Here is a 72,089-nt window from a genome sequence, read left to right as displayed (position 1 = left end):
GGAGAGATAAAAGGCAAAAACAAAATAGCCCCTAGTCTCAGGAGGTTTTACATTTTACTTTGGGGGAATAATTCCATACAGAGATGAGTAGTAGATACATTCTAGTCTGAGAACTGAGGAAGGACACTATTAAAATGAGCATGGCTTCCCAAAGAAGATGGTATTTGAATTGAATGGTTAAGAAAGATAAAGACTGAAGGCTGAGAGGAAGATATAATGTATTCTAGCCGTTAGGAATGGATTTGTGAGAAAGCATGGAGCTAGAAGATGGAATGTCAAGTCTGGGGAGCAGCTAGTGGTTCAGTATGAATGGAAGACAGTACATGAAGGAGAGTCACATTGAGTCAGGAAAGGTCATTGGCAGAAATAGTGAAGAGTATTAAAAAAACCAAGCCTGATGAATAAGTTTTAGGGACTGACAAGGAAATTAATCTTTAGAAAGATTAATTTGAGAGCTGTGTGAAGAATGGATTAGATGGTGGGAAGAGACTGACTGGAAGCAGGGAGACCAATTGAGAGTAAGTTACACTACGTACACCTCTCTCTTCCTTTTTCTCTCTCCTTCTCTTCTTTCTCTCCTTCTCACTTGCTTGCTCACTTGCTCACTCCCCTCCTCCCCCTTTTGTAGAGGTTGAAAGTACTATAGGTGTAGAATGTTGCATTTATCAGACTGGTGGTGTTTTTGTTCCCAGTGGCTCTTTGGCAGTGAAGATGATATAAAAACCAAAGCAATAAGAATGTTAAAAAAAAAATAAATAGTAGTGAATTTGATTGGTTTTGTCATTTTTTTCTTTTTCCAGATTGCTGTTCAAAAATATTGCACTATTTTTCTATTCTAACAACAGTGTAATAGAATGTCTGTTTTCCTATAGCTCCTTCAACATTGAATTTTCATCAGTTTATAACTTTGCCAACTTAATCACTATAAGGTACTACCTCAGAGTTGTTTTAATTTGTATTTCTCAGATTATTAGTCTGAATAATTTTTCAAATAATTAACTATATGTGTATATGCACACACATATTTACTTATTTTTAATTTTTAATGTTCTTTTTTTGTTTTTTGTTTTTTGCGGGGCAATGGGGGTTAAGTGACTTGCCCAGGGTCACACAGCTAGTAAGTGTCAAGTGTCTGAGGCCAGATTTGAACTCAGGTACTCCTGAATCCAGGGCCAGTGCTCTATCCACTGCGCCATCTAGCTGCCCCCATATTTACTTATTTTTAAAATACCCTTCATTTCCTTTGGCCATTTGTCTGTTGAAGAATGGTTATCACTCATAAATTTGTCTCAGTTCCTCATGATATATTTATTTTTACAATAAACACAAATTAATATTAATTGTTTTGACAGTCTTCCTGTATTCCTTAATATAATTATAGATAAAAGAAGAATGTCAAAAAATGAAAGTTTTGAATCAGTGCTAAGTATTACCATATACGTAAAGACGATATGGTGTAATAGAGTGCTGGACTTGGAGGCAGGAAGGACCTGTGCATGACTCTGCACAACTGCTCTGAGACCCATAGTACCTGCCTCATAAAAGGCAGCATGGTATCATGAATAGAAAAGACATTGGTTCAAGTTCATCTTCCAGTACTAGCTACCTGACCGTGATGTAGGCAGGTCTGTCCATGCCCCCAGGTAGCTTTCTCAAAGGAATTCCCATTGAAGAATCTGTGTGGAGAAGCTGTCCCACAGGAAAATACCTGTACTCATGAAATGTACCTCAGAATTACTGTGTGAGAATAAAATTGGATATTAGATCATAAATCTCCCCTACTTAACTTTTCCCTAATTTATCTCCCAGACTAGTAAATGGAAGAAGCTTCTGGTTTTCTAGATAGAGCCTTTATTGTATGGTAGTCACAAGATGATGTTGATTAGAAGGATAGGAAAATAGAAATACAATACAAATCGTCTTAAGTCTAGGCTTAGTCTATATTCCTTATAAAAACTCACCAAACCGAAAAGGCCACCTTTGGAGAGAGAGAGAGACCGTCTGTGCCGCGCTGTCAGGAGTCCCGCCAAACAGGCAAAAAGCCTACTCCCGTTCTCTCCACCCCGGAAGTCAAAAACCCGGCAGGCAGTCTGACATGCGCAGCAGGCGGACTGTTCATCTCCTCCCCAAAAGGGTGGTCCTTGAAAAACTGGCGTCTTTCAGTTATCCTAACCGACTGTTAAAAACTTTCATATTTTACCACATTTCCCCCCTTTGCTTCCTCAAGAAACGGAATGTTTCCTTGATGGAACAGTAAAAAGAATATAATAACTTTTGCTGACTAATAATATGCGAACAACAATACAGAAAAGGAAGAGAGGAAAGTTTTGTCCAGAGGGGCGATTTTTTTTTTTCCTCATGAACCGACGCTTTGACATTAGTCTTGCAAAGGGAGAGCCTCTGCAGAGGGTACATGTTACAGATAGTATATATTATAACAGAAAGGAGATAGTAAAAGCTAATAAAGCAAAACAGTTCATATAAAGTCTCTGAGTTCTCTTGTCTTCTTGAAGTGGTAAGATGTCATCAGGAGGAAACTGGATTCTGGTCTGGAAAACTGGATTCTGGACTCTGGTCTGGATTCTGGACTCTGGACTCTGGTCTGGATTCTGGACTCTGGACTCTGGTCTGGAAAGCTGGATTATCTTCTTTAACTGTTTGAATTGCTGTATTTTTAAAACCTTAGCATAGCATTGTCAATGATCAAATTAATAAATTCCATTACATTCCCTTCTTTATATCCTTAGACTTCCAATAGAGGGTTGAGGTAGTTTTGCAATCAGTAACACTTTTTACCACCATGTGTCTGGATCAAAGTCAAATTTAGTATGTGTTCATGACACCTGAAAATGTTATGGAAAGGTTATCATACCATATCTCATGGTTCCGAGACAGCCAGTGATTGTGCTAGGCCACAGGTGAATTCAACTGAGTGAGATAAAAAGATAAGTAAGTTCAGTTAAATTAGGAGGGAGAGAGGATGAATACTGGACTGTGCCTAGTAATTGTGCTCTACATAGTCACCATCATAAGCAAACCATGGACTTACGTATACCTGTCTCTCCTTTTGTTGCACATATATTCTCTCCAGGGCCTGCATCAGAGTTCACAGCAAGTTAGTTTCTGAAATGATAAGTTTCCATACTTCCGAAATCTCATTAATTTCACCAAAGACAGTATGATGGTAAAAATGTGTGCTATGCTGCATAACTGAGAACATATTAGTGATATATACAATAATTCCAAACCATACCCAGAGTATAATGACATATAAATAATAAACGAATGTAAATAGCTGATTATATTAGACATTGTTACATAATCTTCTTTTAGACATTATTACATAATCTTCTTTTAGCAAGTAGACCACATCATCTTATAAATGAATTCTCTAGTATAACAGTAGCAGATACTTAAAGTGGTGATTAATTCATCAAAAAGAAATAAGACTTCAATTAGCAAGATTCAATATTCAATAGCATATACTTAAAATGCCTTTGAAAAGTCACTTAGTTTACAAAATCGGGTTTTTAAAGAAAAGCAAAAGAAACAAAAGTAAAAAAAAAAAAAAACAAAGCAAAACCAAAAACCAAAAATAAAAGGCAAAAGATTCGCTAAGCACCCTTTTGTGCTCTTAAAGAACTTAAAGGTGTGGTGAATTCCAGGTCTTTTCAGTGCCTTTCAAAAGTCAAAACAAAACAAAAAACAAAAAGGATTAAAAAAAAATAGTTATAGGGTAGGGAAAGGGTGGGAGAAATTGAGGTGGGCCAGAAAACTAGGCCATGTGCTTCAGTGCTTTTGCCTGTGGAAGGAAATGCTTGTTAACTTTTAAGGTATTTAAGCTGCTAGAGTTTGGGGTATGCCACATTGTTTTAACTGGTTCCCCAATTCTCTGCATGCCAAAGTGGCAGGGGTTTCTGAATTGTCATTGATCTTTCTAATGCTGTCATAGTGTTCTTTATGGTAGAAAATGTGGAGTTCTCTAGCATCAGTTTTGTCTGTGCCACTGATTTTCAATAAAGGCTGATTTAATTGATGAACCACAACATTCAGCTGATGCTGCTTAGCAAATGCTACAATTGAATCATTTCCTCCCCACTTTCCAAATTTCTTTAATTCATCAACATATTCTTCAAAAGGGGAGTCATTTACTATAAAAGACTCAAACTCTTGTCTATGGTTAATCATATAAGAAGCAGCTTCTTGTCTGTGTCTGAGATGATTTCTACAGTGACCTTCTAGCTGGTCTGCTAAAGCCCTAAAAAGGCAATTTCCGTCTCCTGATACTTTACGAAGACTGAGTCCCAAAGCATTTAACTGATCAGTGGGATTATTAAATGGGAACTGCCTGTTTCCTCTGAACTCTCTTTGCTCTTTAACAGTTGCTATCGTTAGGGTTTTTACCTCTTTAGCGTCTACCTCAGGTCTATCTGAAATCTCTTCACCTATGAATGGTGCAGGCTTTATATGAGAGCAATGAATCCATGAGTCTTTTTCACCAATTTTAATGGCAGTAGGAGTTGTCAATAATACCTGAAAAGGTCCTTCCCAGGCAGGTTGAGTTCCACTGGTTCTCTGAAAATTCTTTACATATATTTTATCTCCTGGGTTGAAGTTATGCAATGAAAAGTCTAATGGTCCTGCCTGGACCACAGCTCCTGCCTCATGGAGTTCACGTAGCCTGGTCTGTAATTCCTGTATATAGGAGGCAACAGAAGTATCACCTCCCACCAGTGATGTATAAACTGGGGAAAAAGTTTTAGCTTGGATAGGAGGGTGACCAAAAAGCATTTCATAAGGAGATATATGAAGTTCTCTTCTTGGTCTACTTCGTAGATAGAATAATGCCAATGGTAGAACATCAGGCCATTTCAAATGGGTTTCAGTACATAATTTGCCAATCATACTCTTAAGCTCTTTATTCATACGTTCGACTTGGCCTGAACTTTGTGGATGGTAGGGCGTGTGGAATTTTGGAGTCACTCCCAAGAAAGAGTAGATTTGGGATAAAATCGAATCAGTGAAATGTGTGCCTTTGTCAGAATCGATGCGGGCTGGTGGGCCAAAACGAGGTACTATCTCTTTAAGAAGAATTTTGGCAACAAAGGCAGCTGTGGCTCGGGGGCTGGGAAAGGCCTCCACCCACCGAGTGAGCTGATCAACTATAACAAGGCAAAATTTATAATGTCCTGCTTTTGGCATAGTAATATAATCAATTTGTAAGTGCTCAAAAGGTGTATATGCTAGAGGACGCCCTCCATAAGCTTTGGCCTTAAAAGCATACTGATTATAAGACTGACATGTGGAGCAGCCCGAGCAGATTCGAGATGCTGTATTAGTCACACCTGGTGCTATCCAGGTTCTCTTAATAGAGTCTACAATGCCTTGTGTACCAAAATGGCCTTTTCTGTGAACAGAGAGGCATACCTGGTGGTAGAATTTCCGAGGAAGAAATGGCTTACCTTCTGGAGACACCCAGATGCCATTGATCTGTTTCGCCTTAAATTTCTTTTTCCACTTTTCTACTTCAGAATCGTCATAGGTTAGGTTGGAAGGAATATCCTCAGAAGGTGAAAGGTTAAATACATGTTCAGGAGCTTCTAATGCAGCAAGCTTGGCTGCAGAATCGGCTCGTGCATTTCCCTTTGAAACAGGATCACTATTCCCTGTGTGGGCAGGGCAATGTACAACGGCTAGGGAAGAAGGCAGTTTCAGGGCATCTAAGAGGTCCTTGATAAGGTTCCCATTGGCAATAGCCTTGCCCGAGGATGTTAGAAAGCCTCGTTGACGCCAAATCATACCAATAAAGTGGCATATGCCAAAGCCATATTTCGAGTCAGTAAAAATGGTGGCACTCTTATCTTTGGCTATATTACAGGCCTGTGTAAGAGCCACAAGTTCAGCAGCCTGTGCACTAAAATGGGAAGGCAGAGAAGCTGCCCAGAGGGTGTCATAATCAGAAACTACAGCAGCTCCAGTAAAACGGGTTCCCTCTCTCATAAATGAGGAACCATCTGTATAGAGAACAAGATCAGGATTTTCTAAAGGTGTATCAAAAAGATCGTCACGGGGTTTTTCAGCCATATCAACTAAAGAAGCACAGTCATGCAACGGTTCCCCCGAGAATGGTAAGTTAGGGAGTAGTGTTGCTGGATTAAGAACTGTGCAGCATTTTAAAGTGATATTCTCATTACCTAACAGGGTTATTTCATACTTAGCCAGCCTTTGATCTGAAAAGGCTTGTGTCCTGTGACGTAGTAAGAGAGCCTCCACTTCGTGAGGGCATTGCACAGTTAGAGGGTTACCTAGGACCAAATCAGAGGCTTTTTCTACCAAAAGGGCTGTGGCCGCCACTGCTCTAAGGCAAGGTGGCGCTCCAGCCGCTACAGGGTCCAGCTGAGTTGAATAGTAGGCTATAGGGCATTGGTTAGGCCCCAGTGTCTGAGTCAGAACTCCAGAAGCCACCCCCCTTTGTTCATGCACAAAGAGAGTGAAAGGCTTACTATAATCTGGTAGTCCTAGGGCAGGTGCTGATAACAAGGCCCGTTTTAATTCTTTTATGGCTGAGAGATGCTGGGGATCCAATTGTAAAATGTCTGGAACAGAACTTTTTGTAAGAGCTATGAGAGGTTTAGTAATTTCACCAAAAGAGGGTATCCATTGTCTACAGTACCCAGCTGCTCCCAGAATGGCTCTCAACTGCCTCTTAGTAGTGGGGGCAGAGAGTTGTTGAATGGCCTGGACTCGCTTAGAAGAGACAGAGCGAGTTCCAGCAGCCAAAATAAATCCTAAATATTCTACCTGGGGCAAACACCATTGTACCTTTGTCTTGGAAACCTTGTGTCCTCTCTTGTGCAGCTCCAGCAGTAAGTGACGGCTATCTTCCTGACAAATTTCAGCATTAGGAGAGGCCAAAAGTAAGTCATCAACATATTGTACTAGTGTGGAGCCTTTAAAGGTAATAGCGGCCAGATCCTGTTGTAAAATTTGGGAAAATAATGTGGGACTGTCTACAAATCCCTGTGGGAGTCTAGTCCAGGTCCACTGTCTATTTTTCCAGGTAAAAGCAAATAAATATTGGAAGTCCTCATGTACTGGTATGGAGAAAAAGGCAGAGCAAAGGTCTACCACTGTGAAACATGTAGATTCATAGGGAATTGATGAAATTATCGTAGCCGGGTTTGCGACTATAGAATGTCTAGGAATAACATAATTATTAATCGCTCTAAGATCTTGCACAAAACGATAAACAGGTTTACCATCTGGCCCAGGCTTGGGTTTTTTAACTGGCAAAATGGGAGTATTGCATGGAGAGTGATGACATGGAATAATAATACCCTGGCTTTTCAAAGCCTCAATTATAGGGGTGATCCCTTCTATTGCTTCCCTAGACAATGGATACTGTGGAATGGAGGGGGGTGGTCCCCCCTTAACTTTAAAGGTAACAGGCATGGCAGACTTAAGGAGCCCCACCTCATTAGGGGATGAGGCCCATAAAGACTCAGGCATGTCAGAGGGGATTTTGGATACCTCCCCTGCTGTTCCTTGAGCTTCTATAAGTAAAATTGGTAATAAATGAACAGTATCCTCTGGCAATTGTAGGGAGACAGCCCCATCTGGAGCACAAGATATGGTTGCTCTAAGCTTGCAAAGGAGATCACGACCTAATAAATTTACAGGGGCATCAGGCATGAGTAAAAATGAATGTTCTACTGTTAAGGGCCCCATAGATACCATGCGAGGATTCAATTTTGCCACTCTCTGGCTCTTTCCTGAGACTCCCACTACATTCAAAAATCCTACAGGTCTACACCCAGCATCTGGTTTGCTTACTAATACTGATTTAGAGGCTCCTGTGTCTAGCAGACAATCATAATAAGTCTCCCCCACTTTTAAGGTGACATGTGGTTCATTACTCTGGGGAGGTGAATGGACTGGCACAAGTGCATTCAAAAAATCCGGATCTGGGAATATATGGCTTTCATTATCTATGTTCCATTCCTCCCCAAGACACCGTCATTCCTATGTCCTCTTCTGAGGGGGACCTTGGTTACCATTATTCTGGTACTGCCTTTCTGTATTCCTCCGAAAAGATCTATTTCTATTTTGATTTCGCCTGTAATTAGAATTAGAATTTCTTCTCCAAGTCCTACATTCTCTCAATTCATGCCCCTCCTTACGACAGTAACAACACACCTTAGTGTCCTTGTTCCGGTATTCACATGGCTGACTAGGAATCGCTGGTGCCAGAATGCTCTGTTTAGGGTGATCTGGACCTTCCTCACATGAGTCAAAGACATAATTTGCAAGTTCCTTAATTCTATCTACTGTGAGATTTCTCCAGTCTGGACATTGTTTCAGAAAGTATCTGCGTATTTCTGGCAGTGAATTATAAACAAATGTGTTGAGAACGATATAGGAATCTCTTAAATCTACTGGATCCAATCTGGTGTACTGTCTAGCGGCCTCACAAAGTCTATCATAAAATCTGTTTGGTCTTTCATTAGTCTCCTGAGGTAGGCTTAAAAATTTCTGCCAGTTTTCCGGTTTTCTAGAGCAAGATTCCATTCCCTTCAGAAGTGTTTCTCTAGCATCTTTTAATCTTTGGAAATCCCTATCATTATTATAATTCCACTCTGGATCCTTTAGAGGCCATTCCACATCAGCCTTACCTTTCGCAACAAGGGCATTTCCTGCTGAGATAATATCTGTAATCTCAGTTGGGGACAGTAAAGTTTCCAAAAGGCAAGTAACATCAGCCCAACTGGGTTGATATGCATTAAATATAGTCCTTAACTGTGAAATTACAGTGTTTGGATTTTTCTCAAAACTAGGGATGATTGATTTCCATGCGCTCAAGTCACTTGGTCTAAAGGGGCTATGTTTTCTGACTTGAATTGGCACTCCCTTTTTACTATGTTCTAAAGCTTCCTGCAGAGGGAGTAGTTTCTGCTGATCTGATTCTAAACTTGGATCATCTCTAGTAGAAACAGCCATTTTGAGGACTCTCTCCATATGTGAGAATTTCCCCCATATTATAACAATGATAATAACAAAAAAAATAAAATCCTTAGTCGTATGAACTATGGATGTGGTATTAAAAGGTATTTCAATTGCAGGCATAAAATTTCTACTTATATTAAACGTATTTTCCCAAAGATTCTCACTTATACTATTATACAAAAAACTTTTTGCTGCCTGAATGAGGAAAAAAACCAACAATGTTATGAAGGACCATTGAGTAAACTATTCCTCTAAGTCGGGACGTTATGCTGTTCCAATACATTCCGATGAGAAAAATCAAAGGGATAGTAGAATATTCGAGCATCTTGCCCTTTAAACTGGGCTGGCTTTTCTGTTTAAAGCAAGACTTTTAGAGGCTTAAAGCAAGGGAGATTAGGCAAATGAGGCAAAGTCAGTGGGGGTATTTAAGAGAAAGTCCACTAAATTAGGTGGCTCATGGCCAAACTAGGGAGGGTGGGAGGGTCCTTAAGATCCCTTCAGGGGTCGCCAAACTGTGAGAATAAAATTGGATATTAGATCATAAATCTCCCCTACTTAACTTTTCCCTAATTTATCTCCCAGACTAGTAAATGGAAGAAGCTTCTGGTTTTCTAGATAGAGCCTTTATTGTATGGTAGTCACAAGATGATGTTGATTAGAAGGATAGGAAAATAGAAATACAATACAAATCGTCTTAAGTCTAGGCTTAGTCTATATTCCTTATAAAAACTCACCAAACCGAAAAGGCCACCTTTGGAGAGAGAGAGAGACCGTCTGTGCCGCGCTGTCAGGAGTCCCGCCAAACAGGCAAAAAGCCTACTCCCGTTCTCTCCACCCCGGAAGTCAAAAACCCGGCAGGCAGTCTGACATGCGCAGCAGGCGGACTGTTCATCTCCTCCCCAAAAGGGTGGTCCTTGAAAAACTGGCGTCTTTCAGTTATCCTAACCGACTGTTAAAAACTTTCATATTTTACCACAACTGTGAGAAGCAAACAAGGTAAATAAATAATGTGTGTAAAGCTCTTTGTAGACCTTAAAGTGCTATTTAAATGTTAAATATTACAATTTTGAAGAAAGGAATCTACTGAAGTGCAGAATGTAAGTTCTTTGAGGGCAAGAAACTTTTAGTTTTTTATATTGCCAGAGCATGTAGAACAGTGATTAGTGCCGAAAAGGTTCTTAATAAATGCTTATTGAATTGAATTAAAATTTAGATGTTCATTGGTGATTCCAGATACTGATAAAAGTTCTCAAAAATGCTAATATGTTTTTTTTTTTTTATGTAACGATAGGACCGATGTTCAGCAGGGTTTCCCCTCATCTCTATCCATATATTAAGTTCGTTTTTCCCTGAAAGGAAACAAAGCTAATATTCTTGGGGAAAGGCTCTCTCAATCTGTGCCTCCCTTGGCAGTGTCGAGGTTGGTTCTGGGCACCTAAGGGCATTCTAGGTCCCACCTACATGGGGTTAGTACTCTTCAGACTTGGTGGATTCCAGAAGACTTTGCAAATGACCACAGCCAGCCAGGCCTGCTGAAGAGATAATTTTTCCACATGGAGATAATGGGGGCTGAGTCTGTAGAAGTTGAGTGTTTCTGTATCTTTGGGCTGGAGCTAAGGAAACCTCCTTTTGTCAACTCTTCAATGACCCTATTTGAGTGCCTTGGTTCTTTTTTTTCTTTTTCTTTTTGTTTGCGGGGGCAATGAGGGTTAAGTGACTTGCCCAAGGTCACACAGCTAGTAAGTGTCAAGCATCTGAACACTTTTGAACTCAGGTCCTCCTGAATCCAGGGCGGTGCTTTATCCACTGTGCCAACTAGCTGCCCCTGGTTCATTTTAACATAGGGCTTGAACCAGCATCAGGCCCTCCCTTAACATGGTATTTGTAAGGCATTTTGTGCCTTCTCTCTCTCTCTCTCTCTCTCTCTCTCTCTCTCACACACACACACACACACACACACACACACACACACACACACACACACACACACAGAGTGGGGTGGACTTGTGCATATCTCTGGTACTATAGTAGCAATTGTAGTCTACACCCAGATTCCTAGCTAGTTTTCCTGCTTTCTGCAATCTATTGAAAAAAAAAATTGTCAACTTATTAAATAGGGAATATACCATATTGTAGCCACCAGGTGGTGCTACCCTCAAACTACCAGCTTTTGATGGCCTACCAGTTTTCTTCTGTGATGGCACTCAGATTCCCAGAGATGAAAAGTGTTGCAAACCCTGCTATGTAAACAAACCTGTAACAGTATGATGATGTCACTTCTCTGCTCAAGAACTTTGTGTGCCTCCTTATTGCCTCTAAGATAAAATAGAAACTGGACTTGGCCTCAGAATCTGGCACCAGCCTCCCTTTCCAGGTTTATGGTATACTATTTCCCTTCAGGCCCTCTGTTCCCACTTGCTGTTCTCTGAATTTGGCATTCCATCTCCCCTCTCCATGCCTATGCATAGCCATCTCCTAAGCCTACAGCAGATTGACCTCTTACCCCTTTGGGATCCAAATCATGTGCTAGGAATGTCGTGTTTAAAATGTCCTTTTCTATGGGAAGGCTTTCCTGATCCCCTTAGTTATCAGTGTTCTCTCCCTCTTTAAATTTTCATGTATATACTTATTGATTTACATGTTCCCTGTCTTCAGCAGAATTTCATTCCTTAGGGTCAGTCTTTATATCCTTAGGGCCCAGTCCTATCAAGGTCTACTGCACACAGTAGAGATTTAACTAATACTTCTTGGGTTGGAGTAGCATAGTGCTTAACTTTGATTTCTTATCCTATTTTCATGTCACCTTACCCTCTTCTAGTTTATCTTTTTCTCTCCTTAATAAACCTTACGCAGAGAGATACATTTACTTGTGAAACCACAATTCTGAAATAATTTATTTCTATTTTCCCCCAGATCCCAACCCCAGGAATTTCACAGCTAATCCTCTTCATCTTTCCAAGTATCTGGCTAAAGGCACTTTGTTAGGCATTTAGCCAAAATAAGGCCTTCTCCATCACTTAATCCCTCTAGTGAATACCCCAGGGCACCCCTCCCTTAGCTACAAACAAAAGATCACATTATTCCTACCTCCTCATGATCCTTACTTGGGTACTCCAGCAGCACATAGTTATATATGAATTTTGGTTCAATATAGTGATATTTAAATATTTAATTCTAAAGGAGCTTAATGTATTTAAACCTTTTCTACCATGTTTGTTTTTTCTTGCCTTTTGGGTAAATTGCAGTCTTTATGAATAAACCAAGTAGGCAATTGCCTATATAATATGATTTGAGAGACCCTAAAATTTGTATTGTGGGGGGCAGCTAGGTGGCGCAGTGGATAGAGCACTGGCTCTGGATTCAGGAGGACCTGAGTTCAAATCCGGCCTCAAACACTAAAAACACTAGCTGTGTGACCCTGGGCAAGTCACTTAACCCCAATTGCCTCACCAAAAAAAAAAAGTTGTATTGTGCCTAAAATACCCACTTTTAATTCATTCCCCTATACATTCTTCCTTTTAAAATGCAAGTACTCCTGGAATTTTGTGTGAATTAGTTTACCACAAGATTTCCTCCCAGACAAGTGGATTTGGGGTACTTTTGAAATGGAAAGCACAGAAAGAGGAAATGAAAGCTACTTCACAATTTTACCAGAGTCCACGTATGACTAAGATATGTGTATACAGTATACAAAAAAATATGAGAATGTATATACACATATGGGTTTTGTTTTGTTTTGGTTTTGTTTTGTTTTTAGTGAGGCAATTGGGGTTAAGTGTCTGAGGCCAGATTTGAACTCAGGTACTCCTGACTCCAGGGCCGGTGCTTTATCCACTGTGCCACCTAGCTGCCCTCACATATGTTTATATGTTATGGGGTTGGGACATATCAAGGAGTTTGAGACTATTAAAGTTTAAACTGGCTGTGGGAAAATATGTGCCCCCCTCAAAAACTCATTGAAGTTGTCTGGGGAACAATTAATGTCTGGGAGGTGAATTTCAGCTGGGAGAAGGGTGCTTACTAATGGCTCCTTTCCTTCCCCCCTCTCCAGCAATCAGGATCATGTGATGAGAGACCCAAGGCTGGTCATGTTGGGGAGGCTTTTAGAGGGCTGCCCCTTTGACTATACTGCATTCCAATTGGCTAGTGTTTGTCGCCTGTGTCCTGGTGTGAAGATTGTAACTGAGGAAGAAGGGGGGGGGGCAGCCGGGTTAAGAAATAAAAGGGCTCCCTAGTCCCATGTTAGCTGCCATTTCCATTAGGGAGCTGGCTCATTAGAACGAAAATGTAAATAAAGACCTTTGATATTTCTCCAACACTGAGTCCCAGAAATTTTTTAATGGAGTTTCTCACACTGGCCTACTAGCTAAAGGAAGAACATACCTTGAGAAGTGAGAGAGATAAACCCATTAGGTGTGGCTGCTGCCTGATCTGCACCAGGGGACAGAGATAACTCTAGAAGACCACCATCTCTCATTCAAGTCTTCCCCCACCCCAAAGGGAACTTTCCATTGTCAGGTGATGATCACCCCATCTACCATCTATAAAAGCTTTTGTCTTTCTTCTGTTCAGGGAGAATCATGTCTCTAAACCATTTTCTCCCCGTGAGAGTCTATCTTGGTTCCTTTCTCTAGCACCTAAATAAAAGATTATTTTATTCTAATTGGATTTGTGTGTGAGAGGGTGTAATTCTTTAAAGAGGAATACCTAAGGACCCCCACAATACCAATTTCCCCTGTGACATATGTATTGTGAGGAAATGGGGATTGGACTCCTCTCAATCCAGACCTGTATGAGGAAAAGGTCTGCCTCTTCCCCTCCACCCTGCTCTTCCCAGTAAACAAAATCACATGATTCAGGGAAACCCATGGCTGGTCACAATTAGATCTGTTCCTGATCTGTGTCCATGTGGGGGAGGAGTTGAAGAGTTGTCCCTATATCGCCTCCCACATTGGCTAAGGAATACTGCATTCTGATTAGCTAGTTTTTGGCCTGTGAATTGTAACCCTTGAGTAATTGGTGAAGAAGGGGAGGGGCCAGTCACTAGGAGAGACCCTCCATTTTGTTGTTCACTTCACTAGGGGTAACCCATTCTCGAGAGAATGACAATAAATGAGCCTTTGACACATCACCAATGCTGAGTTCCAGAACTTATTGGGATATTTCTCACATGTATATACAAAAATATGATTTATATGTAATATACATATATGGTATGTGTATAAACAAAACACTGTGGTCTTTCTAGAAAGCTCTTCTATTGATTTTTATAGTTATTTTATAGTCATTATCATATATACTGTTTTAGTTACCAAACTATATAATAGTGTTATAGGAGGATTATGGGGCCGGTTACCCCAAAAGTTGTCTGGGGAGGTCAAGGAACTTTTTCCTTGAAACCTCAGGAGTTTTCCCTTGAAATCAAGAAGGCCTCTCCTTGAGCTCAATCAAGGACATACACACCCAAAAGAGATAAGCAGCACCAGATTGAACTGAGCATGCTCCAGGACCACCACCCTGCATTCCAGTCCTCCTGAGCACCTGGATGAGGTAATCCTGTTGGGAGTGACTACACCAGGAGAAGACCACCTGGAACCGCCCACCAGCAGACTGCTGGGACCCACCAGGATGGAGTTAAGGCCCATCACCAGATTGCTCATGACAGGTCATCACCTACCTCCGCCTACAAATCTTACACCATCTGAACCCTATAAAAGAGCGCTGCCCAAGCTCGCCGGGGAGGAAAACGTTTTGTTTCTCCAAAACCTTCCTCCCAAGGCCAGTTTCTCATACCCCAGTAAACCTGTTCTTTTATTTCTAAATAGGACTTGCGCAAAAGTGTGATTCTTTGCAGAGGAATCCTAAGGACCCCCATGCTTTCTCCCCATATCAATAGGAAGCCAAAATTATGTGATATCTACTGCTTACAGGGTAGTGGGAGAGCACTAACAACTTACAACAAAACTATACTGACAGTAGAATGACTGAGGCTTTGTCCCAGGTCCTGATAATATTTCCACTCCTTTTAGCAGTTTAAAAATAACTTAGTTTAGAATGTAGTTAGCATAGCAAGAATAATTGTGTAGTGGGTATGAAGAGCTTTAAGGGGCAACTTTCCACTGTGACAGTGGTGATGTGAGCTAGAATTTGGGGTCAAATTGATCATGAATCGTCCCAAAAGAATTATAAGACTCAGTGACTCAGTTTCCCAAGTTTTATTGCAATACTGTGAGTGACCACAGGGAGAGAACCAGAATATTGAAAAGGTATCTCTCGAATAGTGAAAGAAAAGACAGTTATATTTATAGTATAGATAAATTGATTATCAGTCTCATTATAATAATCTCCACTTTAGGGAGGTACAGGGGAGGGCTTATCCTAATTTGGAGTTCCTGAGGGGTTTACACGTCATAAGGTGAATCTGGGGACAAATTTGGCCTTTTCTGCGCATGTCTCTGATTCCCATGGCTAGTTTCAAAATATAATCATTTTTCATTAGAATTTCTATAGGTTGTCTTTTTTCCTTTATTGTTATTTTGACCTGACCTGTTCTGGTCCGTTATGGATGTTGATCACTATGGGTATGAGAACCTAAGTTATCCATTAACTGGGATCTAACTCCCTTTTGGAGCTAATATCTGAATTAGAACTTGGGACTTGGGTTTTTCTATTAACCCTTTTTTGCCTCCTACATCACTGGCATGCTTGGTGGCTGTAAGTAGAGGGGCTAAAGTAATGGAGGGAAAGTCCTCATGATGAGCCCTGTCTCCTCTCTCACTTCATTTAGGCTTCTGGCTTCATACCAGTAGTCCAGAGGAAAGATATGCTAAATGAGGAGGTCCAGGAGTACCATACTAAAGTATTCCAAAAGGACATCCTTGTCTTAAATAATTCACGGACAGTATTCCGAGAGCAATGTCTTCAGTTTATAAATCTCTTTGTTGTATTTCTCCTTTTTATCACACCGAGCTGACTTAGATCTCTATCATGGGCAGCATCTATCAGGTTTGTGAGTATTAGGAGGCACCAATATGCTTTCCATACTTCAGCTGACAAAAGGAAAAGGAATAGATGCATCACTGATCTTATCACAGACTTGCTTTTTCCATTTCTTTTGCCCAAATAACATGTAACCAAAAACTGGTTTGTTTGGGGTTTTTTCTAGCTAACGTACATACAGTAAGAATGCAAACAGAAATTATAAGAGGTAAGAGAAGGACAAAAAGGCTAGCCAACACAGTCCACTACAAATGGACTAATCACTTTTTTAAACATTTAAAAACAAATTTTTTTTGGACTAATCACTTTTGACTATAAGGGCTTTCCTTCTTAGGCACTGGAAAGGGAGCAGTTAACACTTCCCTGTGGCTTGAAGTTACAGAGGAGAGAAAATGAAATGAGGACAATCTTACCAAATCAGGACCATTTATCACTTCATTCACACATTGTAGCAATCTACTAAGCTTCATAGTTTCTTTGAAAGAAGGGAGATGGGGATGGGAATAACAGGCCTAGGCACCACAATGTTCTTCCATGTTAACAAGATGGAAAAAGTGTTCCAAATACTTCGCTCCTCCTAGCATCTCCCTGAACTCTCTGTTAATAATTCAGAAGGCTTCATACTGTTGAATATTAAAATATAGCTTTTGTATCTGCCTGTCTCCTACAAACAGAATCAATAAACAGATCAGAGAAATTATAATATCTTATAATATCTCCTACCAAAACAATAAAAACAGATCAGAGACGTGACTCCTACAGAACAAAATCAGATCAGAGGCAGAAAAAACATAAAATCAATTCAATATTTTTGTCCCAAGAAGAAAGACAACCTATGATGATGTGGAGACTTCCCCCTAAGAGAGAGAAGCTCAAAGCTCCCTTTCTAAGGGTTTTTAAGATTTACTGGTTACAGGGTGATGTCAGTTTTATTAGCAAATTTTACAGATATTTACAAATTTTACAATTATTTACAAATTAACCTAAAGCAAATACTATAACAGAAGGTTTAAAGACACAGGAAGGGTTTACCAAGGACAAGGATGTCTAAATATTTGCTCTATTTACTCTTTGGGGGAAAGAAGATAGTGAATAGGGGCTCATTAATTGAAGTTTAGTCAGGGGCATTTTGATTTGTTTACTCTCTTGGGGAGAGAAGTTATTAAATAGGGACTTATCTGCTAGCTATCTGGGTTCAGCCTGAAGTTTTAGCCAAAGGGCATTTTCCAGGGTCTCATAAAATCCATCTGGATAATAAGGTACCTCCATCAAATCTAGGTGATATTAACAACACACAGTTCTGTTGGTAGTCCCTGTTATAAAACATCCATTTCTGGTAAATGGCTGTAGATCAAGGGTTACAACTAGTTAAAACAAGCTTCCAAATGACATGCTTTCTCTCTCTCTCTCTCTCACACACACACACACACACACACACACACACACACACACACACACACACACACACACACACGGTCTTTAGGATTCAGTGATAAAGCAAATGATAATACCCCCTCTATAAAAATTTAATTTTCATTTAAAAAACTGTTTCAGTTTCTGATGTTGAAACATTTGATAGTGCCAAGGATTTTAATGGCAAAAATGATCTTTTCAGGGTCTTTGGTAGCTGTGACAATGGCACCTTTAGGGGCAGTTGCTGGTCCGCATATCCATTGTTTCCCAGTGCATGGCTGAGGACATTGGACTGGAAGCATTGGTATTTTCCAAGGCTTTTGGGCTCGGGGTCCTGGGCTTTATGTATCATAATCTTAAGGGAAATGGTGGTGATGGTGGTGGTTAGACTTACCTGAAACATGCCGCCTCCTGACTCTCCCTGAGGATTCCTTGCTGTTTCAAGTAGACTGGCTTGCTTGCCCTATTTATAGCTGGTATAGTTGGTTGACAGCTGATGAGGATGGCAGGCTTTTTTCCACAAGAATTGCTTCTCCAGATGATGGTTGTGAGCCCTGGGATGGAAACAGGATTGGTGGTTTGGGGGAGTTTCTTCTATGACTAACTATTGGTAACAGTTGGTCAGCATTTGTTGCTAGTAATGATAATGAAGGTAGGCCTCCTGTCCACAATAATTTCTCCCCCCAGTTATGGCTTTGGGGACTGAGCTGAAAGCAGGTCTGGTGGTTTGGGAGTACTGCTATTCCCCAAGCTCTTAAGAGTGTTGTGCTATCTTCATCAGGGTCTGGGGGGAGATGGTGGTTGTGATGGTGGTGATTTGACTTTAACAAATTATGGTATATGAATATAATAGAATACTAGTGTACCATAATAAATGACAAAAGGGAGAGATGAAGCCAAGATGATGGAGAAAAGGCAGGAAGTTGCCTGTGCTCTCCCCAGTTTCCCATGAAACAACTTTAAACCAAATATCAAAATGAATTCTGGAGCCATAAAACCCATAAGACAGGGTGAAAAAATTTTCAAGCCCAAGATAGCTTAAAAGAACTTCAGGAAAGGTCTGCCCCACTTGGGTAAAGGGGGAGTACAGCCCAGGTCAGACAGTGTCCAGGCAAGCCATTGGGAGGCCCATAATCCCAGCACAGATCAGCATCTGAGGACCCAAGGTTCTGGCTTGGCAGGCCAGTGGCACAGTGGACTTTGAGGCCTCTAGCCCCAGAGGCTCCAATATAAGAAGTGACCTGGCCCCTGGGTACAAGAACCTTGGGACAGTGCCTCTTGTGCCCCAGGAGCAGAGCACAACTTTCAAAGTCACAAAATAGGTTGAAAAGTGAGTAAAACAAGCAAATCCTGACCATAGAAAGGTACTTTGGTGACAGGGAAAATCAAAACACAAACTCAGAAGAGGACAACAGTGTCAAAACATTTACATGCAAAGCCTCAAAGAGAAATATGACTCAAACCCAAAAAGTCCTGGAAGAGCTCAGAAAAGGATTTTAAAAATCATATAGGAGGAGATAGCTAGATGTTGCAGTGGATAAAGCACTGGCCCTAGATTCAGAAGGACCTGAGTTCAAATCTCGTCTCAGTTACTTAATGCTTACTATCTGTGTGACCCTGGACAAGTCACTTAACCCTCATTGCCCCACAAAAAAGAAAAAAATTAAAAATCATATAGGAGAGTAGAGGGGAAAATTGGGAAAAGAAATGAGAGTGATGCAAGAGAATCATGAAAAAAGAGTCAACAGGGGGCAGCTAGGTGGTACAGTGGATAAAGCACCGACCCTGGAGTCATGAAGACCTGAGTTCAAATTCTACCTCAGACACTTGACACTTACTAGCTGTGTGACCCTGAGCAAGTGCTTAACACTCATTGCCCTGGAGGGGGTGGGGGTGGGGGTGAGGGTGGGGGAGTCATCAGCTTGGTAAAAGAAGCACAAAAATTAACTGAAGAAATCAACTCCTTAAAAAAGTTTAATTGGTCAAATGGAAAAGGAGGTACAAAAATCCATTGAAGAAAACAACTTAAAAAGTAGAAATGACCAAATGGAAAAATAGGTACAAAAGCTAACTGAAGAAAATAATTTCTTAAAAATTAGAATTGGTCAAGAGTAAACTAATGTCTCGGGGGCAGTTAGGTGGCGCAGTGGATAAAGCACTGGCCCTGGAGTCAGGAGTACCTGAGTTCAAATCCGGCCTCAGACACTTGACACTTACTTACTAGCTGTGTGAACCTGGGCAAGTCACTTAACCCCCATTGCCCTGTAAAAAAAAATAAATAATAAAATAATAAAAAGAGTAAACTAATGTCTCTATGAGACAGCAAGAATCATTCAATCAAAATCAAAAGAATGAAAAAAATTTTTAAATGTAAAATACTTTATTAGGGCAAAAAAAAACCCCAATTGATTTAGAAATAGATACAGGAGAGATAATTTAAGAATTATTGCACTGCCTATAAGCTATGATCAAAAAAAGAGCCTAGACAGAATCTTTTAAGAAATTATCAAGGAAATCTTCCCTGATATCCTAGAACCAGAGGGTAAAGTATTAATTGCAAGAATCAGAGTTACCTTCTGAAAGAGATCACAAAATGAAAACTCCTGGAAACATTATAGCCAAATTCCAGAACTCTCAGGTCAAGGAGAAAATACTGGAAGCAGCTAGAAAGAAAAAAAAAACCAGATACTGAGGAGTCACAGTCAGGAATACACAAAATTTGGCAGCTTCTACATTAAGTTATTCAGTTAGGTTAAAACTGTAAATCCCTACACAGGAAGATGATACTTGGAACTCTTGAGAACTGTATCTTAGGATAGTTAAGAAGGAGTGTACAGTCAGAAGATGCCAGGTATAAGTTGATGTGGATGGGATGATATGAAAAATTTTAAGGTGTGGGAAAGGGGATTACACTGGGAGAAGAAGGGAGAGGCAGAATGGGGTAAATTCTATCACATGAAGAGGCGTAAGGGGCAGCTAGGCGGCACAGTGGATAGAGCACCAGCCCTGGATTCAGGAGGACCTGAGTTTAAATCTGGTCTCAGACACTTGACACTTACTAGCTGTGTGACCCTGGGCAAGTCACTTAACCCCAATTGCCTCACCAAAAAAAAAACCCCACAAACGAACATGAATAGGCATGAAAGACCTTTTACACAGGAGGGAAAGAAAGGAGGGGGGCTTCACAAGGGACAGAGATGAAGAGAATGCATTCCAGTCATGGGGGACAACTTGTACAAAGGCACATAGAAGAGATAATTTTATGTATGAGGAATGCCAGCTTATTCATCCTTGCATCCCAGCATATGAGAACTAAACACATAGTAAGTTTTTAATGAAATAGTTGCAGACTTGAATGGAATAGAACAGAACAAATGGAAAAAAACAGGAACTTCTGACAAGGGTTTCTCATGTTTTGCCAGTTAAATTGCTAGTGATATTTTTCTTCTATTAGTAGCAATAGTACCACATTAGCAATGAGTTTGAAGTAAATCCAAATAGGAATGAACAAATGGCAAACATTCCTGACTAATTAGAATAAACAACATTTCCTTTTATAAGAAGAAAAAGAAAACTTAGAACAGTTTGGCTTCTTTGGGGGAATATGGTTGCTTTTCAATAAATAAGGCAGTAAATCTAAAAGACTGTGACTTATTTTTTTTTAGTTTTGTAAATCACTCAAGTATGGAAGAAAATTTTCCAAAGGGAAGTAGAATTGTCCTTTCAGAGTTACAAGCCAACTTACTATAAAAAGTTAATTTTTTTTTTTTTAAGTTCTGGGAGGTCTGGGAAATAAAAAGGCATATTCAAGTAAGGGATTATGAAAGGCAGTTGTATACAGAAGCCAAGAAGATGGGAAGAAGAGCCAAAGTGAATAAATTTTCAAAATGTAGGAACTTTAAAAATGGACAAAGTAAATTGACAAGGGAGTGCAAATAAAGAGAACCTTTAGCAGTCTATATCTAATCACGTCACAAAGGAAAATTTTTTTGTGTAAATTGTCATCTACAATATAATATATTAATTCAAGATAAAAGAGGACATTAGTTACGGAATTATTAAAAGGATCATTTTATAATGCATTACTTCAAAATATGTGTTCCCTATCAGTTCATGAGATGGTACATAGTATAGTAGAAAGTGCCCAGAGACATGAGTTCCAATTCTACTTTTACAAGTGCCTTGTGGCTTTAGGCAAACAGTCACATTTTTCCTGGCTTCCATTTCCTCATCTGTTTTAAATGAGGGTGTTGGACTAGATAAGAATAATTCAAACTTTACAGCAATTTAAGTGTTATGAGGCACTTTCTGTACAACCACCCCAGAAGATAGGTTATGTAAATATTATTAATACTATTTTATAAATAAGAAAAAAGCATTTCAGAGAGGTGAAAAGAAGCCTACTGATGCCTAAAATGAAGCACCAAATGCTCTACATGCAGCATCTACTGAGATTTCTGTTCAGGCTTCAAGATCCATAGCAAATTCAGCAGGAAATGGTTGAAAAACTCAGGCTGTGGGTGGCCCAGAAAGTAATAAAGTAGTATTCTAGACTTCTTGATTCCCAAAGACCTTTAGGGATCATCTAATTATGGTATAAGTAGAAAGAACCTTGGAACCACAGCCATTATCTCCTTAAATAATTTGCTTTCAAAGTTTGTACCATGGTCAGAGTAAATTCTGGATGAAAAACCATATACTGAGAAATGCTTTTTTCCCCATAACACCTTAGCAACTGCCATAACTTTCTAATTCCAGATTGAGTAAACCTCTGCATACAGGGTGATGGTCAGTCACTACTAGGAGATAATTCATGTTCTTACTGTTACTTCCCTATCCACAGATCTTTTTTTTTTCAATTGGGGGGCAATGATGGTTAAGTGACTTGCCCAGGGTCACCCAGCTCTTACTGTTACTTCCAGAGACAAAAAAGTCAATACACTCAAACTCCAAGAGTGTGCTGGTGTTCATACTCTCAAGTATGAAGCAGGAATTGGCATTGCCTTCTTTTGGACATACTGATAACATCAGTATTTCATATATATCATGTACCATTTAGAACCAGTAAAATATGTTTCTCACTAGTTCAAAGGTTTTCTCTTTACCTAAATGTCCAAAATGGCACCCTTTCTGCCCATTGCAAAAATGCATGGGACAGCACCAATAATATTTCATGATACCATGTGTAGGGTCAGTTACAATCTGCTATAATACTCTATTGCACAGCTCCCTCTTTTGCTATGGTCTTGGTGCCATTGTGTGAAATTATCAAAATTAATATTACCTCTATATTGATTTCTACTGTGTTGATTTATAGTGTAACTGACTTTATGGTATATTAATTTTATAATTGGGTCTGCATCCACATGGCTGAAGTTAAGCTCAGAAATCCTGCTGAACTAGCTCAAAATTAGTTTAGTTTAACAGAAAGGTTATTATCTCTTCATGGCAGTATCCCTTAGGATATTTCATGGATATCCATTTGTTTAGCCCCCAAAATCCCCACAAGAGATGTCCTTTCTTGTTTTTGTGTAGTTAAGGGAGTTTTTAATTTCTTCAAAGGATACAGCAAATCTGTTAGTTGTGATCCCCTAGCAAAGACTACAGGATACAGAACAATTGACATTCCTTGATTGTTGGAGAGTGGTGTGATTAGCCTTACCTGAATGACAGCCTATCTTTTTTTTTTTTTGGTGGGGCAATGAAGGTTAAGTGACTTGCCCAGGGTCACCCAGCTAGTTAAGTGTCAAGTGTCTGTGGCCAGATTTGAACTCAGGTCCTCCTGAGTCCAGGGCCAATGCTTTATCCACTGTGCCACCTAGCTGCCCTCCAGCCTATCTTTCTCAAGACAATCATAATGTTTTTTGCCCCCACCCATTACTTTTTCTCCATGCCTACCAAGACTGCTTCTTTGATGTATGTTAATAAAGAGGTCCTCTCCTTTTCTGGATCACTGGCTTTGCTGAGGTGGCAAGTCTGGCCACATATCAGTGTTAATAAACTGATTTTGTTCAAAGAACATACCTCAATGTGCCTTTATAGCAATTTACTCACCACAATGGTATCTCACTACCAGACCTTTTTAGTCTCACAACCCAGATCCAGACCTAGTGCGCCCTCTTGGCTTAGGGCATTGAAGGGAAGAACTTGATACCATACCACCCACTTCCCAGTACCCTACCCCCTGATATATACTGGAAGAAGATTGGTAGCATGCCAGAGAGGTAACCCAGACTCAGGTGCCCTCTGCTAGCCAGGTGACCTGGAGGAACCACAGTCCATTCTCCCTGCCTCTCCAGCCACACTATAGGAACAACAGTCTGGGAGTAAGCCAGACCCAGCCTAGCACAAGCAGAAATAATCAGCCCCTGTACCCTCTATTCTTTTTTTGGGGGGTGGGGTGGGGCAATGAGGGTTAAGTGACTTGCCCAGGGTCACACAGCTAGTAAGTGTCAAGTATCTGAGGTCAGTGTACCCTCTATTCTTACCTTGCCTGGCAATAATGTCTCTTGGAGACCATGAACTCATCTGCCATCTACTACTACCATTATAGCTAACAAGCTGTTTCCTATCCTTGTTTTAATTGTTGTTGTTCTTTGTTTTTGAAAAGGACGAATTACATTATGAAGTGATATTTGATTTGTGGGTGAATTGAATTTAATTGAGGCAGAATTGCAAAAAGCCATCAGCTTCACTCTTCTAGTCATTGAAATCCAATGGCAAGACAAAAGTCAGGACAACTGACAATGGCCTGGGATGCAATGAATGACCTTGGCATCTTTGATGTCTGATCAAGCTCTAAGTGATCCACATGGACTCCTTCAGCCACCTTCATGCCCTTTGGAACAAATTGTTCTTATCTGCCCATTCCAGTGGGGGAAGTCTTCACATGCTTGGGGTAGACATCCCCCTAACTCACTGATGGGTTTGAAGCCTGTTGCTTATCCTCAACCTGGTTTAGCCCATCTGCTGAGATGGTTTTATCAGCAGCAATTTTTACATAGTTACTGGTGTCTGAAAGAGGTATATGCATTTATCAACCTTTAAAATAAAAAAAAAAAAGAAAATGTTTTAGTAATCAAGCAAGGTGTCAAGGGCATAGCCAAGATGGTGGAATAGCAATACAGCAAACTCCCCATCCTTCCCCCAAAGTCCTCCAAACAGATCTAGAAAATTCATCTTGATAGGGAACTCCAAGGGGGGAAAAATCAGTTATTTTTCTAGCCCAAGCTGTCACAGAGAGTCAGAGAGACTGATGGATCCTGGGGATAGGTGTCTGACCAAGAATGCCTTGGAGTACCATAGCACAGGAAGAGATTTTGCTTCCAGTCAAGATGAGATCCAAACCCCAAAGTACCACAGGGTGTGGAAACACTTCACTTGGAAACTTTACCACCCACTATCAAGATCCAGAATGATCTGAGAGTAGATTCAGGTCCTGAGCCTGTGTACCAAGCAAGAAGGAGATTCAGAATCAATCAGCAGTGGTGTGATGTGGACCCCTAGAATAGGGCAATGGTTCATTTCCATATTCATTCTAATTTGAATCCTTCAGAGCAATAACCAGGATAGGAAACTTAGACCAAAGGGAAGCCTACAGTTCTATCATGCTGACCAGCAGAGCTTTCCATCTGACTGGTAGGGGCTGAGTCTAGCAGCAGTCTGCTATTGCTTCCATCCAAACTTATGTCAGGCACTTGCAGAGCTCAGACCAAGGAAACTGCAATCAAACTTTGCCCTGGATCAGACCCCTTTGGGAACATGAAAGTTTACAAGTCCCCAGTCTGATGTATGCCTGAGAATCTGGAATAACACAACACTCAAAACAATGCAGCAAGAAAGCAGCAGAAGGACCAGCCCAGACCTCCTATTCAGAAGTGTATAGGGGGCAGCTAGGTAGCACAGTGGATAGAGCACCGGCCCTGGAGTCAGGAGTACCTGAGTTCAAATCCCGCCTCAGACACTTAACATTTACTAGCTGTGTGACCCTGGGCAAGTTGATTAACCCCAATTGTCTCACTAAAAAAAAAAAAAAAAAGAAGTGTGTAGAGCCTGGCTCTAACATAAAGTCCGAAGTCAAAAAGTAGGCTGAAAGAATGAACAACAACAACAAAAGAATACCACCATTGAAAAGTTATCCCATTGGACAAAACAGTTGTCAACAAGGATGTGTTCCATGACCCTGCTCTAAAACAGAAGGCGAGAAGGGAGGCCAAGGTCAAGTTTGAGGAGAGGTACAAGACAGGCAAAAACAAGTGGTTCTTCCAGAGGCTATGGTTTTAGAATTACTGTTGGTCAGTAAATAAAATGTTTATTAAAAATGAAAAAAAAAGTTATTACAGGGGCAGCTAGGTGGCACAGTGCATAGAGCACTGGCCCTTGATTCAGGAGGACCTGAGTTCAAATCCAGCCTCAGACACTTGATACTTACTAGCTGTGTGACCCTGGGCAAGTCACTTAACCCCAATTGCCTCACCAAAAAAAAAAAAAGTTTTTACAGTAACAAGAACATTCAAGACATAAACCCAGAAGAAGAAGAAAATGTAAGGCATTTCACAGCAAAAACAACTGACCTGAAAACCAGATCAAGAAGAAAAAATTTACTAATCATTAGACTACTTAAACACCATGATCAAAAAATGCCTGCAACATTTTCTTTCTTTTTTTTTCTTTTTAAGTGAGGCAATTGGGGTTAAGTGACTTGTCAGGGTCACACAGCTAGTAAGTGTTAAGTGTCTGAGGCCGGATTTGAACTCAGGTACTCCTGAATCCAGGGCCGGTGCTCTATCCATTGCGCCACCTAGCTAACCCAACATCTTATTTCTTAAAAGAAAACTGCAGGGGCCAGCTAGATGGCACAGTAAGGGCTTTGGACACCTAACTAGTAAGAAAGAAATTACAGAGAATCCTTTCCTGGCACTTGAACTCCTCTACTGTATCCTAGCAGCTTTCTCATTCTGAAAGATGCCTCCACCTCCACAGCCTTTTTCTCTCATTAGTGAGTCCTTCTTGGAACCTCTATTTGAAGAAGTGCCCAGACCAACTACAATCAGTCCTTTATTCCTCTCCTATTCTTTACTTTTTAGAATTCTTTAGCTCGCCCCTTCCCCTTTTCAGCTTGCTTTTATGTGTTGTCTACTCCCATTAGAATGTAAGCTCCTTCACTAGTGGGACTGTCTTTCTTTTTGTTCATATTGGTATTCCTAGCACTTGGCAATGACATATAGTAAGTACTTACTAAATTCTTTATCTACTTTAGCTGAGTTAGCTCCAGGACCACCACCCTTCATTCTAGTCTCCCCCTCCCCTTGGGGAGATAAGATTAGGTGTGGCTGCTGCCTTTGTGGCATGAGGGGCAGAGAGATGGCTTGGGAGATCCAGAGCTTCCCTTCACCCAACTTCCTCCAGCCACCACCCGTGGGGGATGGTCCTCCCCCAATAAGGGAACTTTCCAGTCAGATGATCACTTCATTGGACCACCATCAGTGGGGCTGCTAGGTGGTGCAGTGGATAGAGCACCGGCCCTGGAGTCAGGAGTACCTGAGTTCAAATCCGGTCTCAGACACTTAACACTTACTAGCTGTGTGACCCTGGGCAAGTCACTTGGCCCCAATTGCCTCACTAAAAAAAAAAAAAAGTATCTGCCTGTCTCCTGCTCGAGGAGAAAGGTATCTCAGAGAGCCACGCCTCTATGCCATGCCTTCTCTCTTGGTTTCCTTTCTCTAGCACCTAACTAAACTATTATTTTATTCTAATTGGATTTGTGTGCAAGAGGGTGTAATTCTTTAAAGAAGAATTCCTAAGGACCCCTACCCCACACCCCCACCTATTTTCCCCATAACAAAAGGATTCTTGAATTGTTTAAAACACACAAGCATAATTTAACATTTAACAATTTTAAAAAATTCAGATGTCCTACTTTCACTTAGCTTTGTGGCAACTTAGTTAGTTTGTATGACTTTAAGTTGTTTCTTTTGTTAAAGGTTCATTTACATTAAGTAGTTGTCCGTGACTCTGGAGCAGTCTTTTGGTTCCCTTTTGGTTCTGTTACCCCATAAAAACCCTGTCCTCGGTTCCCATCTTTGGGTGTATATATATATATTCCACGATACCACGAATTACAGTTCCTCCGCCCCGATTAAAGACTTTGTTTCTCCTATAGTGATTGTTTCCTTAATTTCCAGGTTAATACTAGGTATCTTTCAACTCTAATATTCAGATTCCACAAGCTTTATTAAATGCTTACTGTGTGCAAACACTATGCAAAGTGCTAGATATACAAAAAGGATACACATGTACACAGGTAAATGCAAAGTAATTTGAGAGAGCACTATTCTACTTTAATTTAACCAAAGTAGCTCATCACAAATTAAAAAAAAACAATAAAGAGTAAAAAAAAAGTTGAAAAAAAGCTTAAAAATCCCATTTCTTGTCTGTTTCCACATGCATGTGAAAAGGTTGTTTTTTTTTAATTCTACTGTGCTATGTAAATTGCTGAGGATCATTCCAAGTGAAGATATTTTAATAGATGGCTAGACCATCCAGCACTCATATTTTACTTAAATAATAGCTCCACTGCTGTTACATAATGGGAGGTTACTCCCTAATACTTGAAAGAATATTCTGCCCAAGCTGACAGTTTGCAAGATGTTTCAAGCACAAACTTGCTTGACACTCCAAATGGCAGGTTACTGTGAGCTCTTTTAAGATACTTTTAAAACTGGAAAAGCTCTCTACTCCCAGGCAGAAAACTGAGGAATCATAATCTATAATAAGATTCACATGACGTATAACAACAAAACAACTCATTTATATAGCCTTTAATTTCTACCTTAAATAGGTGAGGGGTGGGGGAGAGGTGTTGGTGTTGATGCAGAGCTACCAGATGAACTTTTGGGGGGATCCACAGGTTTATTTATTGGTCATTTCAGTCAAATACCTAATTTCCACACCTACCCCTGTAAACAATGTAATGAGCAACTACTGCAGTACTACACTGTGCTTGGTGAATATTAGTGGAGATACTCCAGAAGTAGAGGACTTAGGACCTGCCTGCTTCAGACTGTTCCCAGTCTTCCTTAGGGAAGAACATCAAAGATTAATAACAAAAGGTAGTATATAATTAAATGCCATTTGTGAAGTACAGACAGTTGCTGGTTGTTTGGGGCTTTTGTACTCATGGTCTTAGTAAACTTTTTTTGTTGTTAAATGTTGTATTAGAATTTTAATGTTAAACATCATTACCACCAACTGAATTTACTTTTAGATTGTTTACATTTAAATGAATTTAGATTTTAAAATATCTTGATGAGTTTTTATTCCTTCCCCACCACTACTCCAATTGCCTTAAACATCTGGAGCCATTTCCAGTTGTCCTGATGTATACCACTGGACCCAGATGACTCTGGAGGAGTTGGTGACCTTGCACAGCCCTCCCTCACTTAAATCCAATTCACTGCAAATCATGACATCACCCTGATGTGACGGCCTGTGGAGAACCCAGGGGGCTCTCTGTTGCCCCTCTGACTGAGTTCCCCCTCCCCAGACTTGGGCTGTGGTCACCGAAGCAGCAAGTCTCCTAGAAAACTTTGTGGTCAAGGCCTGAATTCCAGAGACAATGCTTGGCCTGTCTCCCAGGGTTCGAGACAATCGGGTGTACAAACTTTGCTCTGCCTAAGCCTGGAACAAGTTCTGCCAGGTCAAGGCTGAAAGGTTGAAAAATTACTCTTATTCTCTTAGAATTATTCTTGCAGAGACTTTATTTGATTTCTTTGTGGGTTTTTTTTTTTTTACTCAGCTGTCCCAATAATGAAACGCACATAGTTATTCACACATAATGTGATGCTGATGTGTTATTGATTAATCGTCTCTCCACCTTCAACCTCTGTCAAGGGAATTGAACCCTGGCCCAACAATGGCCCTCTTTGAGAATGAAGGACAAACAAAAACAACTATTTATCTTATTATATGTTGGTAATTAGAGCATTCTCTCTTCTGAATTCGCTATATTCACTTTGCATTATCCTATAAAGGTCTTTTCAGATTTCTTTGTATTCCTTACACCTGTCCTTTTAATGGCATTAAGAATATTTAATTACATCAATGCACCACAATTTAACTACTCTACTATTGTAGGCCTGGAGACAGAAAGACCTGACTGGCCTCAGACCCTTACTAAGCTGTGTGACCCTGGGCAAGTCACTTCACCCTGTTTGCCTCACTCTCCTCATCTGTAAAATGAGCTGGGGAAGGAAATTGCAAACCATTCCAGTATGTTTGCCAAGAAAACCCCAAGTGGGGTCATGAAGAGTTAGAAATGATTGAACAACAAAATTGTTGGATATTTAGAATGCTTATAGTTTTCTGAAATCTTATACAATGCTTCTATGAAAATCTTTAAACAAATAGCCTTTTTTTTCCTTCATAACACTTTCAAGGTATGTTGCCAACAATACATTATTGGGTCAAAGGATATGATAATTTTTGTAACTTTTACTGCACACTGCCAAATTACCTTCCCAAAAGATTTCCCAAGTTTGCCATTCCACTAGCAATAAATGAAGTACTTATGTCTTCACAACAAAGCTGAATAAGTATATATTCTACCTAAGTGTGTAGAGGCTGTTCCTTTCTCTCTTTATATCCCCAACACTTACCGGAGTGCTTGCATATACTAGTTGCTTAGTAAATGTGGAATCGAACTCCATCAGAATGGAATGTAGATGCTTGTTTTACAAACGATAAACATTTTAATTTAATTTTTTAAATTAACAAAACCTTTTTTCTCTACCTCCCTCTATATTGAAAAAAATATATAGAAAAACAAATCACTTGGAACAAATTTATGTAGTCAAGGAAAAAAAATGTCCAAAAAGTTTATTTGTCATTCTGTACCCTGAATCTATCACTTTTCTGTTAGGAAGTGATTAGCATGCTTCATCATTGGTCTTTTGGAATTGTCCTTGACCATTGTAATGATCAGAGTCCAAAAGTCTTTCAAAGTTGTCTTCTCAGTGTTGTTATTGCAGTAGTTTTCCTGGTTTGTTCACTTTACTCTTCATCAGTTCATAGAAGTCTTCCCAAGTTTCTCTATAACCATATCCATCATCATTTCTTATGGCACAATAGTATTCCATCATATTCATATTACATAATTTGTTCATCCTCCAAAATGATTGGAATGCTAAACTGTTAATAAGATTCAAAATGAGTATTGGAACATAAATCCCACCTGTTCAATTTTGTCTATTCTTCTTAGCTGAATTTTTAGAGCATATTTATCACCAGATCCTTAGGCACATGGTATTTTCAGCCTCCTATCAGTTACAGAATCATAATTTCCTATATTTGAAGAGATTTACTTTCCCTTCCCTTCTCCCTACTATCTTCCTTCCCTTTTAGCTGCCTGTTGGTAAGCTGCCAATCTTGGACAAGAAAATAGGAGGTAGGAAAGAAGGGGGTGGGGTGAGGGTGGGGCACATGTACTTGAGTGTTAGTCTCTGGGAGCATTCCAAAATTGCATAAAAGTGGTTTTAGAGTTATGTTTTTTTTATTCTTTGCTTCTTGTCCCCTCCCATTAGCAGATATAACAGAGAACTGACCGTCCTGCCAATTCCTATGTCCCATACAAATGGATTACATCCTTTAGAGTAAGAGTTTTTAAGGTGATGTTTAAAGCTCAACAACTTGTCTACAGTGTACTTAAGTGATGCCATAAGATTGTTAGTCTGGGGGGCAGCTAGGTGTCACAGTGGATAAAACACCAGCCCTGGATTCAGGAGGACCTGAGTTCAAATCTGGCCTCAGACACTTGACACTTACTAGCTGTGTAACCCTGGGCAAGTCACTTAACCCTCAATGCCCTGCAAAAAACCAAACAAGATTGTTAGTCTTGTGGGTTATTTATAATAAAGTTGTTTTTATAATTTTTCATAGCAGTCTCTTCTGTGAAACTGGTCTCTTAAGTTTAGTAAAAAGCTTGTTCCCCTTGAAAAATAGTTTCCACCGCCTCCCACAATGAGGGTGTTGGATTAGGTGATTTTAGGCACACTCTGAATCTGTTATGAGATAAACTCACAGAGGAAATTGTTTTTTACACACACACAAACACCCATCACCCTTTTACCACAATCATTATGAACTAGTAATCACTGTGTTTGTGGTCCTGGAATAAGTGCTATTGTAATTGTCTTGTCTAGATGAAAAAACAGGGCTCTCCTTGTCTTCCTTATGAGCTACAGTCTTGCAGACTAGCCCTTGATTCTTGGTTCTCTTAAGAAGAGATCTATATAATTGTCCAATGAAGTCTTTCAGTACCAGGTAGACCATGGCATGAGTCTGAGTGCCTCTTGTCCAAAGTGAGGTTAGCTAAGCCCAGAGAGCTAAGTGGTTACCAGGTGATGATTTTTTTAGCCACTGCAACTCACAAAGACTATCTGCAAGGGAGTAAAGGGGGTTGTGATTGGTGGTGATGGAGACAGGACTCACACCCAAAAAAACACCTTGCTTTGAAGTACTGCAGAGTAAGTATGTCTATCATTCAGACCCAAGAACAGGGACAAAGATTGATGGGGAAATCTGTGCCTGAGCCAAGACCTCAACTGTCCAGAGCTCTGAGGAATGCTGCCCTTAGGAATTGAGTGGGTCCTTTCATTCTTTTTCTTAGTGGGCAATTATTGTTCTTGTTTAGGCTTTAAGTCATAGGCACCAGGGACAAAGGTGGCATTATCTTATTAGCCCTATAAAAGTTACCCAGAATAACATTACCAGAGGCCACACTTATTCATCATGGCTTCGGGTTATTTAATTGAAGAAGCCATGGAAGCCTACATGCCCTTGGCTTCAAACATACCAATCTGAATCCACAGTCCTCTGTACTATATAACTGGGATGGCTCAAAACCTTCACAGCTCAGCTCTAGCAAAGAATGTCTGCAAGGGCCTGTAAAAGACAATGCCTATGAGGTTTAAATCATAACAACTTTACAGACTTCAACATTTTGTTAATTAATTGCAAAAACTACTAAAAACTTGAGAGGCACAAGATGTAGAGGATAGTCTTGGGAGCAGAGACAACCTGAGTTATAGACCTGCCTCTGACATATGCTAGATGTGGAGATCATGGGCAAGTCACTATCTTAACTCAGTGCCCCAGGAAACTCCCTAAGACTGTATGTTACTGACAAGTGGCAGATACACATTTTTGGAGGAGATTCCTAAGCTGATGAAATCACAGGTCCAAACCCCCTATCCCCACCCCCAATGCAAAACAAAACTAGTTACAATATCAACTGTATTCAGCAGGGAAAGACATACAAGAATTTAAAATTCATTTTGAATTACCCTTACAAAGGGGCAAAATGAACCCAGTCCCTTCTCTAAGCCTTCCTAGACCATTCAGTCTCACAATGACATCACTTTCCTTTGACCTAAATAATGATTTAGCAATTAACAGTCACATCCTTTATGACATTTCTTGTACTGTGATATAGTACTGTTATTTAATACCTGTACCAGTGTCTAGAGGGGCAGTGAGACAAAGGATAGAGGGTTAGTCTTGGAGTCAGGAAGATTTGGGTTCAAATTCTACTTCTGACACATACTACCTGTGTTAACAGCTGTATAATCATAGGCAAATAATAACCTCTTGGGTCCTAAGGTGATGATAAGATGATAAGAGGCTGATCTGTATCAGGTGGAAACTAGATACCTTGATGAAATCACAGGTAGGAACAAAAAAAATTAATTCAACTTTTTAAGTTTATGTTTTGTCTCTGCAACTAGATCATGGACCTCTTGTGGATTATCATTAATCATAATTTATATGCTTTCTCTTAACCAAAAATCCACAGAATTTTAGAGCTAGAAGGTACCTCAGAAGTCATACAATTTATTTAATACCTTCATTTTACAGATAAGAAAATATGAGGCCCACTGAGGTGAAATCACTTACTCAAAGTCATAGCTGGTAGATAGAATTAGAACTATTTTAGCTAATGGTAGATAATACAAGTGAGGTTACGATCCTAACTAATGGAGGTGGAATTGGGGTTTTTTAATCCAGGTTTCTTGACCCTTAAAATAATGTTCTTTCCATGACATTACTATCATCTTTGAAATTATAAATTCCTTGAGAGAAAAGACCATGTTTTAAACTTATTTGTATGCTTTCTCCCCCACCCTCAGTGCCTAGGACAATGTCCTCCTGCACATAGTCATTTAATAAAAAATTTACTTGGTTGATTATTTATAACATGAAATGTTTCTTGACTATTCCTGGGACACAGTGCTTGACTGTATGTAGGCTTACCTTATATAAGATAGCATTGTGCTGTATAGAATTGAAAATCATCTTCAACTGCATTCATTTGTCAAAAATCTAATTGGTGCTATGTGAGGCATTGTCATAAGAATTATGGTCCATAATAAGCCTACATGGCCTCTTATGACCTCACAATTTTAGATGAAATAGATGTAGGACTGGGCAGCTAGGTGGCGAGGTAGATAGAGCACCAGTGCTGGATTCAGGAGAACCTGAGTTCAAATCCAGCCTTAGACACTTAACACTTACTAGCTGTGTGACCCTGGGCAAGTCACTTAACCCCAATTGCCTCACCAAAAAAAAAAAGAAAGAAAGAAAGAAAAGAAATAGATATAGGAGGACACCTCTCTCTCCCACTTAATATCTGTGTGACCTTAGGTAAGTCAATTTAGCCTCTCTTGGACCATTTCCTCATCTGGTAAAATGAGGGTATCTAGATGATCTCTAAGGTTCTTTCCATCTCTGAATCTATGATGCAGTGGCCTGGGAAAATAGAGATATTAAATCAATCAGGTGTTTATAGTATCAGTAGGTCAAGTATAATCATATTTTAGGAATTCAGCAAGGGTTGGAATAAAATTATGGTGGATAGACTTGGATGTTCAGTATTCATCCTGAATAGAGTAAGAGGGAAGCAGTACCTGCTCTATAAGAATGTATAATACATAATAGTCTGTGGGCAGATGTCAAGCATATAAATTAAATATGTAAATTCAACATTTAAATTGTATGGACAGCTCTATGAACTAAATATAGAATTTTCCAGAGAGCCAGCTGCTGTGGTGCTGTGTCAGGCAACCTTGTATGATTGGAAGACATGCCACAGACCATGTCCAGTATGTCCAGGAGAACTGGGGAGTATGGGATCAGAGTGACCACTGAAATACCCCACTGCTGGTGAGAATGTAACATTGATTCCTGGACTGTAAAGCTTGGCAGGGCTTTCTTCTTTGGGTTAATATGATTGTGCTGTCTCAGCCTCTAACCTGGAGGTTGGAAAATTAGACTCTGAGTTTAGGTGAAGAATGATCTAACAGGATTTGAAATTCTAGGTAATTGAACCATTCCAACCCTTTTTCCAGTCTGGACATAAAATTTTCATGAAATTAATGATGTCTAAAGGCTTCCATCTTGAAGTTAATGAAAAGATTACTACTTGACCTTGTTTCCCTCTTCACAGATAGACATCAAGATTTATATTTCTGCTTTGGAACTTTTAATTCAATATTTATTTTGTTTACAGGCAATCATCTTAAAAAATAAAGATAATTTCCCCCCTTTAAAATGGTTCATTGAAAAATGAAGTTCAGTGCTTTGTATTTAATTATATTGAACAATCTTGACTCAGAGAAAAAAATAAGGAAATTCTCCCTCTGATCTGAGGAGAAGGGCCTACGGTGGGTATGGAATGTTCTGTAGCTGTCCAGAATGGACACCACAGTGGTTAGTTTTGCTTAACTGTTCTTTGTCACAAAGGTTAGGGAGTGGTGTGGTTCAGGGACATGTCGTGAAAAACCTGTAATGTAAAAACAGACAATTAGTGAGAGTGGGTGAAAAAAGTAGGGGAAAAACTTGAATTGATGGAAATATATTCTTTCTTCTTGAGAATGCACTTGTTTCAGAGTTATAAAACTCATTCTCTTTGGGTTAAATAATGTAAGGTCTGATTTCCCATGACTGGGGTATAGAACTCAAGCAGAACTACTCCGTGTAGCACGTTTAACATTTCTTACTCAAAAAACTCAATCTACTAAGGATGAGATTTAAAAACATAAACTACAGGTAGGAACCGGACGCTCTCAATCTCAATTGTTTGCTCTCAATCGTAATCCTGCTGAAGACGGAAAAAACCATAAGAAATGGAAAGCGAAAAATGCACCCTCAGTACCCGGCACAGGAGGTAGGTCCTGGGAACGCTTCGATCATACAAACATCCAGTTCAAACGCTGTCATTTTGGGCATCCCCTTGCTATGTTCTCTTTTTAAAAAGAGTCCAACAGAAAGACCCGCATGCCCAGTTACATTTCTTTTTCGACCAGCAGTCGGACGAGGTGGATTGCTATTGAAAAGGCCAAACTTCCTTCAGCCATCACCCCCTCAACTTGCGGACGGGCGCCCACAGCAGCCCGGTAAAAGAAAGCGATTTTCTCCGAATAAAAGGGAGGGCCAAAGCAGCGCTGAGCCGTAGGGCTCAGCCTAAGGGCCACAATAATAGCCGATGACTCAGGGTGGAGCTCTGCATCCTGGAAAGGGGGCACAGCCAAGTCTGCCAGATGGAACCAGAAGTTTCTACGGGCCAGTTGCTTCCTCCATCTCGCGCCTCTCCTTATCTCCTCCGTGCCTCTCTGCACCAGGAGGGCTATTTCCAGATACTTCCAGCTCTTTCCTCTCACGTCACGCCACCATTAATTCATAAAGGTGCTGGGCTGCAGACTTAAGGACACTCCTGTAAGCCCTACTCAGTCGCAGCCTCTTTAACCTCACCCTCCCCCCCAGCCCCCGCCCAGCGCAGCCCAGCCGAGCCCAACCCTGATCAGTTCACTCTCCCCGCCCCAGCCCCAGCCCCAGTTAGTAGCAGCCTCGCCAGCAAGCAACAGCAGCGACAGTCGCAGCCCAGACACAGCAGCAGCAGCAGCAGCCGCCGCCACAGCAGCAGTACCAGAAGTCGCTCCTTCGGCTGAGCATGAGCGCGGCCACTCACTCTCCAATGGTTCAGATGGCGACCAGCAACAGCGGCAACGGCGGGGAACGAGACCCCTTGCCTCCAGGCTGGGAAATTAAAATCGACCCACAGACTGGTTGGCCTTTCTTCGTGGATCACAACAACCGGACCACTACATGGAACGACCCGCGCGTCAGCCCCGAGGGGCACAGAGTGAGTGGTCTTTCCGCCTTCCCCGTCCTCCCCCCACTGGCCTTGCCGACCGCGGGCTAGGCAGCGTTTGAGGGCAGGGGGACTCGGAGGAGAAAGCTGAAAGGACAGGGAAGGGGCGTCTTTAGAGATGGGACGAGGAGTAGGGAGTGGATCTCCCTTCTCCCCTTTTGGTTTGTTTTGGGGAGAGTGTTGCACAGTGCAGGGAAAGTTGGGAGCTGAAAGGAGGGGCAGTAGGGCGGGGATCGAGATAGGCCGGGTGGGTGGTGGTGGTGGTGGTGGTCGTCTGTGAATGTGTGTGCGTGTGCGTGCGCGCACCCTGCTGAGGTACAGGTTACTCTGTCCAGCGGCGTGGCAGTGCAGGGAAGGAGGAGACAGACGTGGGGGAAGGACCGTAGAGAGTTCTGGACAAGACATGGGCGGATAGGCAAGTGGTAGAGAGGTCGGGCCTGGAGACGGAGATAGATTAGTCAGGTCACTGCCTGGGGGCGGGGAGAGTCAAGGGGATGGAGCACCGGGGCTGGCCCGGGAAGGGCAGGAGGTGGAAAAGGGCATTCATTGGCAAGCCCCTTCCCTCCCCGCCCCCCCAAGTAGACAGCAGGAGCTGCCTTTTGTCTCTGACGCACTGCAGCTCTTCTCAGTGCGCTAAATCATTTGATACTTTAGCCCTGTAATGTTTATTTAAAGTTGGTTAAGTCCACTCGAGCCCCGAGAGAGAAGGAAAACTGATTTATTCTTCTGCAGTGTCTGCAGGTTAGACAGTGGACAACGTTCAGCACAGGAGACACGCAGACACAGCAGTTGAGTAGTGGCTGGCTACCTCCTTTTACTTCTTTTGCAAGCTGCCTAAGAAGTTTTGTCTCTTGCCCAGTTTGAACAAAGGTTCCCCGAAGAGAGGCATTTCTATTGTAAATAAGTCCATAGATAGAGATGCTAATGAGAGAGCTGCCTGAGGTAGAGGAACTGGGTTTGAATTCTAGGCTTTGCCCCTTAGTTATCTGGGTGACCTTGGGCAAAGCCTTCAAGTTCTGTGTCCCTCAGTTTCCTCATCTGAAAGAGCTGGATTGGACTACTTGATAAAGACTCTTCCAGCTCAAATCCCTACAGATCCTAAAAGAGGAGGGAAAGACGGGAAGAGAAGATTCCTTCAAACACCTAATATATGATTTCTGCGTGACATTTGGTTCAGAAAAAATGTTACATTAAGACAACATTTTTGTTATCAATTGACAAGATAAAAGGGCACACTAAGCTGCATTTTAAGGAAAAAACTAGTTTCTTGATATTTTCTGGTCCTTGTATGGTTTGACTTTTAAATTTCCATTGTTAATGAAAGGATCTTTAATAAAACTGTCTCTAGTATGGGGTGGAACAAGCAAAAACCACTGATTTTAAAAATGCTCATTATGTCTGGGCCATACCCTGGTAGGTCTCTGGAGCTTTCTGAGCATAGGAGAAAAGCTAGAAGAGAAAGACAGGGGTTGCTAAGGCCTATTATGTTGAAAGAAGTTTGGGTGGACTCTGCGGAGCCACAAAATTTGGCTCGAGGCCTCAAAAGGCCTGGCTTCTTTAGCTGCCAAGGAAGGTTCCTGACACTTCTTCAGAAATGGGCTGAAACTTCCCAGCTGTTCCCCTAAAAATGGTGGGCAGGGAAGACAAGCAGAGTTTTTCTGTTGCCCACTCATGTGGCCGCAAAATGCGGAGTCCAGCTAGCTGTGAAGGTGACTCTCCTTGTCTCAGCATTAGGCCAGCACATTTGCGAGGTTGCAGGCCTAAGCCTTGCCAGAGTACTTTTGCTCTCAAGCTAGATTTGTCATCATTAGGCTCCTTGGTTCACAGAAGGGATATAATTTTAGTATTTGTTAGTAATAGGCTTTTTTTTACCTTTAATTTTATATTATCTATTTAAGCAAAATACCTTAAATCACCTAAAAAAAATAAGACCAACTCTTATTGCCAACATTTAAAGACCATGATTGAAGAAGCCATAAGGTCAGTAAAACAGTAACCAGGTTATTTTTGAATTTTAAAAGGCATTCAAATGTTTAAATTTTTTTTTTAATTTAAGGAAGTATATTATAACATATTTTACAAAAAAAAAAGATTGCTTCTTCCCACTTGAGGTTTTGTGGCAATGGGGGTTAAGTGACTTGCTCAGGGTCACACAGCTGGTTAAGTGTCTGAGGCCAGATTTGAACTCAGGTCCTCCTAATTCCAGGGCCGGTGCTCAATCCACTGCGACACCTAGCTGTCCCCCCCACTTGAGTTTTACTTTTGAGAAATACTGTCTACCCACCACGCCTCTTTGGGCCTCATTTTCCTGAGCAGTAAAATAAAAGTTGGACTAGATGGCCTCTGATGATCCTATCTAGTACCAGGCCTGTGATACTATGATCCTATAATCTTACAATGCTGAGGAAACTCCCCTGCCCACAGACATCAAATTCACAAATAATTAATTGTATGCTCATTTCTAAAAATTAGCACAGCTGACTAATTTTCTATAATTAACATCGAACATAATTGTGTACATGAAGTTTTGAATATGCAGCTACTTGGGTGGGGTAGAAATCATCCTAGGGAGAGTTTGTGTTGTCGTTGGGCTGGCATTTTAAATCAGTTTAGAAGATATATGGTAGTTATGGAGCATTTGTTTTGCCTTGTCATTCCTGTATAAACAGCCAAGCTTATGGAAAACCTGTAGAGATCAGGAAGATTCAAGGCTGTTGCTAATAAACTATCGAGTTTGAGCATTTACTGCATGTGTTGTATGGCCTAGATAGTCTGGCATTTTGTTGTAAACATGAAACTGGTCTAACAAGTCCAGAAAGCTATGTGCGAGAAATGTCTGCCCAATACATCATGTAGGTTGTGGCTTTAAAAAAAAAATCAGATCAGATGGGAAGGGCTTTGGTTTAAACAAATTGGAAAGTGTATAACTTTGGGAAATAATAAATCACTTTAAAAAGGCACTTTCCTTACAAAAACCACATAGGTAATATAAATATTATAAATCCTTTTGTGTAAATAAAAAAACCGAGACAGTTGTAAGGGATTGGTCCTACAGGCAAATGACTGCCTTAGTCTGTGATGGAGCTGGGACTTCCCTAGGTCTTCTTTTTCAAAGTCAGCTGTGAGAAGCAGAACCAGATTAAAATGTCATTGGAAAACATTTAACAAAATAAATACAAATGCAATACAACATAGATAATATGAATCTGCAGTTCACAATAGCTACCTCTCATAGGATGGCTTTGTACGTCTCATCATATTTTACATTTATGTAGCTAGACCTGTTCCCAGGAAAAGTGTAGAACTCCAATCTGTCAGTGAAGTAACTCAGGAAACACAGTGAGAAGAGAGCATTCATCCTCTCCCTGGGCTTCTCCCAGAGTAAGCATGTGCTGGGCTTTCAGAATGCCTGACATGCTAATTTCCTCCATTCTTACAATATTCCTGAGAGGAGAGGGATGCTAAGTTATCTGTATATATAGTCCAGGAAGGAAGTAGAAGATGGGGCTACTGCAGGGGTGTTGTAAACAAACATAGGACCATCTCAGAAACCATCGATCGAAGCCCCTCCATTCATAGATTACAAAACTGAAGACCAGAGACGTTAAGTTAAATGATTTTGCCCATCATCTAACAGGTTACATCAGAGCCAGAATATGAAACCAAGTTCTTTGACTCCAGTCGGTACTTATTATTCACTTGTGTTTTCTTCTTTTATAAACTAGCAGTTTGTGGTTATGTATAACTTTATTTTTGATATTGTAAGCTAAGAAAATCACTATTTTTAAAAATCCCAAATAAAATTTAATAAACATGTGGAAGGGCTCATGTAAGGTTGCAAGCTTAAGTCAGTCCTTCCGGAAACCTGGCTCTCAATTGTTCCCATACTGTGCTGTGTTCCACAGCACCTTTAATCATAGTGCTTACCTGCACACAAACTTTCAATGGTTTGTGAAAAATCTAAAGTTTCCTGTTTTGCTGCCAGGATGAAACACATGTCCTAAGCCACAGTCATTTCTTCCTGAGCTCTGAAAATTGTCAATGCTGGAAAAGGGGGTTTAGATATCTCATCTAACCTAATCTTACAGGAGGAAAAACTTGAGGGTCAGAGAAACTGATTTTTTTGTCTAAGCCACATTAGCTTTGTGCCAGGGCCTTTTAATTCCTAGTCCTTTGCTTATTCCATATAACATATGTATACCATTATTGTATACTGTCTTGTAATATTTTTCCTGCTCTTCTTTCAGTTTTTTACTCGTTACTGCCTTAACCTTACAAATAAGACCATACGTTACCTGAAAACAAAAATTGTTTTGTTATTTTTCTTTAAGGGACATATCCAGCTTTAGGAGAACAGGGCGGCTTAGTTCAAAACAAAGGTAAAGTGGGACATACCAGTTTCTATAGGGTCATTCCAGGTCAGATGTCAGAGCATAGAAGAAGTGTAGGCTTTCTACCCCTGGGTCCTACTGTAGTATGAAATATAGACTGAAGAATATTGTGTTCTCTATAGGCTCAGAAGTACCTATACACCAGCCCAAGTGTGAGCCAATCAATTTCCCAAAATAATAAGGACCTTTTCGATAGGAGTATGGACCAATAGTGATGGATACTTTTTGATACAGGGAACTAACTGATCCTACAATGCATATTTAATTATCCATTAGTTCAGAAATAATGGAGATGAACAAGAACACCTGGACCCAGCCCTGGAGGAACTTTTACTTTAGTAAATTGGAAGCCTCCTTCTTTGCTCTGCAAACTCCAGACCCTCATACTGAGTCACAAAGCTTTTTGCTACTTTGCAATGACTGCAGCATGCCTTTATTTAACACTCACACTCGACATTTCCCCATGAGGCTCTTAAATTTTCCTGAAAATTATGAACTTGACAATACATCAACAAATGTTGTTTGCATGTAGAAAGAAGAGAAAAAGAGTATTGTAAATGAAACTCTAAAGTCCTTATTATGTGCAATTTATCTTTTGAAGTATATATTATATTGTATAAGGTAGTGCTGACTTTGCCTTGCTTATCCTTTTCTTCCTTACACTCTCTTTAAAATTAAAAAAATTGTTTTATTGATGTTTGCTTCCTTTTAAATCTGTATAACTATTTTTCTACTACTTCTACAACTCCCAACCCCCCAAAGACCTCCCTTATAACAAGTATATTCAAGCAAAACCAATTTTTCTCCTGGTTCTGCCTATTTCACTATATCAGTTCATACAAGTCTTCCCAAGTTTCTCTGAAATCATCCCATTCATCATTTTTTATGGCACAATAGTATTCTATTACAGTCATATCTCATAATTGGGTCATGCGTTGCTCAATTGGTAGGCAAACATACACATACAAGTGTTTGCCTATATGTATGTGTGTATGTATACATGTGCACATATGTATATACATATACACGTGTTTTATTTCAGCCCTTCCAACATTTGTCATTTTCTGGTTTTGCCAGCTTTGCCAGTCTGATGAGTGAGAGCTAGAACCTCAGAGTTACTTCAGTTTTTATTTCTGTAATTATTCCTGATTTGAAGCATTTTTTCATATGGCTATTGATAAGCTTAGATTTCTTAAGAACTGCCTTTTCATTTGACCAATTAACTGCTTATTTTCATCCATTATCCATTTATTAAGGAATGGCTCTTGTTCTTTAAGTTTTAGATATTTAGACCTTTATCAGAGAAATTTGTTGCAAAATTTTTTTACCAATCTACTGTATCTCTTTAAATTATAACTGCATTCCTTTTGTTTGTGTGAAAACTTAAATTTTATGTAATCAGAATTATTTTGCCATGTATGATAATCTCTATCCTTGGATAAGAGATCTTCCACATCCAAAGCTGGGAAAGGTATTTCCTTATCTTCTCCTCTTATGTTTAATATGACCTTTTATATAGTTTTAGCTTCTAGGTCATAGACCATTTGGAATTTATAGTAGTATGAAATGCTGGTCTAAATTTGTACTAAACTGCTTTCCAGTTTTTTGTTTTGTTTTGTTTTTGTGGGGCAGTGAGGGTTAAGTGACTTGCCCAGGGTCACACGGCTAGTAAGCATCAAGTGTCTAAGGCCAGATTTGAACTCAGGTCCTCCTGAATCCAGGGTCAGTGCTTTATCCACTGCACCACCTAGCTTCCTGCTTAATTTTTTGTTTTGTTTTGTTTTGTTTTTGCTTTCCAGTTTTCCCAGCAGTTTCAGTAAGATAGTGAGTTCTCCCCACAATAGTTGCTGTTCATGGATCCTTACTGAAAACCATGCTACTGGGGGCAGCTAGGTGGTGCAGTGGGTAAAACACAATCCCTGGATTCAGGAGGACCTGAGTTCAAATTCAACCTCAGACACTTGACACTTACTAGCTGTGTGACCCTGGGCAAGTCACTTAACCCTCTTTGCCCCACGAAAGAAAGCAAGAAAGAAAACGATGCTACTGTGCACAGAAGTAATCAGAGATAACATGGGGTTTAGATGAACCAAGGACACCAAATATAATACCTCTTAATGTGCCTTCCTAGACAAAGGATTTCACTTGATTGCCCAGATTTCCCTTATGGGTCTGAAGAAACTATTTGTGTTTTTAAATAATTCATTTCCTCTGTCTGGGTAGCAGTGAAACATCCTTCTTGGAGAAGGCAAGCAGGATAAAGAGACAAGTTTTCAGTTGATAATAGACCTGCTTTTTATCCACTTCTATAAAGAAAGAGTTCCATTAGGCACTGAGCTAAGTCTCATTTTGTTTGTTGTTGGGCCTGTAAACAGGGTGAAGCCCCTTTTCATCCTTTATCTTAACATTTCAATTAGAAACCATTGGATCTCTGTAGCTTAAAAGCATAATCCTTTAAAATCTCAGACACAGAGGAGTCTAATTTTTCAGTAGACATTCTGGTATTGCTGGGGTTTGTCCTCAGACTGAATTCATTTAAAGATATCCAAAGTTATTTGATTATCCAATCAATCATATAAGCATAGAGAAACCTGAATTACTACATGGCAGAATGTGATGTCTCTCAGGATTTAGTAACTTCCTCTGTTAGTTGCACAGTTTCCTTACTCACTGGGTAATGTTTCACCCACACTTTCACCATGTGTCCTAGCAGTTCGTGTGGTGATGGCAGTGACTCAGAACTGAGGCCTGTGCCCTCAGTCGGAGCTGGAAAAATGACTCAGCACTGAGCCTGTAGACCTGATGATGCTTGAAGCCCAAGTGTACTGAATGTTCTCAATTTGATTCTTATCCCCACTCAGTGAGTTGACAAGATAAAAGCTGCCACCTCTTCCTGTTTATTAGGACTAAATAGTTAAGGACTTTCAGGGTTTCTTTCTTTCCTTTTTTAAAATTGGCAGTATTTTGTTTTGGCAATTGAGATGTATAGTAGGCACCCCTTTAAAGCTGTTAAGGAGGTTCCTCAATTTAAGGGAGCAAACTTTATTCAGCTACTTTCTCCACCTCCATATTTGGCTTACCTGCTTGCCCACCCTTCTGCACTATATATTTAGCTGTGTTCCCTTAGGCTGGTGCTCTGGTTGACCAAGCTCCAATCTACAGTATATAGCAAATTGGCCTGATAAAGAAACAGAGTTGCTTGGTAGTTCCTTGAGAAGCCAGTCAATAGTAGACTAAGGGGTTGTTGGCCAGTCAGTGCTTGAAAAGGATATGTGTACCATGTACGAATGTATATACAGTCTGCTCTTATTACAATGATCAGGGAGACAAACCGATGGGATTAGCCTCCATGGGCCCTGCAAGCCCTGTGCATCTTTTGGCCTGTGACAGTTTTGTAATTTTTTTCTCCTTCAAGGCTGCCTCTGGTAATCTTTTGTAGTCTTATATATCTTATGCTTCTTATAATCCTTTAACCTCCTAGATTGGAAGGAAATTAAACAATATGGATGAAGGACTATCTTCCTTATCTTTGAATAAGGGCAAATAAAAGGCCTTGAACATAATAGATGTTCTATAAATAATGATTGATTTAATTTGTGTAAAAGCTTTGGGAAGGGGAAACCTCACAGTGCCCTGGACATGACCTTGGTGATTATTTCTATCATTTTCCTGTGGGATCCCTGAACCTTTTCCTTTTTTCTTTTTTTTCTTTTTTTTTTGGTGAGGCAATTGGGGTTAAAGTGACTTGCCCAGGGTCACACAGCTAGTGTCAAGTGTCTGACACCTGATTTGAACTCAGGTCCTCCTGAATCCAGGGCCAGTGTTTTACCCACTGCACCACCTAGCTGCCCCCCTTTTTCTTTCTTTTATGCTGCAGTAATATTCCATTAATTAATGTACCATAGTTTGTTTAGTCATTCCCCAATCATCGGGCAGTACCTATTTTGTAACCAGTCCTATGCTACCACAGAAAGTATTACGTGATTATTTTAATAGGTATGTGGGCCCTTTCTGTGTTTTACTTTCCTTGGGGCCTCTTTCTGACTTTGACTTTGTAAGCCTAGCCCTAGAATCTCTGGAACACAGGATATGGATAATTTAGTAACTTTGAGTATTATTACAAAATTATTTTCTTCTTTATTTTTAAAGGAACAGAACTTATTTGGAAACTTTGGGTGCTTTCTTTTTTTGGCGGGGGGCGGGGGCAGTGAGGGCAATGACTTGCCCAGGGTCACACACAACTAGTAATTGCTAAGTGTCTGAAGCCAAATTTGGACTCAGGTTCTCCTGAATCCAGGTCCAGTGCTTTTCTCCACCTAGCTGTGCCACCTAGCTGCCCCCTGGGTGATTTCTTATGTATGATATCCACCCTGAGATTTGTTTAAATGGAAATCTTTTTGTGTGTGTGTGTGAAGAGGCCTGGATTTTGCAGTTCCCTGAAGACATAAGACAAATAAGGTAGTGGGGAGGGAATGGTTACTTTGCCTGCTGAATTTGAGGGAGAATATGGGGAAACAGCACCAACTGGCTTAGAGATTTCCCAAAGCAGGCTTTTGAAATCCACCAGTAGGTTTTGCTCTCCTGGTTGAGGGATCCCTAGGTTAAAGTTTTAAAATTTGTAATATGTTGACTTTGCAGGAAAGTTTTAATTTTCTAGAGCTCTAGGTTGCAAAATTATGTGTTTATTAGCTTGTTTATATATACAGACCTACATATGTGTAAAAATGTATACATGTACATATACACATGTATGTTTATTCATGGATATATTTTAAATTTTGTATATCCAACCTCCTATATTCCCTTCTCCTCCTTACCTCCCACAAGAAGGGAAGATATGTTTTATCTTACCTCTTCTCTGGAACCTTCATTGGTTTTTTCATTACTTGGAGTAATGAACTTTTCATTTATATTATTGTAGTCACTGGGCAGATTCATTACTATTTTTTTAAAGCAAAACATGGTTAGATAGGTAAATATGTTGGACCAAAAACACTGTAAAAGATAGTTCTTTTTTATAATTTATGGCAAGGGTTTTTAACCTGGAATCTATGGATTGATTTTAGGGTCTCTATGAATTTGTATGGGGAAAAATTTCATCTTTATTTTTACTAGTGTCTAATTGAAATGTAGCTTTTCTTTCAATAATGAAGGAAATCCCCTGCATACCACTGAGAGTTTGCCCTTCGTTATAACATTTTTCTTTTGAGCAGGTTGATACCTGTTGACTAGAGTAGGAAATTTTAGAGTTAGGGCACTTGGATTATATTGTTGTTTTCTGTTTCAATACTATGCATTTGTGAGTCTTCCGAAGTTATTTGTTAAGTGGTTACAAAATAAACAGCTTTATGAAACTTAATGCTGGGAAGGGGTTTTTTTAATCTGCAGCTATAATGTGCTGCATAAATACAAAGTTCTTATTACCAGCCTGCACAAAAGCCACCAATAGAGAAGGCATGTCAAGCCTTGTCTTTATATGGACAAAGTAGCTTATTAATGATCAAAAAGGTATAGCTGTTTGGCATGGTACAGACATAGCCTCAGAGAAGAGTAGCTTTAAATTTTAAGAACTTCGATTTTTTTTTAATTCACTTTTATTTTCAGTTCTAAAATCTCTCTCCCATTTCCCCTTCCCCAAACACTGATAAAGCAAGAAAAACAAAACCTATTTACATAGACATGCACACACACACACATATACAAATATTTATATATATATATATATATATGTATACATATACACATATATTCAAATAAAACAAATTTTCCCATTAGCCATCCCTTCTCTTTCTAGAGGGAGATGATATGTTTCATACTGACTCCATTGTGTTGATCAGAGTTCCTAGGTCTTTCAAAGTTTTTTGTCTTTATGTTTTTGTTGTTATTATATTGTTCTCTTGGTCTTGCTCACTTCACTTTGTATCAGTTTATACAAATCTTCCAGGTTTTTCTAAAACTATCCTCTCCATCATTTCTTACAGCCTAATAGCATTTCATCACAGGCACAGAACTTGTCAGCTATTCCCCAGTTGGTGCTCATTTCTTCAGTTTCCAATTCTTTGCCTCCACAAAAAGAGCTTGTATACACAAAAATATCTTTGAATAGTTAGGTCCTTTTCCTCTGGTAACAGTTTTCACTAGGTCAGTGTTTGGCATTCTTGGTACTGGATTTGGAGTCAGAGGACCTGAGTTCATCATCTAGCTACTATTGGTGCAACTTTAGACGAGTCACTATACCCTCTCTATACCTCAGTTTATTCATTTGTGAGAAGATGGGATTGGAATAAATGGTCTTTGAGATCCCTTCCATTTCTAGATTAGTGAGTAAGCCTAAATGACTTCACATCTCTGGCTTTCCTCATCTGTAAAATGAGGAGGTTGAGAACTACTATATGGATCTCTGAGGTCTCTTGCAGCGATGAATCTATGACTCCATAAAGGGTTTTCCTTCTGGGTTAATATTCCGCATTGAAAAGTATAAAGAATATTGAGAAATGAATTTGTTAAGGTTACTCCTGAGTAATAATAATAGTAGTAAGGCCTTTCACAATATACTGGGATATGTTTTGCCTTTCTAGCAGGGGGAAAATGGGGGAGAATAAAAAGAAAGCAATTATTTTTGATTGATTGATTAATTATTGTAGTACATTGGGTTGTGGGGGCAGACAGGAAGAAAGGGGATCTTGCCCATATTTAGTAGAGATAGCAATAGTTTTAGTGTCCTGTGAAATCCATACACTATTTAATGGAAGGTTAAAATTATATAATGTTACACTCCTACTTATCTTACTGAGTAACTCCCCAGGAAGTGAGTTATAATAGCTGACATTTTGTAACACTTTATGGTTTGCAAGGTGTTATACATATATTCTCTCTCTCTCTTTTTTTTTTTCCTGCAGGGCAATGAGGGTTAAGTGACTTGCCCAGGGTCACACAGCTAGTAAGTGTCAAGTGTCTGAGGCCAGATTTGAACTCAGGTACTCCTGAATCCAGGGCTGGTTCTCTATCTGCTGCACCACCTAGCTGTCCCCACATATATTCCCTTTTGATCCATGCAAAAGTTGTATGGATTAAAATACTGTTATCTTCATTTTACAGGTGAGGAAATTGAGGTTAGAAAGGTTAAATGACTTGCCCCTAAGTCATCCAGATAAGTGTTGGAGGTAGGAGCTGGACTCAGATCTTCCTTGACTATAAGCCCATCACTTATTCCACTGCACCATGCTGTCTTTCTGTGCCCATATTACTTCTTTTAAAACTGGTTCCTACTCCAAAATTTCTGGGGGGAAAATTCCAGGAACCTTTTCCTACTGTAAAAGAATTCTCATTTTTTTCCATATGATCATCTTGTATTTTGCTGTATTTTTCTTAGTCCATCATCAGTAAAACTCTGGCATTTGATTGTATGATCTAAGCCATAGTTTAAAAGGTTCTTCTGGCCTAAAAACTCAGATAATTAAATCTTTGCCCTACTTAAGGACTCCACAGTTATGAAATTAGAAGTGCAATGGAGCTATTATTACTGTGGTGATCTCAGGTCATTGAATTTAGAGGCAGAAATTGCCTTAGAAATCATCTGGTTCCAGACCTTTGTTCAAACGGAGGCCCAGGTGAAGGTGAAATGATATACTCAAGGTTACACACCTAGCTGAAGAATTTAAGTAGCAGAGCTCAGATTTAAACCTTTGATTTCTTAACTCCAAATCCAATAGTTTAGTAGTTTGTACTACACCATGTGATGACACCATTTTACTTTATTCATTTTAGATTTGTTAGACTTAGCATTCACTTCAGCTGGTTAGCTGGTTAAAGCAGTGTTTACTAACCCAAGCTATTTACTGTGTGTATAAATCAGTAAAATAAGTTTGTTCTTGTAGGCAGCTCTACCCTCTGAGGGATTCAGAGAGTAGAAGTAAATGGCAGTGGAGTCAGAGGACCTGATTCAGATACTACCTCTGACACTTATTACCCATATGACCTTGAACAAATCACTTAATCTCTCTGAGTCTCAGTTTCCTCATATTTAAAATGAGAGGAGTTTGGACTTTGGCTTTCAGAGGTCTCTTCTAGCTCTAGATTTATTGTTCTGTGAGAGCCAGGGAGAAGCTGGGTTGGGGGAAGGTTCCAAAAGGAGAAGAATGGAGTGAGCTTTTGAAATCTATACCTGTTAAGCCTTTGATGAATCATTGGTAGCAAGAGTATTGTGGACTGATAAAAATTCGAAGGCTCAGTTGTTGGGATACACTCTGCAAATATGGTCAAGAGTGGGGGTTATTTGTGTTTAGTCAAGATCACTTTAGTTTGTAGACTAGAACAAACCCTCCCCCAGGCTAGATGCCTCTTAAATTAATCTCTCCTTGTTCCTAAGGGAAACCAGAGGAGAGAGTATAGATGGATCAATATTATCCTTTCACACTACAAGGGAAAAACCCCACTTACTTGTATATGTATGCCTTGCTACTAGCTGGTGGGTTGATAGCATCATCTCCATATTGGAACAGTAACATTTTTGAAGGCATTTGGGGCTCATCTTGAATTCTTTTTTTCTTTGGGCTTAACTGATTATGGGCTTAAAATTTGTTGTTTAATACCAATATTCTACTGCTTCTATTCAGTGGAATACGACAGTATCCAAAGAATTAAAACCAGGTCATCACTCCGAGTTCAGAGAGCAATGGACTGGAGCATGGTAGTTGCAAATAGACTGCAACCCATAACAAATAAGAATATAGGAAAAAGAATCAGAGCAAAGGATTTCTTGAAATAAAAATAAAAAAGAAATATGGTCATGCCAATCATGTAATGAAAGTGAATAATAACTAATGGACAGCCCACCCATGTGCTCCTATTACTGTTATCCTTGAGATAACAAGAGAAAGCAAAGCCTGAGCCATACATTGGACCAACCTCTTATGGCAAACTTATAGGAAGACATAGGACAAGAGTTAACCCAGGTTAGGCAGACACGTGTGGGTTGTAACCTTCATTGTTGGTGAAAACCCAAATGGATATAATGACAGCTTCATTTGAGTATATGGGTTAAACTTATTGTTCTTAAGTTTTCTCATGACATTAACTTTTTTAAAAAGTGTTGTCTTGTGTTGCCTCACCTTAAACTTCACACCACTTCTGTTATTGCCTCTCTTGTAATAAAAATGTCTAAGCAATGCTGACCTCATATCACATTCCACCATCCGTAGGCCCCATCCTTATGTACGTTTTATTTTAAGTTCTCCAGGATGAATATTCTGGCGGTTACCTTTAGCTAATAAAAGCAAGTCTTTAACTTGGTTGAGTTAGAGTTGGGAGTGGGGTTGGCCTGAACTACATAGCAGTTTGAATCTCAGCTCCACCAACTGGTAGTTCTCTGATTTTGAGCCAATTGCTCACCCTCTATGAGCTCAAATTCAGTGTTTACAATACTTAGCTATATATAAAGTGAGCTACCCTTCTTCCCATTTTTATGGATGAGTCCAGAGAGGTGAAAAAATTTATTTGGGAGCCTACTACTCTCTTAAACTTGCCAACTCAAACCTAGGTCTTCAAAGTCTATGCTCTTTCTACCATACCATGCTGAAGACAACACTTCACACAGTCATTTTTTTTAAAGTTCAAATAAGGGGGGGCAGCTAGATAGCACAGTGGTAAAGCACCAGCCCTGGATTTAGGAGGACCTGAGTTCAAATTCGACCTCAGACACTTGACACTTACTAGCTGTGTGACCCTGGGCAAGTCACTCAACCCTCATTGCCCTGCAAAAAAGTTCAAATAAGGTAATTTATATGAATGTGCCATATAGACTTATAAAATGCTCTTCTATAACTTACAACACACTGTTTTTCTCCTAAATCCCCATGGATTTTATGTTTTGTATCAAAATAAAGTAGTTTAAGCCTCTGTCGTATAAGCCCCCAAATCAAAACTTTGCCCTTGGTATCCTTTAATAATACTTTGCACTTAATGGGACAGATTTTCATCTCACCCAGGAGTAATTTTTCCTTATTTCTTATTCTGGTGATTTTCCATGGAGTAATTCAGCAGTAGAACCTGACACTTGAGGACAGGGCAGTTTTCTGAGAATTTCAAGGCACTTTACAAGATGTCTGGCAAGAACTATCAGATTTTAAACGAAATACAGTAAGCTAAGCAGTGGATTTTTCATTCCTATCTGGGTTTAGGAAATAGTACATTCCCGGTGTCTTTACCGAAAAGATGATGACAGCAAAATTGTTTGGCAAAAAGTAGTTCCCAGAATGCTAAAACTGCTAAAACTGAGGAATGTAAAAGTTAAATTATCAAGTTATGTTAGTAAAACTAACATTTCATTTTTAAAAGTAGTCTTGTATACATGTGTCTCACTTCAGTTCTGTGAGATAAATAATAATTTTATAAGTATTGTTATTGCCATTTCGCAGATTAGAAAATTGGCTCAAAGAGGTTAAATGACTTGTCCTTGATCACACAGCTATTAATTAGCATAGTAAAATATTTAAATCCAGGTTATCCTGATTCCAAGTCTAGCAAGATCTATCCACTATGCCAATCTTCGCCCTCTAAATTGAGGTGATCTTTTCAAACTCTTTATTATCACACATTCCTTTTTTTTAGAGTAAATGTTGAAGATGTGCTGTCATGTCATGTGTAAATAAATTGGGAGGATGCTGAGCAAGAGACAATGTAATTATAGTAACTTGCCCATATGTTATGATTTTGTAGTTACCAGTATTGCTTTCTACAAGGAAAAAGCCTTATAAAATTCACTGTGCTTAGACCTAAATTTGAAGGCAAGGATGCATTAATGTAAAGAGATTATTAGGAAAGTTGTACCTACTTGCTTTCATGTTGACTAATTTTTTAGAATTGTATTTTATTGATGTCTTTTGTGTTATAACTGTTTCCCTCCTTTCCCCTTCCATATCATTAAAGGAAACAAATATATTTGCTAAAGTGACTGTACATCTCACAGTGTATAACACAGTGTTCTTGGCCTACTAGTCCCCCTCCTTTCTGACCGGAGAGTGAAGGAGTGTTTCATCATTTCTTGTCTGGGCTCTTCACTGGTTTCTTTCATTACTTAGAGTTCAGTTTCCTTTTAGTGATGTTTTCATTTATGTCGTTATGTTTCTTCTATACATTGTTCTTTTGGCTTTGACTATTTTGTCTTGCATCATTTTATGTGGATCTTCTCATAGTTATCAAAATCCCTCATTGGCTGTTTCCTTTACATTCATATAGAAAACTTAATGTTTTAGGCATTCCCCAATCAATAGCTACCACTTTGTTTCCATTTCTTTGCTATCACCAGGAGTGCTGCTATGAATATTTTGGTATATCTGGTTTAGTCATTTTAAAAGAGTAATTTAAAAACATAAGAGAGGCAACATTGACAGGGAAACACCTTGGAGTCAGGAAGACTGGGGTCCAGGTCCTGCCTATGACACATTAGTTATTTGACCATTGGCATGTACATCATTTAAAGTCTTAGTGCCCCAGGGAGCTTCCCAAGGCTATAATTTACCAGATAGATTGCAGATCTTCATTATTAGAGGGGGTAGTTTCCTCTTTGAGAATTCCCAAAATAGATATAAAGACAAAAATAAGACCACCTTAAATTTTGGGGGGGAGAAATCAACATTTTCCTTTACCAAAACTTGAACAAAAACCTAACTATTCAATTTTGTTTTGTTTTGTTTTTTGCTTTTGTGGGGCATTGGAGGTTAAGTGACTTGCCCAAGGTCACACAGCTAGTAAGTGTCAAGTGTCTGAGGCCAGATTTGAACTCAAGTACTCCTGACTCCAGGGCCGGTGCTTTATCCACTGTGCCACCTAGCTGCCCCCTAACTATTTTTAAATTTTTAAAAGATTTTTAATCTTTTCAATTAAGATGGCTAGCAATTTGCAATTTTATGCAAAATTAAGATCCAGTGAAAATTGGAAAGAGCTGCTTTACAGCATTATTTTACTTGCTCTTGGTGGGACTCTAATGATTTGTTGAGTCATTTTTCAGTCGTGTCCAACTCTTCATGACCCCATTTGAGGTTTTCTTGGCAAAGATACTGGAGTGATTGGCTATTTCTTCTCCAGCTCATTTTACAGATGAGGAAACTGAGGACTTGCCCAAGGTTACACAGCTAGTAAGTATCTGAGGCCATATTTGAACCCAGGTCTTCCTCATTCCAGCTGTAACACCCAGCTATGCCTGGGCTCTAATTATGGAATATATGGGGGGGGTGTGTGTGTGTGTGTGTGTGTGTGTGTGTGTGTGTGTGTGTTCCATAATTAGAGCCCAGGCATAGCTGGGTGTTGTTCTTTCCATATTACTACACTGTTCCTCCCTTTAAAGGGTTGCATACATACACATGTGTGGTGTGTGTATGTATGTGTATGTTGTTCTTTCCATACTATTACAATACATAATTTTGTGTGTGTGTGTGTGTGTGTGTGTAACCCTTATAAAGGAGACACAGTGTACTAGTATGAAATGAACAACCCGCCTGGGATTCTGGGAGACCTGGATTCTAATTTTAGCTGCAACCCTTGTTATAACTACTTGTAATGATACGGGTTCTGCCTACCTCACAGGAAATTTGTTTTGTGATGATCATTTTTATTTATTTAGTACTTATATAATTCTATTTTGAACATGGCTGAAACAAAATAGAGACTTGCAAAAAGACATGAGGGTGTTTCCAAAGCCTGAAAATAATGGCTGTTTATTAGAATCGCTGCCATCTCCTGCAGGAAGTCTGATTCCTTCCAGTTGTTAGTGCTGATTGTCTCACTCTTGGACTCCCTCTTACTCTCTCTCTCCTCCTTCGCAGTTACTCTATGTTAACCGCCTTTTTCCTTTGTATTTACTTATTTGTGTACTTGCTCTGTGTTCTAGTCCATGAGGGCAAGGAGTGTTTCATCTTTGTGTTTTGTATCCCAAGCACAGTGTCCTGCATAGAGAAGTCAAAAAATACTTGTTGAGTAGAATATAGGCTTTGTGAGCCTACAGGAATTTTGTGAGGACCAAAAGAGACTGAAGGGATTTTGTACTATATATATAAAGTGTAAGGTAGGGTTCTGAGAGGCAATATGGGAAAGAGAAAAGGGGATAAATTGGGAGTTTGGAATTCAGTTTAACAAGAATTTATTAAATGCCAACTCTATGTAAGAAATCAGGAGTATAAAACAAAAAATGAAAACCAGTCCTTGCCCTCAGAGAGTTTACATTCTTTTGGAGGATCCTTTCTTTAGGTATATAGGTACATATAAGGTAATTCGAGGAGGTAACAAACACTAAGAACCAAAAAGTATGAGGAAAGGCTTCTTTGGGGAGGATTAGTATCTGCGTTGAGTCAGGGAGGAAAAATAAGCTTCCGAGAGGTGGAGGCAAGGAGGTGTGGGATGCATTCCAGGGGTGAAGGACAATTTATGTAAAGACACTGATACAAGATATGGAATGCCAAGTTTGGGGAAGAGTAGACAAACTGGGGGAGTAACCTTGACAAAGCAAAGGGGTAGGAGTTGGAATGTTGACTTTAGGGGAATAGCAAGAAGGCTGGTTTCACTGGAAGTTAGAATGAATGAGGATGGGAGTCATGGGAAGGAAATCTGTAAAAGGAGACTGGAGCCAGGTTGCAGAGGAGTTTATATTTGAATCAAAAGGCAGTGGAGAACCACCGAAGATTCATGAGCAGGGGAATGAATGATAAATACTTTAGGAAGATTATTTTGGTAGCTGAAGATTAGAGGGAAGGAACCAGAAGCAGGGACACTAAAAGAAATGAATCGGGGAGCAACAACAATAGAGATGATGAGGGACTGAACTAGAGTTGTGACTGGGAAGGATTGTGGTTTGAAATAGATACAAGAAATTTTGTGGAGGAAGAACCAACATCTTAGACATCGATGATATATGAGGACAAGAAAGGGCAAAGAGTCAAGGATGATTTTGAATTTGTGAACTAGGGAGACTGGAAAAATGGTGATGTACTTACAGAAAGAAGAAATAGGGAAGTTTAGGGAAAAGAGTTCCATTTTGGATACTCTGAGTTTGAGGTGCATATGGCACATCCAGTAGGCAGATGGTGATGTGGGACTGGCTCTCAAGGTTTGTGAGTCATCTGCTTTAAGATGATATCAATGGGAGCTGATGACACCTCAGAGAAAGAAGTGAAGAAAAGAGGTCCCAGGACCAAGCAATGGGGGATACCTAGGGTTTAGGGTGGGGGCAGGACATGAATGATAATACAGCAAAGGGGACTAAGGAGTAACCACACCAATAGGAGGAAAGAATCAGGACAAAAGTCAAGGGAGGAGAGAGAATCCTGGAGAGGGAGGTAGGGTTGCCTATCAGTGTGAAAATCAGCATAGAGATGCCAAATCTTCTACCAAATAGCCCTGTGACTTTGGACAAGTTTATCTTTCTGGGCCTCATTTGGACATTGGATTAAATTATCTCTAAGGCCCCTTCCAATTATTCAACTATGGAAATGCTATGTTTCCTGTGTTTAGGGGTTCTGTTTAGACAATTCACTAATTAGTAACCAAGTCTAATGTTAAATTACAAAGACAAATACAAATCCCTGGGTAGCTGTCCATCATCTTTGACCTCTTCCTGTCTTTCATTCCCTGTCCAGTCTATCACTGGGTTAGGTTGATTCTTCCTTCTCATAGTCTCTTGGATTCCTTCCTTTCTGTTCTTTGCCACTGTTACTACCCCTATTAAAGGTTTGTTACATTAGCTCTAGGAGGAGCCCTACAGCTCATCTAGGCCAACTTCATTTTTATAGACAAGGAAGAAGGCTAAGAGTGACTGGGTGACTGGCCCAAGGTCATACAGGTAGTAAAGTAAATAGGAGAACTAGGATGCAAAACAGTAGATCCTCCAACTCCCACTCCAAGACTCTCTTACACTAGGCTTCCTTGCATTTCATGCCTACCTTCTATAATACCTTGCAATAATAACTCTCTAATTAATCTCCCTGCCTCTTCTCCAGTCCATCCTGCATTCGACCTTCAAAATAGTTAAAGGATCTGACATTTTCAGAGTATGGGTCTATTCCTTCCTTGAAGACTGGAACTTAGTTAAGTAGCACACCAATGGGCCAGGCACTGTGCTAAGTGCTAGAACTCCTTTTCACCTTAGTGTAAACAGTATTCATATGTTACTGTGGCTAAAAAAAAAAATTAATCAATTACTCTTAGGTGATAGATGATTGATTGGCTTCTCTGATTCTAGCCAGGCTGATCCTCATATGACAGAGAGCATTGTTGGACCCATACAAACGTCTTCCATTTAAGTCTTGTTCCAGTGCCTTATCATGGGTTCTGTTGTTCATAATGGAGCATAAGTTCTTAGAGGTTCTAACAAGGCAGAAAAGTTTGAGTAGCCTTTCAGAATCTTCTTTTTTTTTTTTTTTTTTTTTTTTTTTTATTGAAACCTTTTATTTTTTTACATCAGTCTCGTTTCTTTTTTTTTTTTTTTTTTTTTTTTAGGTTTACATTATGAGATAGTTTATTTTTTTTTTCCGTTACATGTAAAGATAGTTCTCAACTTTTGTTTATACATGCTTTACAATTTCAGATTTTTCTCCCTCCCTCCCGCCCCTCCCTCCCCCCCTCCCCTAGACAGCAGGTAATCTGATATAGGTTATATCTATATATATCTATACATATAGATATATATATACACACACATATATATACACATAATAACATTAATCCTATTTCTGCATTAATCCTGTTACAAGAGAAAGAATCAGAGCAGTGATGCAAAACCTCAAAATAGAAAAAAAAAAACAACAGCACCCAAAACAAAAGAAATAATATGGTTCAATCAGCATCTATACTCCACAGTTCTTTCTTTCTTTTTTTTCTTGGATTTGGAGATCCTCTTCTATCATGAGTTCCCTGGAACTCTTCTGTACCATTGCATTCAGAATCTTCTTAAAACAATTTTTTCATTATGTAATCCTACTCTACTTACTAACATTCACTGTCTCCCCATTATTGCCTGTCAAATCAAGGTGAAGCAACTCAGCCAGGCAGGGAAGATCTTCCCTCTTTGCTTATTCCCATCTTAATCTCCAGCCATGCCATATGTCATATAATTTTTCCCCAGTAAAGCTAGTCCTTGACATATAACCTGCTTATTTCTGGCTTGGCTGATATTGCATTCTATCCCATACTTACCTTCTGTTTTTCTACCTTTCCAAGTTCCACATGTTTTTCAGGACCCAGCTCAATTTCTAAGCCTTTCCCAACTACCTAAAACTAGTCTTTTCCTTCTCTTGATTCATTTGACATGACCCCGGCCCTTTGGCATTCTAATGAAGCCTAGGGACCTCCTTCACAGAATAATATTTTTAAATGCATAAAATAAAATACGTAGGATTATAAAAGAAATTAATTATATTGAAATATGGTTGTCAAAATATATGTATTCTTAAAAATTCAATGTCCCTAAGAGTCTGTACCATACAACCTCATAGCTGTTATCTTGGGTTTTGGGTTTTTTTTGGGGGGAGGGGGCAATGAGGGTTAAGTGACTTGTCCAGGGTCACACAGCTAGTGTCAAGCATCTGAGTCCAGATTTGAATTTAGGTCCTGAATCCCGGGTTGGTGCTTTACCCACTGCACCATCTAGCCTGCCCCATAACTGTTATTTTGAATGTTGGGTATTTCATGTATGTATTCTTGCTACCCTAAGTAGACTGTAAGGTCCTTGAGGGTAGGAGACACCGTCATCTATGTCTCTTCTGCAGGTCCCACTTGAGTATATCTCAGTTAAGCCTTTTGTACAACACTGAAAGGGTGTGGTAAGTGAAAGCAACAACCTCTGCCAACCCCATGTAAGGGCTAAATTTAATATGGGGAGCAGCTCATGGTAATATTGGGGTAAGGAAGGAGATTAACAGCCTCTTTAAAAAACAAAACCGGGTTTATTAATGGGAACAAATTTTAAAACACAAGGTTAATAGAACTAGGGACAAAGGAAAAAAAAGGAATAGGGGAAGGAAAAAATACAATCTGCAACCCCCCAGCCCCCCAAAATTCAGCAGTTCCAGAGGGAACCAGCTGCTCAGCGCCTCACTCCTCCTGCTTGTGCCAAAGTGGTCTCTCTTCCAGAAGCCTCCCTCCTACAGGAAACCAGGCCTTCTACACACACACAGCCCCAAACTAATTGGCTGGCAGCCCTGATTGACAGAATCAACAGGCAGCTCTACAAACTCCAGCTGCCCAGCTTCCGGACACCGGGGATCACCTGACTGCCCTCACTGGGCTTCTAGTCATAGCGGGTCCTCCCCCATTATAATTTGGCCAGGCCCATGCAGGCGTGCGGGTGTCCGGCGTGAACTCAGCATGCCCAGGTGCCCACCAGGGCTTCTAATTTTAGCCAAAGATGGGGTCATAGAAACCCCAAATCATAATTAATTCCTTATATCCACCAAAAAAAACACCCCACTAAAACCCTGCAGCAATGATGAAAACTCAGTCTTTTTTCCCAGCTCCTCTCTTTAAAGTGGAAAGGAGGAGGAACAAATCCTCCATATCTCCATGAAAGAAAGCAATGTTTTTCTCTTGTTCCTTTTAGCCCCTTTTAGTGGGTTGAAATTTAGCTCCCGGTTTGATGCCTGACTGGAGAGTTAGGCATGATAATAAAAAAAAATGCTGGAGCCCCAGCATGTGGGTGTGCTAATCCTGAGAGTGGGTAGTAGCTGCCAGTGTCCCCAAGGACATAGTGATATTCTTGCCTTTGATGTTTGCTAAAGGAAGTTGATAGGAAGGGGCTTTCCTCTAAGAGAGAGAAACATTTTTAGGTAAACATTTAGCTTCCAAGGTCATTTAAATGTTTACATTACATACATGTGCTCATGTAACAATAAAATTTAGAGCTGTCACATAGCTCTCGTATTCATCTTTTTGCCTTTGACAAATTTTGTCCCGGAGAAGTTTTTCTCTGTAATCTCAAAGTTTCTTATCTTTTTATTGGTTTTGTTTTTGTCTTTAAAAACATGATCACTTACAGAAGAATATTTCTATTTGCACTAGAAAATGACTACCTTTCAAAGAGGTTGCCATGTTTAGATATACATGAATGGTCAGAGTTCAGTTTGGTCCATAGTCAAATGTCAGTTTGATATTTTTTGCTCATAAGATTTAGCTACTTTGATATGCCTTCATTTGGAAAGCTCCCTGCATGGTGAATAATGACATTGCTTAGTGAGTGGCTGAGGTGCCTTGTTGTCTGTAACATGATCTTTCCCAGTGGTACATCTGGAACTTGGCCTTCTGGAGGGCCCCAAAATAGATTCATCACTGAAGGAAGAACTTCATAAGAGGACATGAGGGGGATCCCAGTCATTCTTAACCTGTGCAGAATTTGTTAGCATCAGTAAGGCACAAATCGTCCCAGGCTCTGCAGTCCTAGACTCATAACCACGTCTACATCTTTTCTGTGTATTTGGAGGTATTTTACCCCATTCTCTAGTTCTGTTGTTGATCCCTGGCTTGAACTTATTTTCCAGCATGTAGCCTCTGTATTGGTTCGAAGATCATGGTTACATATACCTCTTCAGCTCATCTTTAGTCTTCCTAATTAGAAGATAAAGACTAAGTCTATAGGAAGCTTGAGAAATTGAGTATAGTTTAGTAGATATGAGATTGGACCCAGAAGACCCGGGTCCAAACCCTGCCTCAGACACTTACTAGCTGTGTGACCCTGAAGAAGTCTCTTAACCTCTATGTGCTTCATTTTCCTCATTGGTAAAATAAGGTCATTGAACCTGATAGCTCCAGATTCTTTTCAGTTCTGAATCTAGGAATCCTCTTGAAATGATCTAGTTCTGTAATGTGGTGATCTTAAATTTCTTTAATCACCAAGGCATACAAATACCTGTTTGCTTGGTGTGTTCTCTTGGCATTACATCACCGAAAGTAGACTTGACTAGCCAGTAATGGACATTGATTGTATTCATTGTTAGGGCTACCAGCCAAAAACTCATCCTGCTTTCTCTTTGTTGCTGTGATTCTTTAACATTTAGCCAAACAGCAGTCTCTGGAGGGGGAAAAAGGAGCTTTGAGGAGACAGGAGGATAATGGTACAGAGGTGGTTGTCTTTATTGTGCCTTTTTAATATCCAACAAACATTTCTCAAACAACCATGAAGTGTGTGTAGGGCACTGGGGAGACAAAGATAAAAATGAGTCCCTCCCTTCAAAAGAGGAATGATCATTTAGAGAATAATTTGGAAACAGTAGAAGAGCAAAGAAATTGTGGTTCCCACCCTGTGAGGCAGATGGGACAGGAGTGCCGTGGGCTTTTAAAATTTTTATTTTTTTTAATGGTCATTCAAAGTTGGTTGTCAAAAAATTCCCCACACTGTGCATGGAGTGTCAAGAAGATCTGTTTGGTTCTGAAGACTTGAATAGCTGCTTGCTTTCTATTTTTTGTTTTCCTGTCATTCATTTCTATCCCCCATTTCTTTGTCTCTGGTTCCTTTTGTTTTAGGAAAGTCAATCATCAGCCAACGGCCCATCAGAGGAGAGTGCCAAGGTACCTCCTGTTAGGGAGGGCACCCTAGTGTATCCCCAGCTTCGTGCCGGCTACATTCCCATTCCAGTTATCCACGAAGGCTTTGAAAATCGGCCACAGCATCCATTCTACTCCTATCATCAGCCTGGGATGCAGCGTGTTAAAGCAAAGACAACCCCTCTGATGAGATCTCAGTCACCTTTAAGGTCCTTTTCGCCATCAGAATCCCCCCTCAGAAGCGCATCTGAATCTACCCAGACAGAAAAACAGGGTGGAAAGGCAACAGCAGCTGCAGCAGCCCAGGCTCCAGCCTCTCAAGGACTTGAGGTAATTTGTGTCTTATAAGGAAAGTGGCCCAGCCGCCATTCAATGCCTTTAGGGACTGTATTGGTTCATTCAGTCACTCATAGGCATATAATTCAGATTTCCTGGGCATTTCTGACTTTTCAAACTTATAATGGATTATTTGGGTGTCCTCATCAGTCACCAAGCCTCTAAGGAAAAGTTGGCTTTTTTCCCTCGGTACATATTGTTTTGACAAAAGACACTTTCCAACAATTATCCAAAGTCCCCACCATAGACATTCCCTGAAAATGTACTGTTTTAACAATCCCTTGAAGCTGTTTAATCAAATAATATAATAGTTGCTGTTTATATAGTGCTTTAGAGTGCTATATTATTTAATCCTCACAACAACTTTGTGAGGTAGGCATTCCAGATATTATTCCCACTTTACAGATGAGGAAACTGAGTATTAGGTTATATGACTTATAGAAGAACTTGTGGACACATGAAGAGTAAGTGTCAGAGGCAGAATTTCAACCTAGATCTAATTCTCTTTCAACTTTACCATGCTGCCCCCCCAAAAAAACCCCAAAAAGCAAATGGTTCCCATGCCCATGGTCAATTAATTTTCTTCTTATTTCAGAGACAAAATAGCTAAGGTTGAAGCAAGGTAAGGTTGAATATCTCTATTTCTAAAGTAAAACCAGAACAAGGTCTAAATTGTAGCCTAGCATCTTGAAAAGGAGGATCAGGTTCAGATACTGATTCTGCCTTGTTCTTACAGGGTGACTTTTTGGAAAGTCACTTCCCACCTCTGGGATGAGATTAATGAGATTAGGCTAGATGACTGTTTATAAAGTCCCTTTCCAGTTTTCTAGCTTCATGATCCTATGCAAGGAAGCATTGTGGGAAAGTCAAAATACAAATGGCTTGGGAGTCTGGAGAATTGGGTTTTATTCCTGGCTCTGTGCCAGCTGTGATCTTGGGCACATAACCAACATATCTACCAAGTCTAGCACTGTATGGAGTGTTCTACACCCATATGTCTTCTTTGGGGCCCAGTGTGATCATTAGCCTTTCACAGCATTCAGCTTTGGTTAATTTGTTGTTGTTTCCATTTGTGGTGTTGTAGTCGTTGTGTACTTGTTTTCCTGGTTCTGCTTACTTCACTTCATAGAAGTTCATACAAACCTTCCAGTTGTTCTCTGTATTCATTATGTTCATTGATTTTCACAGCCCGGTATATTCCATTACATTCATGGACCACAATTTGTATAGCTATTCTCCAGTTGATGGGCATTTACTTTTTCTCCGCTTCCTTGGCACTAGCAAAAACAAAGAAAATAACTCAAGCTGTCATTTTGGGTAAATGTGCTGAGTGCAGGGGATAAAAGGTCATCCAAGTGAATTGTCTTTTTTCCTTTTGTGACTTTCAGAGATCCCAGTCTCCAGCTGCTTCAGACTCCTCCTCCTCCTCCTCCTCCTCAGGTCTGCCTCCATCTGCTGCCAGGAGCACCACCAAGGGAAGCCACCAGCTTCCCCGAGGCTATATCCCTATTCCTGTGATCCATGAGCAAAATCTCCCCAGGCATCCAGCACAGGCTTATCATCAGGCACAGAAGACTCACTATCCAGCGTCCCAGGGGGCAGAATACCAGTCTCAACAGCCAACATACAGAGTCCAGGCTGATGATCGGGATCCCAAGGCTGTCCATGCACCGTCCCCTTTCAAAGTGGTTACCAGGGGCACGTCTAGCCGGGAAGGGTCTCCATGCAGAGCTAGTGCATCAGTGCTTTCCTCATCTCCTGCCAGGGTACAGACTGTCATGGACAGCCCCCAGGTAGGGAGACTTCTATTCCAAAGCCTTTGGAGCTACTTTACCCATAATAATCTTAAAGAACTCCATCTGGGGTTAGTATAACTTTCACCCAATTAGTCTTTCATCATTTCTGGAGGTAATGCATTTCATGTGGGGCAATTAATTGGAATTTAGAATCAGAAAGGACTCTGAGTTTAGAGCCCAAAATTCCACACTCTTCCCTCTCCCCTATTTTTACAGAACAGCAAACTCAAGGCCAGAGAGGTTCAGTGACTTTCCTTAGGTTGGACAGGATAGCAAGTAGCACAATTACTTCTGAGCCATTTGGGCCAGAAGATTTGGATTTGAACCCAGTTGCAGTCATCTTAAATCCAGTGCCTTCTCCATTCTGTCAGCTCAGTGGTACAGTGGATAAAGTATTGAACTTGAAGTCAGGAAGCCCCTAAGATCCAAATTGGCCTCAGACATTTATGAGCTGTGAGACCCTAAGCAAGTCACTGAACTCTCCTCTCAGGCTCAGTTTCCTCATCTGTGAAGTGGGGATAATAATAGCACCTACCTCCCAGGGCTGTGGGTGAAGATGAAATAAGCTCAGATATACATCCGTCGCTTTGCAAACCTTACATTTTGCTCGGTAAATGCTAGCCGTGTTATTGTGATGCCACGCTCTCCTCAGCACTGTCTTACAGAAGTGCAGTCTGAGAACTCGCACTTGCTACAACTTGCCTTCTTTTGATCCTAGGGGGGATCAAGCTGTTTTAAAGTGCAGAAGTCATGGAGCAGCAGGATCAAGACATATGTTACTCACTTTTTATTACCGCTATTGGAGCATTGGGAGGGGGGTGGAATTTGATCAGTCACTTCCAAGTTCCCCCACCTCAAAGGAACAAAACCTCCACAACATATACAGCCTGTCCCCTTTCCCTAAAATTTAGAGCAGTACTAAGCAACTTCTGGAGTACCTGCAAGGACTAATTTCCTCTGCCCTATCCATTAATTTTTTTTTTTTTTTTTTTTTGCTGCTGGGCAATGGGGGTTAAGTGACTTGCCCAGGGTCACACAGCTAGTAAGTGTCAAGTGTCTGAGGCCGGATTTGAACTCAGGTACTCCTGAATCCAGGGCCAGCGCTTTATCCACTACACCACCTTGCTGCCCCCCTATCCATTAATTTAATCACTTTCTCATCTATTCTAAACTCCCCCACTGTTTTCTGTGGCAAGTCATTCCCCTCCTTGGGCTTTGGTTCTGATCTGTAAAATGAGGGGGTTGGATTAGAATCATTGGATCATCCCTGAGATCTCTCTCACTCCTATGGCTTTTATCTGCTCATGTTAAGCTTGTGTTTTTGCCTTTGGTGATAATTTGCAAAGGGACCTAAGATTAAACCACCAACTGACAGGCCTCCCCTGAGTAATGTCATAGGGTAAGGTGGATTTGGTTAAGAGATTGATGCCTTGTCATCATTGCTTTTATGTGAAAGATTAGATTGTCTGTAAAATAGCATCTCTTAATGAATACTGAAGCAGTGAGGGAGCTTAGTGGATGCCACTAGTATCTAATGAGTCTGGTGACACTTGGAACTGCCAGCACACTAGCAGTAGATTGACCATGCATTTCTGCTAACCCAGAAGTCCTTGAAGTTGCTTCTTGTGCCTTTTACACAAATGACATGTCCTGGTTTGCTCAAAATAGCGGTGCTACTTGAAAACCCACGTGCTGGTCTGTGGAAGGGTGTTCACTTCCTCCTGCATGCCTTGGGCTAGCAGTAGAGTGACAGTACTGTTTGTAGAAAAATAGTATTTTGTACATTTTCCTTTTAAAAACTTAGGTGGACTTTTTTTCTCTCTTATCTTTGTAACCTCAGTGTGAGAATATTTTGCCATCATCATACAGATTTGAGGGCCTCTGTGACACATTTCATCTCCCCTTCCACAGAGCTAACTGCTAGAACCGGGCTGTTTTCTGTGGAAGGTTAAGATATCTTAGTCATAGCTCACATTTGTGGAGCGTGTTAAGGTTTCCAAAGTACTTTATATGGATTTATGTCACATGATCTTCCCTGCAAACCTCTGAAGTGGTGGTGGCTGCTATTATCTCCGTTTTACTGGAGGCAGACAGTTCTTGCCGAGGGTCACCTGACTAATAAACATCTGAGATAGATTGAAATCCCAGGTCTTCCTGACTCCAAATTCAGCACTCTGGCCACTGTCTTCTCTTTGTTAATGCTACATAAGGAGAAAAATAAAGGCACTTCATAATTCTGAATCTCTTCCTGTGACATATTGCTGATTATACCTGATTAATCAATCCCTCTATCAACCAATAATTGATCTGTTGAGCATGTGCTAGGTTACCAACTATGTATAGGTGAAAGGCCCTCCTGCGGGAAGCAGGGATCGTAGAGGTGATCTGTTTCAACCCCTTATTTACGGATAAGCATATATGTAAATAGATGTAGTTAGAGGACCATTTCATAGCTGTTTTATGCACAGATGATATAAGAAGCAATGGGACTGGTGCAGTATCTCACATTAAACTTTTATTTCACTATATCCATTCAGAAAGTCAGTACAAACACAGTGAATAACAAGAATGATAATAGCTAAGCTTTATATAGAGAGCTTTAAGGTTTGCAAAATGCTTTACACATAGTCTGTTATCTCGTTTGATCCTTGAAACAGAACCTTATGAGCTAAGTGCTATTATCCCCATTTTAGAGTTGAATCAACGGAGTACGGGAGAGGTTTACCTCAGACTGCGCATCTAGTAAATGACTAAGGCCCAGGTCAAAGCCAGATCCCATGGGTCCACTTGGCGCTGTGCCACTTAGCTGGCTAGAGTTGTTGCATATACTTCTGTCTTGGGCCCAGCTGTCTGGAAGCACAGTCCTCTCTCTGCCTCTCCTCCACTCCCTTTTGAAGCACAGCCCTTAAAAGATTAAATATTCTTGTCATTTTATTTCTTTCCTATCATCCTAAGTAGATATTTGGCATTTATTCATAGAATCATAGTTTTAGAGCTGGAAGGTGACCTTAGAGGCCACCGAATTCCAACCCTTTCATTTTACATATGGGGTGATCGAGGCAGAATTTGAATTCAGACCTTCCTGACTCTAAGCCCAACATTCTATTACACCACTAAGCTGCCTTCAATTAGAGTTGATCTTCTTGTCTCTGGCACAGCTACGTTGAAACATGGTTCTTACTCCCTCCCCCCTTTTCTCTGAAGTATTGTTCTTAAAGGCTTAAGTATCCTGCTCATCCTTTCATAAATTAAAGTGTCCTAGGCAGAAACAGCCCCTGAGTAGTCAGAAATAACAAAAAAGGAACAGCCTTTCAGAAATGGAATTTTAGAAGAAAACACTGATCAGAAACATATACCAAAAGGAAAGATTTGGTAATTGCTGATGAGCTGAATCAGTAGAGGTTAGAGAGACAAGAAGTCCCAACCCTCCCCTCACACTCCCCCGCCCCCCCAAAAAAATCCTCCCAACCTGTGACTGGTACTCTACATTTATCTAATTAGCTTAATAGATTTCATTCATAATCTTTACTTCACTTTGTGTAACCCAAGCCTTTCCTTAAAAAGTATTTTCTGGTATTTTTGGTTTTGAAAATATTGCCGAATCTCCTGAAAATTGTCACTCTGACTTAACCTAGCCTCCAGTTTTTAAAAATATATTTGTCTTCTCTAGGCTTCTCAGCAACCAGGGGTCCGCCAGGAGTCATCCCCAGTGCCTCAACCTGAAAACAAGCTGGAAAGTAAGTCAAGCCCAACTGGACCAGATCTCTCTTCAGGCTACATCCCAATTCAAGTTATCCACAAAGAGTCTGATTCTAAACCAGTTTCCCAAAAGCCTCCACCTCCTTCTGAGAAGGTTGAAGTGAAGGTCCCTTCTGCTCCAGTTCCCAGCCCTTCTGCCCCCAGCTCTTCCAAGAATGTCGCTGCAGAAGAAAGGCCAACCTCCCCCATTCCTTCGCCTCCTGAACCAGCACCACCGAAGCCAGCTGATGTGGAAGCAGGCCCCAAACATCCTGGTGTGATGAAAGTGGAAGCAATTCTGGAGAAGGTCCAAGGGCTCGAGCAGGCTGTGAATTCATTTGAAGGAAAGAAGACAGACAAAAAATATTTGATGATTGAAGAGTATTTGACCAAAGAGCTTCTGGCCTTGGATTCAGTGGACCCTGAAGGACGTGCTGATGTGCGTCAGGCCAGGAGGGATGGAGTAAGAAAGGTCCAGCAGATTCTGGAAAAACTTGAACAGAAAGCTGAAGATGTCCCAGGTCAAGTTCAAGTTTATGAACTCCAACTCAGCTCCCAAGACAATGTTAAGCCCCTGCAGGAAACTGTGGAAGTCAATGCCACAGCAGCAGACAAAAGTAAGAAGAGTACCAGGAATGAAAAGGCCAGAAGGGATTCCAAAACAGAAATACAGCAGCCCCAAACCAAAGAGGTAGCAGATGCCAGTACGAGCACAAACACATTGCGTAATCCAGCAGAGCCGTAGCCACCTACCTGTTCTAAATAAAAAACGAACGTGGACTTGGGAATTTGACCCTGTGTGCTTAAAGGAATTTTAAGTTGCATGCATTTCAGGAATTTTGCAGCCATTGGTTTATAATAAACATAGCAGCTTGGGGGGGGGGCAGGGGCAGCACAGTAACAGCTTGGGCCAGGATAGAAGTAGTAGGGATAAGCACGGGTGGAACCCAAACACTGAAAGGGCTAGAATGAAAATGACGCTTTTCTTCTGTATTATTATCTTGTATAAATAAAGAAGCTGCTTGTTGTTTCAAAAGGTTAGTCCCATACTTGAGTCATTCTGGAGCCCTCTGTGTATAAGGGCATGCTATGTTAATCCATGTGCATATTATCTTCCCATGTAGCTTCCTTGGCCAAAGGGAGCTAGGGAGAGAAATCAATATACCACCACCCAAAAATAACCAACTTTAACTTTCAACAAGATGATTTTTTTCCTCCTCTCTTCACCTTGGACACTTTGTCATGACAGATAGCAGAAAGTGTATAAGAAACCATAGTGTTATTTATATGTGTGGACAACTTTCAATGCTCAATTTTAAGAATGGAAAAATAAATGAAGAATAATGTAAAAACCAGACATGCTCATTGTGTTTTCTGAAGCCCTGGTTACTGATCCATATTTGAAATAGGTCTCATTTACAAGTCTGTCTGAGATTGAGGTGCATTTTTGCATTGGCCCTCTGATGTTGACTCATCACAGCTGAAAGAAAACCATGAAATAAGGTGACATGCCAGCACCCATTTTGGAGACTGCTAGACATTTATTTGAGAGCTTAGGGGAGGCATTCTCAGGTACCTCAGACTTCAAAGCCCTTTCCGACTGGGCTAAGTGGGGTTAGATAGTTCACAGATTAAAAAAAAAAAAAATGAAAAAAGAGTGTTCACAAATGCATTCCTAGACTGTTCCAGAGAGGCTAGGCAAGGCTTTTGGGAAGCCAGACTTCAGTTTAGGTATTCATTCTCTGGGATGTCATGGAGGAGAGTCCCTTTGAGCCACACAATATCATTCTGGGATTTCACTGATTCTCCCCAAAGGTAGGTTCCCTAGAACCAGTTCTCTTTCTTTTTGGTTTTGTTTTGTTTTGTTTTGTTTTCAGGGCAATGAGGGTTAAGTGACTTGCCCCCAGGGTCACACAGCTAGTAAGTGTTAAGTGTCTGAGCTGGATTTGAACTCCGGTCCTCCTGAATTCAGAGCCAGTGCTTTATCCACTGCACCACCTAGCTGCCCCCACCAATACTCTTTCTAAAGATAGTGTTTGGATACACCCAGAACCTTGGTTTCCTTAGATTCTAGGTCCTGCCTCTTTGACCAAAGATTTTCACTTCCTTATTTATTTACCAAAGAACAAATCTCCTACCAAGGATTCCATCCCAGTAAGGAGACCAGGGTTATCACATGAAGTAAGCCAATAACTTTGAACCTTAAAGTCACCTTTTTTTTCATTTTCATTGTGTTTATTAAATTCCTTCTCTTTCTCCTTTCAAATTATCTTCTCTTAAACTCTAGAAGGGCAAGGATATGGGCATGGACAGTAGGGAAGAGAACAGAGGATTTAGGGTTGGCTAGTTTAACAAATGTTTTGAGGTTATAGCATCTTAGAGCTGGAAGGCATCATCTAGGCCTCTTAACCCTCTGTGGTTCCTTCCAGCTCTTAAGTCTATGATCCTGTGATCCCTCATTTTATATATATAAGGAAATTGATGGCCCAGCAAGCCAAATTTTAAGACCATACAAAGAGTTACTGGCAGAGACCACACTAGAACATAGATAATGTATTTGACCACCCAGTGTACTGGTACTACTTGTACTATAGCTTGCTGCTTCTCTGTGTACTTAGTTCAGTGTTATATATGATGCTTCATGTGTGTATACATAAATGTATGTACATAAATACTGGGGAAAAGAATAGTACAAGAAAATATTAAATGCATAGAAATTCTTACACAACTTTTGCTACTTCAGAATCCTGTTATTGTCTAGCTAAATGCATTTAAGCAGCCACCCAAAATCACTTTATAGAATAATATGTGAGTATCCACATTATATTCTTTTTTTTTTTTAAGTGGGGCAATGAGGGTTAAGTGACTTGCCCAGGGTCACACAGCTAGTAAGTGTCAAGTGTCTGAGGCCGGATTTGAACTCAAGTCCTCCTGAATCCAGGGCCGGTGCTCTATCCACTGCACCACCTAGCTGCCCTCCACATTATATTCTAATTTACATTGGTATTTTTTTTTCTCTTCCGAACTTTCTGACTCTAGACCAAACCAGTAGAGAAGGGAGGAATTGAGCAAAGCTGTAAACCTATCTGAAATCTTGGCTAGAGAAGGAACATAGCTACCAAGCAAATCTGGCCATGGTACAGACTTTTACTGTAAACAAAATAAGTGTTCAAGCTGAAAGTGAGATTTTTGGTACAAGCACTTGTAATCCATATTTCACCCCAGAGCTTATGTTCTGAGCATCATTGTTGACTGGTTTAATATTGGAATCAGTGATGCACAACTGTGTCACCAGTTTGCTACTCTTAGCTTTGTGAACAACACTGAAGTCATTCTGATGTTGATCTGCCAACATAATTCTAGTATGAACTCATCTGGGTACCACATTCTGGCTGTAGGATTGCATTTCTGCTTAAAGCACATTGCCACTGTTGGTATAAAAGAGGAATACATGCTTCACACGAGAGAAACTGAAGATTTGTAATAAACAAAATCACTAGGAGACTTACCCAAGTCAAAGAATGTTAAATGAGTTAGATGCATCTGTTAAATGAGTTAGAATCAGATTTGGTATCTGCTGGTGGTCCCTAGGTTATAGATGGTGTCAATGACAAGTCACTGTCCTTCACATACCCTACACTGCAACCAGAATAAACTACTTGCTGTGTCCTGAATATATCCTTTGCTTTCCTATTTATTTGCCCATTACACCATTTCCTATTCTTGGAATACCCATCCTCATCTTATCTCATGCTATTGAAAATCCTACCCATCAGAGCAGCTAGGTGGCGCAGTGGATAGAGCACCAGCCCTGGATTCAGGAGGACCTGAGTTCAAATGCGGCCTCAGACATTTGACACTAGCTGTGTGACCTTGGCCAAGTCACTTAACCCCTATTGCCTCACTTAAAAAAAAAAAAAAGAAAATCCTACCCATCATTCAAGGCTCAGCTCATGCCACCTCTCCTATGAAATGATCTTTCTCAGAAATGAACCCTTCCCCCTCCTTTGAAATTTCAAATAATTTTCTTTGTATCTTCTGGGCACTTCCTCATTCTACTCTATATTATATTTGTTTGTGAACGGGTCTTGTTTTCTCACCCCCTAGCATTCAATGAAATTGAATTTGCAAGCAGCCCCTCAACTGTAAGGTTTCTACTTGCTAGGGTGGAGGGACTTCCTTTTTCCCTAGGTCACAAGTAGACAGTGGTAACAAAAGAAGTCACATTAGACTTCATTTCCACCCATATCCCTGACTTCTGACCCAGACATATCTTGAGGGGGAGGAAATCACTCCAAAGATGCTACAAAGGACTCACTTCTCTTGTGCTGCTTGCACAGCTTAAAGATCCCAGGCACACAAGAAATATTCAGAAAAGTCTTGTCCTAAGAAGCATACTGGCAAACTGGGATGCCTTGCAAATAGATGCAGTCACAGTGCCCCCTGCAGTGAAGTCCTACCTATCTCCCTCTATCCTGCAATCATCATATCAGGCAGATTGCAGCTATAGTGTGATGAAAACAGGTCTTAAAATACCAACAGTGGAAGCCCTTCTCCCTAGTTTTATGCACTAGCTGGAGGCAATTCCAGTGGAGAACTGACTGGTTGATTGCTGGTAGCTATTGATTGCAGCTGCTGTCTTCCTACTCCTAGTTCAGGTGCACTATTTTCCCGGCAGTGCTGTTTTTCTTCATCTCCTTTTCCCAGATCTTCTTTCCTTCAGTTGCTAAACATTTATCAAGTACCTGCTATGTTCCTTATATTCTGGCTGTCACCACTCTAGCAGTGCCTAGGTGGCTCAGTGAATAGAGTGTTGGACCTGGAGTCAGAAAGATCTGAGTTCAGATCCTGTCCCAGATACTTATTAGCAGTGCGAAACTAGGCAAGTCAACTTCTTGAAGCCTCAAGTTTCTTCATCTGTAAAATGGGGATATTAGCACCTGCCTCTATATGTAAGGCATTTTGTAATCTTTAAAGTGTTATAAAAATACTAGCTATTAACAACTCAGAGCAGCTAGATGGTATAGTAGATAGAGTGCTAAGCGAGAAATCAGGAAGACTATTTCCTTCCTGAATTAAAATCTGGCCTCAGACACTCATTAGCTGCATGATCTTGGGCAAGTCACTTCACCCTGTGTGCCTCAGTTCCTCCTCTGTAAAATGATCTGAAGAAGGAAATGACAAATCACTCTAGTATTTTTGCCATGAAAATCCCAAATGGGGTCGTGAAAAGTCACACAACAACAAAATATTCACAACTCATCACTATAGCATTGCATAGTGATACCAAAAAAAGAGGGTCATTGATACATTTTTATGATCTTTTTTTTTTTGAGGGGTATTGAGAGTTAAGTGACTTGCCCAGGATCACATAGTAAGTGTCAAGTGTCTGAGGCCGGATTTTAACTCAGGACCTCCTGAATCCAGGACCAGTGCTTTATCCGTTATACCACCTAGCTGCCCCCCATGGATACATTTTTTAAGATGCACAGAAGGGAACAGAAGAAAATTCAGATAAGCATTATAGTTTCGAAAGCAACATGCAGAATTTATTTTTATACATATACCTATATATATTTAAAAGCTAGCAGTACGAAATGGTTTCCTGTAGAACCCTCTCTTGTGTTCTGGTATAGCCCCAGACACCAAGGATGCAAGTATGCCAATGCTAATCCTATTCTGGGAAGT

At 40.3% G+C, this 72,089-nt stretch overlaps 1 protein-coding gene across 1 annotated transcript; it reads left to right on the top strand.

The window, feature by feature from the left end:
- The first annotated feature begins 36,267 nt into the window (after positions 1-36,267).
- Positions 36,268-67,437, top strand: BAG3 (BAG cochaperone 3). The gene is made up of 4 exons (XM_043989103.1): positions 36,268-36,610; positions 60,511-60,861; positions 62,256-62,660; positions 66,334-67,437. Exons 1-4 carry the CDS (start codon positions 36,419-36,421, stop codon positions 67,144-67,146), a joined length of 1,761 nt encoding a protein of 586 aa, XP_043845038.1. The 5' UTR covers positions 36,268-36,418; the 3' UTR covers positions 67,147-67,437.
- Positions 67,438-72,089: the final 4,652 nt, after the last annotated feature.

The sequence above is a fragment of the Dromiciops gliroides genome, chromosome 2, assembly GCF_019393635.1.
Source record: "Dromiciops gliroides isolate mDroGli1 chromosome 2, mDroGli1.pri, whole genome shotgun sequence".
In the NCBI taxonomy this organism is placed as follows: domain Eukaryota; kingdom Metazoa; phylum Chordata; class Mammalia; order Microbiotheria; family Microbiotheriidae; genus Dromiciops; species Dromiciops gliroides.
This window is presented reverse-complemented; position numbering and strand designations above follow the sequence as displayed.

Excerpts from the sequence above, each read along its gene's own strand:
- BAG3 (XM_043989103.1), top strand. The coding sequence starts at position 36,419 with ATGAGCGCGGCCACTCACTCTCCAATGGTTCAGATGGCGACCAGCAAC. Across the intron at positions 36,611-60,510 it reads TCAGCCCCGAGGGGCACAGA|GAAAGTCAATCATCAGCCAA; the intron begins GTGAGTGGTCTT and ends CTTTTGTTTTAG. Across the intron at positions 62,661-66,333 it reads CTGTCATGGACAGCCCCCAG|GCTTCTCAGCAACCAGGGGT; the intron begins GTAGGGAGACTT and ends TGTCTTCTCTAG.